General features: G+C 37.1%; 4 protein-coding genes and 1 long non-coding RNA gene across 5 annotated transcripts; 2 read left to right on the top strand and 3 right to left on the bottom strand.

Moving 5' to 3' along the window:
- Positions 1 to 12,967: 12,967 nt before the first annotated feature.
- LOC110711931 lies at positions 12,968 to 15,229 on the bottom strand. Its single transcript, XM_021890368.1, has 5 exons — positions 14,818 to 15,229; positions 14,553 to 14,739; positions 13,811 to 14,235; positions 13,530 to 13,720; positions 12,968 to 13,411 (listed from the first exon to the last, which is right to left on the bottom strand). Exons 1-5 carry the CDS (start codon positions 15,227 to 15,229, stop codon positions 12,968 to 12,970), a joined length of 1,659 nt encoding a protein of 552 aa, XP_021746060.1.
- LOC110711930 lies at positions 15,229 to 16,341 on the bottom strand. The gene has a single exon (XM_021890367.1). The coding sequence runs from the start codon at positions 16,339 to 16,341 to the stop codon at positions 15,229 to 15,231; it is 1,113 nt and encodes a 370-aa protein (XP_021746059.1).
- A 4,502-nt stretch (positions 16,342 to 20,843) lies between these two features.
- On the top strand, positions 20,844 to 25,178 carry LOC110711972 (LOB domain-containing protein 1-like). The gene is made up of 2 exons (XM_021890414.1): positions 20,844 to 21,306; positions 24,456 to 25,178. Exons 1-2 carry the CDS (start codon positions 21,076 to 21,078, stop codon positions 24,816 to 24,818), a joined length of 594 nt encoding a protein of 197 aa, XP_021746106.1. The 5' UTR covers positions 20,844 to 21,075; the 3' UTR covers positions 24,819 to 25,178.
- Positions 25,179 to 31,489: 6,311 nt separating this feature from the next.
- Positions 31,490 to 38,574, top strand: LOC110711891. Its single transcript, XM_021890333.1, has 4 exons — positions 31,490 to 32,116; positions 32,795 to 33,044; positions 35,948 to 36,720; positions 38,145 to 38,574. The coding sequence occupies exons 1-4, from the start codon at positions 31,653 to 31,655 to the stop codon at positions 38,323 to 38,325; spliced, it is 1,668 nt and encodes a 555-aa protein (XP_021746025.1). The 5' UTR covers positions 31,490 to 31,652; the 3' UTR covers positions 38,326 to 38,574.
- Positions 38,575 to 43,937: 5,363 nt separating this feature from the next.
- LOC110712001 lies at positions 43,938 to 45,323 on the bottom strand. The gene is made up of 2 exons (XR_002509484.1): positions 44,563 to 45,323; positions 43,938 to 44,289 (listed from the first exon to the last, which is right to left on the bottom strand). It is a non-coding gene; the product is annotated as an uncharacterized LOC110712001 (long non-coding RNA).
- Positions 45,324 to 72,089: the final 26,766 nt, after the last annotated feature.

Raw genomic sequence — 72,089 nt, 5'->3', positions numbered from 1 at the left:
ATTGAGTGTTGTAGCACCGTATTGGTACCAAGGCACAGTGCTTAATTCCATCATTTCTGGAAAATAAAGCGCGTTAAGAAAAGAATCTAGAAAACCTTGGTGCCGTGGCATGGCACAACTACCGAGGAATGGCATTAAGTACCGTGGCATGACTTTACGCGTTTTTAAAATTTGAATAACTTTTGATCCGTAACTCGAAATAAAGCATATAACATATCATTGAAAATATCCTTAAGTATAATTTCCAATCCAATTAAAATCATGTCAAAATATTTTTTAGATTTTAAGATATGACCGTTTTAGTGCAAGGGTGTCGGTTTTGGGCCGAGTTTTAGTTGTTTGCTCATATCTTCTTCGTTTTAAATCGGAATTGGGCTTATGATATATCTTTAGAAAGCTTATTTCAATACCTATCCAACCAAATAATATTTGGATCAAAATTTAGGGGCCACAAAATCAGTTTTGCTCAGCTTTGTGATGTGGACACGAAAAGAGGAAAATAAGTTATGGTTTCGGGAAATGAGCTAGGAATTGGATTTGTTTAGGTGAAATATATGAAATGTTGGGCTAAATCTATATTTTAAATCACTCTTCAGAATAAAATACGCAACCCGGCCAATAGTGGCATTGAAAGGTTGTTCATCATCGGGTTTGGGTTTGGGAAGACAATTTTAGGTGTCTACAGAAGGGGAAATATTACCAGTTTTAGAGAAATACAGAAGCTTGAATTAATTGATAAAATGTTGTATCTGAATCTTACCATTCCTTATATTTCATACTCAGTGCAGCAACTGAGTCAGTTCATGGCTTGTCCAAGAAAACTTCATTGGGATGCAGCGGCCATGCATGTGGTTAGGTATCTTAAGGGTACCTTAGATATTAATTGGCTTGTTTTATCGATCTAGTGAACTCTGTCTCACAATCACAAGATATTGTGATGCAGATTGGGTGCTTGTGATTTAGGTGCCAAATCTTTGACTAAATATTGTGTTTTTCTTGGAAATAACCTATTTTCTTGGAAAACTAAGAAGCAGCAGATTGTGTCTAATCGAGTACTGAATCAGAATACAGAAGTATGTCTGCTACTACCAGTGAACTTGTTTGGTTGATGGTATCTTAGAAGATTTGAAACTCATAACACCCAGAACTATTCCTTTGCACTATGATAACAAGTTATCCATGTATATTGCTCATGATCCAGCTTTTCAAGAGAGAACGAAGCATCTTAAGGTGGTTTGTCATTATGTTAGAGAGCATATTGACAATGGTTTACTTTCAACTGGTTATGTGAAATCTTCATTGCAAGTGGCTGACATTTTGACCAATTCCTTATCCCAGCATCAACATGAATCTCTTTCTGTCAAGATGGGACTTGTGCATTCTCCCCAACTCCATCTTTGAGAGGGGGGGGGTTGAAAAAATTAAGAATGTGTAGTGCAATACCCTGCACCATATTATTCTTTTCTTGCTATGAGTTGGATCTTTCTTATCTTTTCTTTTTATTGTAGTAGCTGTACATTTGTATTAGTTAGTTTATTTTAGGTTATGTGCCTTGAGGGTTATGATGTGTGTGTGTGTGTGTGTGTATATATATATGTATATATATAAAGCTGTCATAGTACAGTTAAAGAAATAGAAAATGAATATTATATTGGAATCATCCCACCATATCAAGACTCAAACTTCATTACTATTTTACTCCAAAACAGCAGATTCATTATAATTCTGCTCAAATTTCTTCACATCATCTCCTTCTTGTCTCTTTTCTCTCTCCTCTTTTAGAATTTTAGTTTTCTTGAACATTTAGGCTAAAAAATAATTTAATAACTTTGTCAAATTGACTATTTATGACCCATTTTCTTAAATTAAATTGCAGTTTTTTTTTTTTTTGGTGTTACCTTCTCCATCTGTGAGAATCTTCTTCCCAATTTTGTGGATTATTTATTCTCATCCATGGATGAGATAATTATTTTCAGATTTTTTTTTATTAATAATTGGGAAGGCTAGGTGGTCTAGATTTATGTGAGTTTATTAGGTCTTATGATCATCAACTTTTCGATCAAATTATTAGGTCTTGTGATCATCAACTAATTAGTGACTACATTAGGGTTTTACCCAAACCCTAGAAAACTAGACTACTCACAATCCATGGAAGTTAAAGTAATTAACTAAGGATTAAGCTAATTAACAATCTAAACATTCAAGAATTAAGCAAGTAATTAACAACTAAGTAAAGAGAAATGGAAGAGAAGAGTAAGAAATAGTTACTATGAAGCTTCAAACTTGAACAAAAATTTGATAGGCCGTCGTCGAGCCTACCAAAATATAAATCCTATCTTAGTCTCACTAACTAATAGAAAGGGTAAGAAAGGGTCGAACCCAAGAGAGGCGTTGAATCAACCACCGAGATACTACCGTTTAAATAAGCTAAATGAAGTCGAAATTGGTTTGGTCTTGAGTAACTTCTACTAGTTCAATTAAACTAAAGCTAAGAGGAGATTATCAATATTTAGAGGAATTTAAGAGGCTCGGGTTATACCACTCAACTTCATCACAAATCACAATTAGCATGCAACAATCAAGGTAAATTAAGGGGATAAATTAGGGGAAGTCATCTAAGGCACCCAACTACTCTCTCAAGCTAGAGGGGGATTACTTGAATCATGAATACAACCTAAATCATAAAACAAGTGTTGAAACTTAATCAAAATGACATAAACATTCCCTTGACCGGAAATTCCTATTCTCATGGCATTTCAAGTCAATTAAGCATAAGGGAGATAACTCAAGTTCATCTCTTGATCCTTCATTGAGAAAGCTTGGATAAATAGTTCTAGCAATGACCATATACAAGAACTAAACAATTAAGCTACTTAAGCTCAACTAATTAACACTCATTAATTACCAATTATTACATGCAACAAGTAATTAGTTACTACATTAAGGGTTTTACCCAAACCCTAGAACACTAGACTACTCACAATCCATGGAAGTTAAAGTAATTAAAGATTTCAAGCAATTCATGAATAGATTCAAACTAAGGATTAAGCTAATTAACAATCTAAGCATGCAAGAATTAAGCAAGTAATTAAAAACTAAGTAAAGAGAAATGGAAGAGAAGAGTAAGAAATAGTTACTATGAAGCTTCAAACTTGAACAACTATGGTGGAAAATTGTCTTCTACAATGGTTGAAATTAAGTTTTCCAAGCTAATAATTAGAATCTAACTAATGATTTGTGAATTTAATTTTCTAGGATTGCAAAACTAAGAGAAAGCTCTAAAGACATTAATATCCCGTACATATGAGCTCAAAGGGGGTATTTATAAGACCCCCAAATAAAAAGGACAGAGAAAACGAGGAAAGTGTTCGACTGTAGGTCTGCACGGAAGTGCCAGGTTTGGCACGGACGTGCCGCCCTATGCACGGTCGTGCAGGGCAAGGTAGTAGCTATTGTTTGGGCTGGAAATCCTGCACGGACGTGCCAATTGTGGCACGGACGTGCAGCCTCTTCTGCACGGACGTGCCAACTTAAGCACGGTCGTGCAAGCCTTGGTAGAAGGTCCTGACTTGCTGGAGCACTCCTGCACGGTCGTGCATACATCTGCACGGACGTGCTGGATATCTTGCACGGACGTGCATGCCTTGGCAGAAGGTCCTGACTTATTGGAGCACTCCTGCACAGACGTGCAAGGTCTGGCACAGCCGTGCAAGGTCTTCTAAGCCCTTTTCTTCAGTTTTTCTCCTTTCCTTGGCTTCTTTCCATCATCCTCTTGCTTTTAACCTCAGTTTAATATCCATAGGCTTCATTTGGTCGTCTTTGGACCTAAAATCTCAACAAAAACACTAACAACCCGTGAAGTATAGGATACACAAAAATTGCATAATAATAGAGTAAAAGTGAACCAAAACACAAATTTATCAAGTAAACTAGGTTCAAAAACACCCTAAAATCATATCAAATAGCAAGTTATCAAATCCCCCCAAGCTAAGCCTTTGCTCGTCCTCGAACAAAATAAACATGTCAAACCAAAGAAGGAAAATAACTTGCTAACATCAAACCAAGGAGAGGCAACAAATAGGAAGCACAAATACACAAATCTGCATGGTGACAACCACAATCACTTTTAGGGCAAGTGAGAAGCAATTTAAACCTCTAAGTCGCCCTAGAGGACGAGTTTTTATCTCGTGAGGGTTTCCATTTAGCTTAACCCACAACTCAGACAAACCACAACTTAACTATCAAACTACACAAATTCCAATGTTTTTATCACCCAAGTCAACTCATCGGGATATAAATCACAAGCAAGACAAGTGAGCGACTTTCAAGAATTACCAATCATACAAATGTACACATGACTTGGGGGTAAAGAGGAGAACTAAGCAAGGTTGCACTGATACTTCTTTAGACCTTTTACTAGTTCATTAGAGCACATCTAGATATTCCAAAGTTGTAACAAGCCCTCTTTCCGTTATAAAATCTCAAAATGCTAGTCCATCTCCCAAAATGCACACCCAAAGCCCCTTAACTACGCTCTAACTCGGAAATTTCACAAGAAACAACATAGTAGACAATGTGTGGGAGGCATCCACAAGTTGACCTCTAAAGAAGAGAAAAACAAAATTTTGAGAATTTTAGGGGAGTTTTTGTTCTCCCTTCTTTTCTATGTGTTTTTTTTCCCTCTTTTTTTTTCTTTTTTTTTCAACATTCATTGCCCTCGCCTCTTTTAACTGTGAGCAGCTCTTTCTTTATCGAAACGTATGGCTCATTATGCCACTTATTACACATGATACAAATAGAGCTAATTCCCTAATAGAGTTTCATTTTAGGGAGGAGAGGAGGCACATTAAGGGCACAAGGGGCCGCATTTCAATTCAAACATATCCTACTTTGGGCAAATTTGACAATATCCTATGCTAAACGTGCAATTGAGCATTTATTGGCTTTCATTTCATATACACTAATGCAATCAAGATTAATAGACCTCTAAATGACCCCAACTCTTTCACACACCCTTCTTAAAGAACTTTTACTCATCACTCAAGAGTCAAGCAAGCAAAACATATAAGCGCCATCATTTGAGTCTCATCCTTGGGCAATTTTTTCTTTCTTCCTCTTTTTTTTTTTTTTTTTTTAGAAGAGTAAGAATATTTACAGCATTAAGCTAAGCTAAGCATAAAAAAAAAATAACTATACATCTAAATAAGAAGATAAGAGAGGTATTCACAAGATAAGAAATTTGGATTTAGGGTAATGGATTTCAAAGGGAGCAAATTTGGATTCAAGGGATTTGGATGTTTAGGGAAAGGGAACAATCAACATCCAAACACGAGAACACAACATGAACCAATGACACATGAGAAAACACTCCCCCCCAAGCTATCATAAACATTGTCCCCAATGTTAAAGCCATGCAAGCACAAAGAGAAGGGGAGGAAGAAACTAACTCATTGGTTCGGGCCCCCTTGGGAGCTTGAGCCCCCGGGGTAGAGATGCTGGTACACATTGCGGAAATCGCCCAATTCCGATCCGAGACCCTCGAAACTTGACCTCATATTGTCATATGAGGTCCTCATGTCCTCGTTTGACTTCCTCATGGTCTCAAATTCGGTGGTCATGCGGCCGAAGTTCGCATTCATATTGGCGATTTGCTGCTCAAATGCGATGTATGGGTTGTTTTCACCCACCCCTTGACCTTGGTACCCCTCTTGGTACCCTTGTCAGAACTCGTGTTGTTGATCAAACTGTTGTTGCTGAAATTGTTGATGTTATTGTTGATGATGTTGTTGTTGTTGTTGCTCTTGCTCTTGCTCTTCTCCCTCTTCACCGGGAGCCCAAGGAAAGTCCCTCTAAAAAATCCAGTTGATTTGTTCATAGATGGCGGTGGCCTCCGGGTCAGGGAGATAGGCATAGGGCCACCTACTCACCAACCACAAGTAGGGGTGGTTCCCCTCTGCATCCATGAGCCACTTCATGGCCCTCAATGACTGCATGTCCAACTATGTCGGCCCTGGGAAAATCTCCTCGTCTGAAAAATCAAGGTTAAGAGCAACAGCAATAATAGTAATCATGCCACCTATGGTGATGTTGCCGGATCCCGTGGCAAAATCCTCAAGGTGGTCTACAAGCCAAGCCCCAACATCTAAGATAGTGCTCCCTTCACTCAAGTGCCAAAGGAAGTAGAGCTCCCTTGTGGACACCACCCCTGAGCTATCCCCCCTAGAAAACGTTGTGTTTGCTATAGTGCGCTGAGAGAGTCTAAATGCGGGGTGGATAATGGCGGTGGCCTTATCGGATCTAGGGTTGTACTCAAAAGTCCCCGAGATTCTTCTCCAAAAATCTCCCGCATTATACCCACGGGGATGTCTATCCTTAGGTCCCATAGTCTCGGTTGTGGGCCACCCAAAAGCTTGGTTCACTCTTCCTATAGTCATTTTATGTTGGTTGTTCATGAGTTGGAAAGTTATGTACCAAGGGGTCCTCGTGGTGTCCCGATGCACATATAGGGTGGAGAGGAATTCAAGGGTTAGTCTCCTATAGGTTTGGGCATGTAATTGTAACCAAGAACCTAGGTCGTCACCCTCAAATAACATTCTAACATCGTCTCCTACCCCAAGGGCATCAGCTACCTCGTCATTGTAAAACTTAGTGGGCCTAATTCGCCTCCTACTATTGCTAAGGAAGTTGACCGAAAAGGCCGCATCATTGAAGATTATTCCCATTGTATCCACTTGTGGTGGAGTAACGGGAGGAGGAGGCGATGGGTTCCTAAGTCTAGAGGAGGAGGTGTTTCTTGGGCGGTTTCTTCTTGACATGGTTGGGTCTTGTACAAAGCAATTAAACACACCACAACAATTCAAATCACCACACCAAACACACAAAAGCTCTAGGTCCACCTAGACAATAATTCAAAGCTCAAACAACACCAAAAAAACACCACACGAATCACGTTGGGGCTCTAAGTCCACCACCTAGGATCAAGTTCAAGCAAATCACAAAAATAACCAAGATGGGCTTCACTATTTCAAGTCACAACAATTAAACACCAAGCTTTGTAAAACTCATGCATTCATGTCAACAATTCATCACAACAACACATCTAAGCTAGCATGCTCTTCATTCACAAAATCAATTCCTCCAAATCCTACTCACTTACAAACATCCAATTCTCACAAAATTCATGAAAAACTACGAAATTCAACAATGCTTAACATTTATCAACAATTATTCACACACTACCAATTCAAACAACTTTTCAAGCAAAATTAAACACAAAATATCAAGAGTTTAAGTATGGAAGTAGTGAATAGAAGGAATGATTATACCGAGTCTAACGTGGGTGTAAAACCCGCAAATGAACCTTTCTAACCTTCCCAATGTTTCAGTGCGGACTACATCTCTAATTTAAAAAATGTGATGACATCAAAAATCACTGCTCTTGTCAAACATGAAGCGATGAAATATGAGATGTGCCGAGAATGTAAAAAATTACAAAATATTAGTTTTGATTGTAAAAGTTATGATGACTATAACACCCCGTACTTTTGAAAATTATTTTTCTTAATTATTTTAATTTAAAAAGGGTATTTTAGTAATTTTAAATTATTTGAATATAAGATCCAAAATAAGAATGCAAATTTAGGCGCAAAAATATTGGAGTAGATATAATTTTTTTTTATCACTTTAGAATTTTAAAGCCTTATTTAATTATATTTGAATTTAAATTTATTAATGTCTAATTTTATAATTTATCACAATATAATATTCCAAAAAATTTGTTTCCCTAAACTGCGTAATTTTATTTTGTGTATTATGAATTTATAAATTAATTTTAAGATTTTATTTAAGTAATATTGGATATTGGATTAATTAAATCTAATTATTTATTATTATCTTAAAATTCAAAAATTAATTATTAATTATGAAAATTATTTTTTCTGATTTTAAAAGTGAATTTATCTTTTAGAATCAATTTTTAATTAATTATGTTGAAATATCTTAAACTTTTTACAATCTTTTTACTTGCAAGTCAAATTAATCATTTTCAGTTTATAAAACTTATCTAGCCTAAAGGTCTTGGTCATGATAATTATTAAATGTATTCTTATTAATTTAATCATAAACTTTCAGATTTTATAAAGGTATTTTCAAATTTTTAAGTAATTAATTATTTATTTTCCGAAATTAATTTTGATTATCCCTACCCCGGTGGGTACAATTCAAATCTGTTTTACATAATTTTTTTTAACAAAATAGTATAAAAGTGCAATATTTTTTTTTAGAATATGTAGATGTGGGTATGGGGTGGGGATGAGGCAGGGGTAGGTACGAAGTGGGGAGGCACAGGTATGAAGTGGGGTAGGGCAAAAATGAGGCGGGTACAAATTAAAATCCAACCCCGCCCCATCACCCACGGCGGGTATAGTTTTTATCCCCATCCCCACCCCAACACCCGCCAAATCGGGGCGGGTCTCCTACTTGACTCGCCCCACATTCATCCCTAATCAAAAGTGTTGATTATAGAGTTTACATTCCCCAACCATTGGAGAAACCTTAACTGCATAATAACACTAGACCAAAAGTTATCTTCATAACTAAATGTATTTATAGTATAACACTAGCTTAAATCCCGTGCAATGCAAGGTTGTTATAACACTCCAATAATCCTCCCTTTCCCAAACCACCTACTTTAAATAAAATAGAGGAGAACCACTAGTATGTTACCGCCACGTGTTAAAACGTTAAGGCTTTATCAAAGTATCGCAGCGAAAAACCAAACTTAAGTTTTTAAAAATAACATAGTTTAGAAAATCAATAAGACAAAGCTTACAAACTGGAACCATAAAGGCTCTTATTTAAAACCAAACCAATATTCAAAACCCAAATCATAAATGCAATTGTAAAACATAAGTAAGTTCAACACAAAGAACGAATACTCTCAACCACACAAATCCCTTGACAATGCATTGCCAATCCCCGAACTTCACATCATCAAGCTAACCTGTGCAATACTGCTCTCCAATAATATAAGTGTAATAATTGGTCATCACAGGGTCAATGAAAGGCGAAGCTCATGAGCAAAAGAAAACACACAAAAGTACGCAATCAGCAAAGTTGAGTACATACAAGCTACAACGCAACAAACCTAACATGTTCAACTAATTAAAGTAAATAAACATACATCACGAATACATTAATCAAGATTCCTCACTTAAATAGTTCAATCAACTCAAACATACTTACTAACCAATTCCAATCACTTGACTCTTTATATTTAATTTAATTTGGAGTAAGCAATAGACGAGGTTGTCCAACCCACTAAATCATTTTGGTCCCAAATGACCATTTAAAATAAAAAATATAGCGTGATGTAAGAATGGGCGCGACTCCATTCTCACAAAGTTAGTCTAGGATCCCATCTAACTTTCATTATAAAATAAAAATGTAAATACCAAAAGAAAAGAGGACATGTTGATCAAACAAGCCTCGGAAAGCCACAGGCTACCACCGTGTACCACAGACATAATTGTCAAACTCCAGAAGTGCACGCTATTCAAAATTTTATTGCTCATCCATGTTTCACTTTACGTGATTACAAGTTTAATTAATAGCCGACTCATTCAAGTAAACCATACATGATGATCATACATAATTCACTTTTAGGGTCCGTTTGGTAGGGTGTAAAACATTTTCAATGTAAAATGGTTTTCCATGAAAATCATTTTACAATGGAAAACTCATTTTCAAAAAAGTTTTCCGTTGTTTGGTTGAATGGAAAATAATTTTCCATTTTAAGCATTTTCCATTGTTTGGTTGAACTGAAAATTCAATTGTGAGGGAAAATGTTTTCCCTCCACTTGTGATGGAAAATGTTTTCCCTCCACTTGTGATGGAAAATGTTTTCCTTCTAAATTGGGGGGAAAATGTTTTCAATAAGGTGGAAAATGATTTTCCACCCCAAGTTTTACATTTTAATGTTTTACACCAAACCAAACAATGTAAAATGGGAAAACATTTTTCAATGAAAATGTTTTACGCCCTACCAAACGGAGTTAATCTTATTTAGGACAACAATGATCACATCACAAATTGACCTTTAATTCATTAAACTTCCAATATATCCAAAATTGTTGAACATAGTCAATCCACCTAGCCATTTCGGCTTAATTCACCTTTACTCAATATATTAACAAGTCATGCTTGAGTAATAAATAAAATAATAATAAATCATGGAATAATTAATAAATTCATTCCACTTAAACCATTCAATTCCAATCCTTCAATAATCCAAATGTGGTTAACAAACCAATCCAATAAAAAAAATATGCTTGTATCAATATTCCATACAAACAATTAATCCAATATAATTCAACATGCTTGCATCCATAATTCCGTACAAACATAATCAATTCACCAAAACATGTCTCATAAACATAAGCACATGAATTAATTCAATGTTTAACCAAACAATTTCCATCCAAGTGTTCTTTAAACATGAAACTAAGTTCTTTCCTTTTGGTACCTAAACATGATACTACTTACAACGAAGTAGACATGAACGTACCTCGTGTAAATAATCCTTTGTGCCACTTTTAATCAATTAAAAGTCTCCTAAGGAATAATCACCTCCTAGAAAACAAGCAGCAATTAAATATTAATACCCAAACTAATTTCCAGTAATATGATTTTATTAAAAACTCCTTAAAACATCCTTTAAAACATGTTTTTATGCTTAATTAATGATTAGAAATACAAAAGCCCCAATTTAATTACTCATTAGAACCCTAAAATCCCACTTTAAATAAATTTAAACCCTAGGTTTTAAAATTTCAAAATCTGAATATATAAACAACATTAATAATATGAAATTTATAGTTTAAACCATCAAAAATATAGTTTTGATACTAATTTAATCAATTTCACACAATTAAAACTAAACCCAAAACAAATTAACAATTTTAAGCAAAAATGAAAAGGAAACAAAGGAGGAGGAAAGGGGGCAGCCACGGTGGGTCGCTAGGTGGGTCGTCGGCGGCAGGGAGGCGGCTGTGCGCCGGATGTGGCTGTGCGGCAGTGAGCAAAGCTCACGTAGGAAGAGGAGAAAAAAATAAAAAAAGATAGAAAAGGAAAAGAAAGAAAGAAAGAAAAAAATAAAGGAAAAAGAAAAAGAAATAAAATAAAGAGAAAAGAAATAAAGACTAACCTTTTTGTGTGGGGAAAATTTGGGGATTCATGGGGTATTTATAGGAGAGAATTATAGGGTAGAATTGAGCCTCATGAAAATAATAGGCCAATTAAATAAAAAAATGGGTTAGACTTTATTTTATGGGCATAAATTATAGAATGAAGGTTCGTAAAATAATTTGTGCTAAAATAATTTTTTGACCCAAATTAATAATTTTAAACTTTTAAAATTAAATTCTGGAAAAATATAAATAAATATTATAAATAAAATAAAATTTCATTTATAAAATATATAAAAAATACGAGGGATTACAATCTACTCCTCTTAAAAGAAGTTTCGTCCCGAAAATTAGCACAATCTCTCAATGTGCAAAATATTTGCATAAAACCATTTCAAAATTTTCAATATTATGTTGGTTGAATTCCAATTGTGTCATAATATTGACACTAATACCTTATCACCATCCCAATTTACGTACTTCGCTAGATACGCAAACAATAAAATAGCTATGAAAAGCATAAAAACACCACAAAGTAGCATAAAATAGGGTAAAAAGCGCGAAATTACACGCATTCTATCCCCCCTTAAAGAACAAGAGTTACGCCCTCGTAACTCACCTCATTAAATAACTCAGGGTATCTCTTTCTCATATCATCCTCGGCCTCCCAAGTGGTCTCCTCATACTCTTTGCTTGACCAAAGAACTTTCTTAATTCTAACATCCTTATTGCGTGTACTACGCACCTTATGATCAAAGATTCTCACAAGCTTTTCCTCATAAGTCAAAGTCTCATCCAATTGAATTGATTCAGGTTGTAGCACGTGCTTAGAACTAGGAACATACTTTTTCAATTGAGAGATATGAAACACATCATGCATTTTCTCAAATTCCATAGGTAATGCCAATTTGTAAGCAACCTTGCCTACATGTTCCAAAATTTCACAAGGACCTACATACTTTGAACTCAATTTTCCCTTCTTTCCAAATCTCATCACTCCTTTTGTAGGTGAGACCTTCAAAAAGACTTTATCGCCCACATTTAACTCATCATCTCTCTTTTTCAAATCGGCATAGCTTTTCTGCCTATCTTGCATAGCCTGAATTCTCGAGCGAATCATCTTCACCTTATTCACCATTTCCTCAATATACTCCGTTCCTAAGACAAGATTCTCACTATAGTCATTCCAGCATACAGGACTCCTACACTTTCGACCATATAATGCTTCAAAAGGTGTCATGCCAACGCTAGCATGGTAGCTATTATTGTAAGAAAACTCAATAAAATCCAAATGATCCTCCCAAGTACCTTGAAAATCCATGGCACACACCTTTAGCATATCTTCCATGGTTTGATTGGTCCTTTCAGTTTGTCCATCCGTTGCTGGGTGGAACGCAGTACTTATTTTCAATGTTGTTCCCAAGTTGGCTTGAACTTTTTGCCAAAATTTGGACAAGAACCTTGAATCTTGATCGGAGATGATGTCCTTAGGCACTCCATGTAGTCGAACTACATTCTTCACATAGACCTTTGCTAATTGTTTCTTTTTCCAAGTTTCCTTTATTGGAATAAACACCGCAGACTTTGTAAGTCTATCTACAATCACCCAAATAGTGTCATTGCCAATTTTGGTTCCAGGCAATCCTGTGACAAAAGCCATGATTATCGAATCCCATTTCCAACTAGGAATCTCCAAAGGTTGAACTTTTCCCATAGGTCTCTTGTGATCAATCTTAACCTTTTGACAAGTCAATCATTTACTCACAAACTCAGCTACTTCTCTCTTAATGTTTGGCCACCAATACAACTCTTTCAAGTCCTTGTACAACTTGTCCCCTCCTGGGTGCACAAAATATGGAGTATTGTGGCTTTCTTCCATGATTTTTTCTCTTTAAATCCTCACACTTTTCTGGTATACACCATCTTTCTTTGCAACTCAAACTTCCATCATGATGGATCTTGAAATCTACATTTTTCCCTTGGCTCATTTTCTCCTTAATTGATTGGATTCCTTCATCACCTTTCTGACTCTCTTTTATTTCATCCAACAATGAATTCCCAAGTGAAAGAGCACTCAACCTTGCTCCTACTTCACCATAGTTCACAACCTCCAAGTTCAAACGCTTCATATCTTCACATAACTTGTCAGGCACGATTAAAGCATTCACACCATGACTTGATTTCCTACTCAAGGCATCTGCAACAACATTTGCTTTACCTTCATGGTACTATATGTTTACATTAGTCATTGAACAACTCCAACCAATGCCTCTGTCTCATATTGAGATTTGTCTGAGTGAAAATATACTTGAGACTCTTGTGATCTGTAAAGATCTTACACCTTACTCCATACAAATAATGCCTCCAAATCTTCAATGCAAACACTATAGTCGCAAGCTCAAGATCATGTGTAGGGTAGTTAACTTCATGAGATTTGAGTTGGCGAGAAGCATAAGCTATTACCTTCCCATTTTGTTGCAACACACACCCTAATCCATTCTTCGAAGCATCACTATATACTTCAAACCCATCACTTCCTTCAGGTAAGGTTAAAACAGGTGCGGTGGTTAAACGCTCTTTAAGAGTTTGAAAGGCTTGTTCACACTTCTCATCCTATTCAATCTTACTTTCCTTCTTCATCAAAGTAGTTAAGGGTCTAGCAATCTTCGAAAAGTCCTTCACAAACCTTCTGTAATAGCCAGCTAGTCCTAAGATACTCCTTATGTCAGACACATTCTTAGGCGTAGGCCACTCAATCACTGCTTGAACCTTTGTTGGATCCACAAAAACACCTTCTTTAGACACATAATGTCCTAAAAATGCAACCTTTTTTAACCAGAATTCGCACTTCGAAAACTTATTAGCATATAACTTATTGTCTCTAAGAGTTCTCAGCACAGCCCTCAAATGCTCATTATGTTCTTCCTCACTTTTCGAGTATACCAAAATATCATCAATAAAAACAACCACAAACTTATCCAAATACTCATGAAATACTCGATTCATCAAATCCATAAAATTGCAGGTGCATTGGTTAACCCAAAAGGCATAACTGTAAACTCATAGTGCCCATATCTAGTCCTAAAAGCAGTGTTAGGTATATCCTTATCAGCAACTCTAAGTTGATGGTACCCCGAACGTAAATCAATCTTCGAAAACACATTAGCTCCCTTTAATTGATCAAACAAATCATCGATCCTTGGGAGTGGGTACTTATTCTTTATTGTCACATTATTTAACTCCCTATAATCAATGCACAATCTCATGCTCCCATCCTTCTTTTTCATAAACAAAACTGGTGCTCCCTAAGGAGATGCACTTGGCCTAATATATCCCTTATTTAATAACTCCTGCCATTGCAGTTTTAACTCTCCCATCTCAGCAGGTGCCATTCTATATGGTGCCTTAGAAATCGATGTCGTTCCAGGAACCAAATCAATTGTAAACTCCACTTCCCTTTTTGGTGGCATACCAGAAATCTCTTTTGGAAATACATCCAAAAACTCATTCACAATTGGCACATCTTCCACTTTCACCTTAATTCTCATTTCTAAGTCTTACACACAACAAAAGAACAAAGGATACCCCTTACTCACAAGTTTCGACAACTTCATTGCAGAAATAATCCCAATACCTTTTGGTTTCCCAAAACGTCTGTAAGATACAATCTTTCCCATAAGACTCCTTAAATAAACCTTCTGTATCTCACAATCAATCTTACCTTTATAAGTAGCCAACCAATCTATTCCCAAGATAACATCAAGGTCACCCAACTCAAATTCTATAAGATCGGATGGAAAATCAATTTCTCCAATACTTAAAGGTAAACCCTTATGCATCTTGGTGCACCTCACAAATTCGCCAGTAGGTAGACTAATAGGCAAGTCAATTGAGTTCGATTCAACTAGTCCTAATTGTTTCACAACAGAACTAGAAATAAAAGAATAGGTGGCTCCAGAATCAAACAAAGCTTTAACAGAAATAGAATGAATAGAAAAGTTACCAGTGACAACATCAGAAGACCTTTCAGCTTCCTTCTTGCTCATTACAGACAAACGACCTGGAGTGACATTCTTCCTTGATTCCTGGAGTTGTTGTTGCCAACATTTCCGCTCTTTGCATTCCTATTATGATCATTCGAATTTCCTCCTTGGTTGCTTGTTGGAGTAAACTTGTTCCCATTCCCTTGTTGCTTCAGTTTGGAGAAACACTTAAACTCCCTATGGCCCTTCTTGTTACAGATACAAACAACCAAGTTCCCATCACAATCCTTTCCAGGATGATCCTTGCCACACCTCTTGCAGTTGTAATGCCTCTCAACTTGGCTAGTAGTTTTAGACGATCCTCCATTGTTCTGAAAATTTCTATTCTGGAAATTCTCATTCCTTGGCTTCTTGAAGTTACCTTGGTGACTCGAATTCCCAAAATCCTTTCGCTTTTCTCTAACATTCCCACTCTCAGTCGCACTCCTGACATTCAGACTGTACAGGTGTGTTGCTCTTCGATAAAGCTTATCAAGAGTCTTAAAGGTCTTTCCATCCAAGTCCTTCTGTAACTGCTTAGTTAAACCTTGCTCAAGTCTTTGAGCCTTCAACTCCTCAGTAGGCACTACTTCAGGAGAAAACCTCGATAAGTTCATAAACTTGTTATAGTACTCAGTAATCGACATGTTGTTCATTTGCAGATTAATGAACTCTTGAGCCTTTTGTTTCCTTAAGAATGGTGGATAGAATTTCTCCCTAAGTTTGGTTTTGAAAGTCTCCAAACCAAAATTAGCCTCAGCACGAAGCATATTTCCATTATCCCTCCACCAAATATCTACCTTATCCTTCAAATACATGGCAGCCTGGTCAACTCTCATATTCTCAGGGCAATTCAAAGCAGCAAAGATCTTATCGAACTCCCTAATCCAATTCTCCAGAAAAGTTGGGTCTCCACCTCCCTTAAAGTATGGTGGTTTGACCTGAGCAAGCTTCATAAACATCTCACCCGCGGGATCAGGATTATCATTGCGGTTTTGGTTCAAGTTCTCAGCTAGTAGCCTAATAGCATCAGCTAAAGCATCGTTGTTAGCCATCCTCCTTCTCTGCCTGGAAGTATAACGCACTATTAGGCCAACGTCGACACAAAAGTACTCTACTTGCACAACACACCGCATTCATGATCATAAAAATATTAAGGTAGAAAGATGAAAAAGGCCACACAATCGCCACTAATAAGTCACTTTTAAAGGAAATGATTATTAAAATCCAACCCAGCCCCATCACCCATGGAGGATATGGTTTTTATCCCCATCCCCACCCCACCACCCGCCAAATCGGGGCGGGTCTCCTACTTGACCCGCCCCACATATATCCCTAATCAAAGTGTTGATTATAGAGTTTACATCCCCCAACCATTGGAGAAACCTTAACTACATAATAACACTAAACCAAAAGTTATCTTCATAACTAAATGTATTTATAGTATAACACTAGCTTCAATCTCGTGAAATGCAAGGTTGTTGTAACACCCCAATAATTCTCCCTTTTCCAAACCACCTACTTTAAATAAAATAGAGGAGAACCACTGGCATGTTACTGCCACGTGTTAAAACGTTAAGGTTTTATCAAAGTATCGCAGCGGAAAACCAAACTTAAGTCTTTAAAAATAACATAGTTTAGAAAACCAATAAGTCAAAGCTTACAAACTGGAACCATAAAGGCCCTTATTTAAACTAAACCAATATTCAAAACCCAAATCATAAATGCAATTGTAAAACATAAGTAAGTTCAACACAAGGAACGAATACTCTCAATCACAAAAATCCCTTGACAATGCATTGCCAATCCCCGAACTTCACATCATCAAGCTAACCTGTGCAATACTGCTCCCCAATAATACAAGTGTATTAATTGGATCATCACTGGGTCATTGAAAGGCGAAGGTCATGACCAAAAGAAAACATACAAAAGCACGCAATCAACAAAGCTGAGTACATACAAGCTACAACGCAACAAACCTAACATGCTCAATTAATTAAAGTAAATAAACATACATCACGAATTCATTAATCAAGACTCCTCACTTAAATAGTTCAATCAACTCAAACATACTTACTAACCAATTCCAATCACTTGACTCTTTATATTTAATTTAATTTGGAGTAAGCAATAAACGAGGTTGTCCAACCCACCAAATCATTTTGGTCCCAAATAACCAAAATGATGTAAGACTGGGCGCGACTCCATTCTCACAAAGTTAGTTTAGGATCCCATTTAACTTTCATTATAAAATAAAAATGTAAATACCAAAAGAAAAGAGGACATATTGATCAAAAAAGCCTCGAAAAGCCACGGGCTACCACCGTGTACCCTAACCCATAATTGTTAATATTGCAGAAGTGCACGCTTTACAGAGTTTTGTTGCCCATCCATGTTTCACTTTACGTGATAACAAGTTTATTTAATAGCCGACTCATTCAAGTAAACCATACATGATGATCATACATATAATTCACTTTTAATCTTATTTAGGACAACGATGTTCACATCACAAATTGACCTTTAATTCCATTCAACTTCCAAGATATCCAAAATTGTTGAACATAGTCAACCCACCTAACCATTTCTGCTTAATTCACCTTTACTAAACATACTAACAAGTCATGCTTGAGTAATAAATAAAATAATAATAAACTCATGGAATAATTAATAAATTCATTCCACTTAAACTATTCAATTTTAATCCTTTAATAATCCAAATGTGGGTAACAAACCAATCCAATAAAAAAATATGCTTATATCAACATTCCATACAAACAATTAATCCAATATAATTCAACATGCTTGCATCCATAATTCCATACAAACATAATCAATTCATCAAAACATGTCTCATAAACATAAGCACGTGAATTAATTCAATGTTTAACCAAACAATTTCCATCCAAGTGTTCTCTAAACATGAAACTAAGTTCTTTCCTTTTGGTACCTAAACATGAGACTAATTACAACGAAGTAGACATATACGTACCTCGTGTAAACAATCTTTTGTGCCACTTTTAATCAATTAAAAGTCTCCTAGGGAATAATCACCTCCTAGAAAACAACCAACAATTCAATATTAATACCCAAACTAATTTCCAGCAATATGATTTTATTAAAAACTCCTTAAAATATCCCTTCAAACATGTTTTTATGCTTAATTAATGATTAGAAATACATTAGGAATAAAAGCCCCAATTTAATTACTCATTAGAACCCTAAAATCCCAATTTAAATAAATTAAAAGCCTAGGTTTTAATATTACAAAATCTGAAGATTTAAACAACATTAATAATCTGAAATTTATAGTTTAAACCATCAAAAATATAGTTTTGACGCTAATTAAATCAATTTCAAACAATTAAAACTAAAACCCAAAACAAATTAACAATTTTAAGTAAAAATAAAAAGGAAACAAAGGAGGAGGAAAGGGGGAGCCACGGTGGGCCGCCTGGTGGGTCGCCGGCGGTAGGGAGGCGGGTGTGCACCAGAGGTGGCTGGTCGGCAGTGAGCAAAGCTCACACAGGAAGAGGAGAAAGAAAGAAAGAAATAAGAAAGAAAAGGAAAAGGAAAAGAAAAGAAAAGAAAGAAAGAAAAAAGAAATAAAGGAAAAAGAAATAAAATAAAGAGAAAAGAAATAAAGACTAACTTTTTTGTGTGGGGAAAATTTGGAGATTCATGGGGTATTTATAGGAGAGAATTGTAGGGTAGAATTGGGTCTCATGAAAATAATGGGCCAATTAAATAAACAAATGAGTTAGGCTTTGTTTTTATGGGCATAAATTATAGAATGAAGGTTCGTAAAATAATTTGTGCTAAATTAATTTTTGGACCCAAATTAATAATTTAAAACTTTTAAAATTAAATTCCGGAAAAATATAAATAAATATTATAAATAAAATAAAATTTCGTTTATAAAATATTTAAATGTACGGGGGATTACAGTTGTTACTAATTTTACTGAGTATATTGTAATAAATTGCAATAGTAATTCAACAAAAATGGTAAACCAGGATTTTTTTATACTTATATCAATATCAAGGTTATTGAAGCATTAAATTTATTTTTTTTTTTTTAATAAAATTATGATTTTTTTTGGATTTTTGGGATTTTACCATCCTAAAATGTCCAGTTGTTTTTTTTTTTTTTTTTTTTTTTTTTTTTTAACCACCTCTTTAAATTTTTTCTTTTTACCACAAAAACATACCACAACTTAACAATTTCCATTAACAAAACTATTAAGAGGATTTTTTTGGGTTAGCAATAACATAGGCATAATCCTATGAATCCTGTGACATAGCTCATTTTAAATCGGTAATAATTTGAGATCCGAAGCTTTGTTTGAGGCATGTAATATATCTTTGGAAAGATTTGAAGTCTACTTTTCATTGCAATTAGAATCACTCCATTATCATTTGTGGATAAAAATTTATGAGTGAAATAGTGGACGGGCCTCATATTCGTAAAGTCTTTCATCAACATTTTGCTTCATTCTAGCTCAATTTTGTCTTGAAGATATGAGTTGAGATACTTAAGATTAACAACCATAATCCATTTGCATCTAAATCACTTGAAATTCACCAAAACACACAAATGAAAAGTAGTAGAGCATAGCTCAAGTACGTAATGTAAATATGCACCAAAGATCTCTAAATTCATAAGCAATTGAGAGTAGATATACACCTAATATGTGTAACAAATTAGGACTTATCAATCCATTAACTTTTTTTTTAAAAAATATCAATCCATTAATTGGGGTTCGTCTCGTATCATTGTGGTTCTTTAGTTTTTGGTTTTTTTGTTTTCCTAAATCAATTGATATATGTCATATAATGAACAAAAAAAGTAGTCAAACTTACTAAAATCATAATAATTTTGAAACTGACAACTGAAAAGTGGAAACATTCTTTCTTGTTTTCTATTTTTGGTTTTTTGTTTTCAAAAAACTAAAATCTGAAAACAAAAAATAATGTCAAACAAGCCCTTAACTTACCTAGTAGGCTAATATTCTCTTGGCCAGGGGAAATCCCTATGAACGTTGTCTGAGAATAGTTTTATTATAAGTATTGCAAATTCTTTGTAAGGAACTCCCTCCGTGTTTTAGTAAGTGTTACACTTATCAAATGCAACTGTATTTTAATAAGTGTTACACTTCCTTTTTTGGCAAAAAGTTACATTTAAATATTATTTATTTATTCTCTTGGCCAGTACTAATTTTTTTTTTATTTATTTATTAAAACTATATGGCAGTTAAAGTGTAACACATATTAAAACACGGATGGAGTATAATTCTTACATACATACATGTAACCAAACAACTAGTCGACCACTAATGAACAAAGACGACAATATAGTATAGCAAAAAGACCTACCCAATATGTTTGGATACAATAATTTATCATGACTCAAATTTAAAATACTACGTATAATTCAACCCGATCCGACATCACCGAACGTGACCGACTGACCCGGACATCCGAACTAACACCTCTAGGCTCTAGCAAAAGCCCATATAACAACCCAATGTATCAATGTCAATTGTCAAATGTAATAATATATGTACAGCATCCACGTATTTATACCGAAATTAATAATTTTCCAAAGTATTGATGTCACATGTACATCTAAACACTTTCACTCAATCACTCCTACTACTACTAACTACAGAGTACTTCCAAGTTCCAAACTCTCTATATTCCTCTACACATATAAATATATATATAGTCCTAATCTTATTAACTTAGCTTAACAAAACTAAACTCGACTACTTTTCCCTTAACTTCCTCTACTAGTTAAAAAAGCAAAGTAGCTTGTTTCCCTCCATTTCAACTTTTCTCCTTTCTTCCCCTGTAATTGTTTTTTTGACCATGGTCAGCACTACAGACTCTGTCTCTCCTTCTTCTCCTTCCTCTCCTCCTCCGCCTTCGCAATCGCCATCGCCGGTTGTGGTAGTTAGCCCTTGCGCTGCCTGCAAGATCCTGCGCCGGCGATGCGCTGATAAATGTGTTTTGGCACCTTACTTTCCGCCCACTGAACCACTCAAGTTCACCATTGCTCACCGGGTTTTTGGGGCTAGCAATATTATTAAATTTCTCCAGGTATTCCTCTTTTTAACCATTTACTCAAATCTTTTCTATAATTTGCTTAAATTTTGCGTAATTTGTGCATTTAATATTAATCTATAGCCACTTTTATTAAAATAATTTTTTTGACTAACACCCCAAATTCTATGTCACCCTTGAGTGGCATGATTAAAAGACAACATATATAGTCGCAAAGTAAGTATATTCGGGGTGACATTTATGAAATTTGTGGTGACTAAACAACCCGTTGTTGTATACTTGTATGTAATTAAACTCGTGCAATAGTTTGAGGCATAATTGGTTGATTTTGATTTTTATATATACGTTTGTTTTTTAATGGGAACGTATTATTATGTTAGTAGTTGGTTAGAATGTTTGATGAATGAGACAACAAAAATAGATCTCTCCCCACTTTATTTGGTGAAATTGTGATGAGATTACGATTGAAATAAAAATCAACATCCACTTTAGAAAATGGAATATAAACATTCCTTTATACATAAAAAATGGAAAATCAAACAAGTTTTTTTTTTTTTTGATGGGACATAGTAATGAGTTTACATGGAGTACTTTAAACTTTATATCACATAATATATATTTTTCCTCCGTTGTGTTTTGTTTTTGATGAGTCCATTGCACCATTATTGATCCTTTTCTTTGGTATATGTGAAATGTGAAATATCATATATCTGGACTAAGAAAAAGAGACGACAAAGAGATTAAGAAAGCATAGTTAAACCATACAAATGTTATTTAATGAGCTTATTATTTCAAAGTAAAGGCTCTGTTTAATTTAACTTCTTTTGAAATCATCAAAACTAATTTGGTTCAAACTTATTTTATCTAATTGATTTTGCTTAAACAATTATATTATCTCATTATTGGCTTATTTGTGTGAGATTTTTGTCTATACTTATCTTGACTTTTCTAAACTTATTTTGTTTAAAATAAGATGTATTAGACAATAGATCCTACATTAAACTAAAAATTTGACATCCCAAGTCATTAGTTGAATACCATATAAGATGTTGATATATACTCATATGTCACATCTATTTTACTATTAAAAGGCAACAATCAATATTTAGTGTAAGAAAATTTGCAAAATAGAAAAATCAAACATGGGGTTGTTGACTTTTTTCATTTGATCTTTCAGTCTCAATCTATATCTAGGCATAACAATTTGGAGGGAATTGAGTTTGTGTGAATGGAACAAGGAGCAAAGCAGGCCTTGTCTAGGACATTGTTCCCAAAAGAATGATAAAGCTAAAGTATTCTAGAACTTAGATAAAGTTGGTTGGTTAGTGAAATTACCAAAATACCCATATCGATATTATGGTAGCTAGTGGATGGCATAATACCTTAAGATGGTTAAATTGACAAACCACCTACCAAAATTTCTTCTTTTGTTAGTAGTATTAGTTACCCAACGAACAATCTCAATGATATCTTGTCTGTTGACTACATCATTTTGCTCTATCAAACAACCACTTTTAGTGTCCTAGACTAGATAGTATCCTAAGTTCTTAGACAAATTAGTTGAAACTCTTGATTATGCTACTTGCTAATTATAATTGATTATTAGGGAATATGACATGGCAAGGACAAATGACCAATAGTGTAATCGGTTAAGACAAGCTAAGGGAGTTTCTATAGTTTTCCTTTCGTCCGAATTATATATGATCCTAAGTTTTTATACTACCTCCGATTTATTTACACTCTAACTGACATATAGTTTTAGACAATTTAATTAATTTATATAAAATCAGTGATAAGTGGGTTAGTTAGAGTATTACAAAGTTGTATAAAATAGATAGTCGGGTCGGTTAATTAATATTTTATTGAAAAGTAATGAATGAGAAAAGAAATAAATAATTTTAAAAAGTAGTAGTGGGTTTGGCCGTTTGGGTATGGACCATTAGAGAAGAGAGATATATTTAAATGTAACTTTTTGCTAAAATAGGAGGAGTAACACTTAAAAAAAATTGGCCGCATTTGATAAGAAGTGTATAACGCTTAAAAAAAGGGACATAAGTTTTCGCCACCCGATTTCAGGTGACTGATGATCTTAGGATCGATTCTCATCCCCCGCCCTTGTGGCTATCTAAAAAAAATAAAAAAAAATCCGAGGGACATAAGTTTTCGCCATACTATTTAAATTTTATATTGTGGATAAATTTTCGCCATATTGTCTAACCTTCACGGGGTTGTGTTATTCTTGAATCTTGATTAGTAAATGTATGATGGTATTTAATCACAAACCAAAACTAGGTGACTTTTATTTTTCGAGACATCCTAAAAAATTAATCCTTACGTGTGACTATTATTATCATAAGGAGAGAGTATGTTAAACTTCTACAAGCTCTTAAATGACAAAATAGATTTCAACTTTTTTTTTTTTGACATCTTTTATGTATACGTAGTACAGTATATGGCTTAATGTTATGGGTTTAGTTGAATGAAATAGGGGTGTAGCAATAATTTTTTACATTAAAACTTCTTGTTACGTCTTCGTTATTTTAAGTTGATACGTTTTGAATTTCACACTATTCACTATTTTATATGGAATATATTGAATATGTTTTTCTGATAGTTAAATACTTATATATAGTTACGTAGAATTTTGTTAGATCCAAGTCTTTATATATCTTCAAAATATCATTCTTTATATACTAATAATTAAATATATTAATGGTTGATACAAGACTACAAGTAACACAATAACAAAAATGTATCAAATAAAAAAAGAAGCGAGGATATATACTTTATCGGTCATTTCATATAATCTCGTATATACAGGGTGTACTTGATTTTCGTCAAGTAAACCCAAGTACCCAACATAATAAATATTATATCATCACTCTTAGAGTTCGTGTCTATTTAGTTTACTTGTCCTGATTAATTAGCTACTGGTACGTTTTGTATAAATTTCTGAAAATGAGGTTTGACCTAAACTCCTACACATCAAATATTTGATTGATAATATGTTATGACAACCCTTTTACTAGGTAATCTAGTCTGACACTTTGACCATACATATTGCATTAGTTGTGCTAGCAAAAGTAGAAGTACAAATTAAATACATGGAGTGTAATGTTTGACAATGATCTCAACTTTATCCTTAATCAAATTTTGTGTTCTAATGAATTTGATTACATCTTTAGGACCTCCCGGAGTCACAAAGGGCGGATGCCGTGAGCAGCATGGTGTACGAGGCGAATGCACGACTAAGAGATCCGGTGTATGGATGCGCTGGAGCAATTTGTCAGCTTCAAAAACAAGTGAATGACCTCCAAGCACAATTAGCCAAGGCTCAAGCTGAGATATTGAACATGAAATGTCAACAAACTAATTTATTGGCCTTAATATGCATGGAAATGGCACATGATCATGATGAATCTCCACCGTCTAACACCTCGTCGCAGTCAGTGTCACCGGAACACCCTAATCGCGGTGTAAGTAACAACGCTTGCTTCATCGACGACAACAACCTGGGAGGATCACTTTGGGAGCCTCTTTGGACATGATGATTGTAATTGTCAATTAATTAAGTCTCCTAATTCCATGCTAATTATAGCTATGATGAGCAAAGGAGAATTTAAAGAAGATCATTTATATATTATATAATATAATGTGTATAATAATATTATTAGTAGTAGTAAATTAATGAAGCTAAGCAAAGTAGCTTTGGATCAAATTTGTATGAAAAGGTAGGATATAATTATATAAATATAATGTAATGGCATAATAGCTAAAGTAGAGTAGTAGAAGAGTGTATCAACTCTCATGTAAACTTCAAATTAAAAAAGACACATAGTTGTCAACGTTGTAGTTCTATATTTTCTAATATATTGATCTTTATAATTCAATCTAAAACTACTTTTTTCTTGCCTTTTTGGTTACCTAATATCACTAACTAAATGGTGATGGGTTATGAGTCGCAATCCATGACTTTCTTCTTCCAATTAGTTCTTGACCAATTTAATTTCCTTTTCACATTTATTTGAAAATAAAGTTATAGATTTATATTTCAACCGAATATAAAGATATTCAAGGTGACAAGATGCTTGTTCAAATGATGGACTTTTGTGTGTATTGGCCTATATTTTTTTTAATTGTAATATGGATTGTATGTTATGATATGCTAACCAAGTAAAGCTTGGTATATTGGAAAGATTTGTATCTCTGTTATTTGGGAGGTCGTTGGCATGGACGACCTTTACTTGGTTATCGGTTAAGCCCGTGCGGCTGTATAGGGCTCAACTTTGTTTGGGGCCTCAAAAAGTAAAAAGGTATAAATAATATACCTTGCAACTACTGTAAGACGTACTCCATTTTCTAAAAGGTATAAATTCAATTTTGTAAGTTTTTATTTTCTAAAATATGTAGTAGTCCATAATAAATAACTAAAAACCATGTTTTTTTCTTTCAAACAAATATAAGTTGGGGTCATAAAAAAAAAATTATTTTACCAACTTAATACTTTTTATTTGCATAGGGCCTCCAAAAGAGTTGGAATAGCCCTGTGTTGAAGCTTTTGAAATATAATAATATATCATCTAGACCTTTTAATTTTGAAGTGGAAGTTGATTATCATTAAGGAAAGCAAGTGTAACCGCTAGATCGAAGTCTAAATTGCATGTTCAATGCTTCACTAAAACAGTCTAATAGGTCTAGCTTTATAGGAATGCTGTGGTTTTTGGTAAAGAGAGTAAACTTGTAGATGTCAGGAAAGTGTAAGAGCAGGGGCTTGCCCCAGTTAATCAGATTAACAAATTTTTTTCTTTATTTTTGTTTAAAAAAAAAAAAAAAAAAAAGCCACCCTCTTCTTTTTCTTCCCAGCCACACCTCAAGGTCCTCAACCACGCCACCACCATCACAGCCACCTCAACCACCCGAAACCCATCACAACTATTACCATATCTCCGCTTTCCCACCGATCTTCTTCTTCCTTCCTCAAACGCTCATTGCCGCTTCATGCCGAAACAAAACGAAACCCTAGTAACAAAGAGTGTCAAGTAGGGCCATATCAATCCCTTAGGGGTAGCATCTTCTTCACAGCAGCAATTTTAATCACCTTAGGTGGTGGAAATGGAGGAGGCGGCGATAGAGGAAGCTACATTGATGGAGGATCGAGGAGTCAAGAATGGAGGAGATCTGAGCTTGGGAAGAGGAAGAAAGCTCTGAAACTAATTGCTAAAATGACTATTATACCCCCTAATATAACTTGGTATATCAGACTGATTAACTTGTATTTTCTCGTAAGAGCAGATCTTTTATTGTATCTCACAACCTCATAATTATTAACATTCACTTGCCTCTCCCTTTTCTCCCACTCCCAAAGCTGCTAACCTGATCGGATTGACGTATAGGTGGTTTCATCAGCCCTATAGAGCCTTTCTATTTATTTACCTACAAAAAAAATGTTATGGAATACCTTTAGTTTGATAAGCCTTTTCTTCCTTTGTCACTTATAAGTAGGTAATGTTTTCTTCCTTTGAATATCGTTTACATTATTTTATCTTTTTTACTAACCTTAAACTTATCTAAATTTATTAGTCTTATCTTATTATACTATTGCGGGACCCCGTGGTGGTCGATGTGGGGGGTGGCTGTTGGCCACTGTGACAATAGGGAAATAAGGAAAAAGAAAGAGAATGAAAAAAAAGAGAGAAAGAATATTGAAAAATCACCGTTGGCCAACTAAAAATTGCACATATAAGGCGGGTATTTATAGGGAATTCGGAACTCTTTTACAATAGGATTAGTCCAAATTACCCTTAATGGAGTTAGGGGAATTTGAAGTAAAATAGGAAAGCTGGTACAAGTTATTTAACTTGTAGTAAAATTCCTAGTTAAATTGTAAAAAAACTCTTTTTAAACAAATTATGTTTGCCCCATTTCCAAAATAATTAATTCTTTGAATTCCAAAAATACATATTATAAATATTAAATTAATCTTTAAATTTTGAAAATACATACTCCGTTTTTTTAGTTGACACTGTTTGACTTTTACACTATTCAAACATTACACTTTGACTCACTTTTGTAATTTATAGATACGATAAACATAGTCACGTGGGATCTTGTTTGAATCGTCTCGATGTATATTTTATTAATATCCACTTTTTATAATTTTACAATGTTGATAATTGAGATATTAATCGTTAAAAACATGCGTTGGCAAGTGTGATAACCGAAAGGTGTCAACTAAAAAAACAGAGGAAGAATTATAAAATGTGTAAAATTACGGGGTATTACACCAGGTCAACATGAGCCCACTAGTAAATATTTTACTCTCTAGGCCTATGTTGCAAGAATCTTCGGTGTAGGACAAAAGTCCTACCCAAAAGGACTCTATGTTTTGTAACAGTATCTCTGATTTACTAACTAATAATAAATAATAATTAAAGGAAAATAAACAGCCTTTGCATAAAACTGCAGAAGAATAAACCTAAATCGGAGGTATTATCGTCACACTCGACAATCTGTCAAGTGCTAAGTCTTATAAATCCCATACTATTGCAACGCAATAATCTAAGTGAGCTATTTCTACAATATTAGAAATTTGTTATAGCATACTAATTGAAACATTTGAACTCCTCTAATTACGATCATTTGATCAACCTGCTTAGACAATAATCTTGACTGCTCATTATTAAGGACAAATTTCAAAATAGATTTTCACAAGGCCACCATAAGAAAAAGACATGGTCGTAACCTCAAGTAGCACACCAAAAAAACACACACGTCAACAAAAAGCTAAGTAATCACCCCTTATGAAAATAAATGATCAAATAATTAAATAATTAAATAATTAATATATGCAGCTCATTTAAACAATGTTGTTCAAAATTACATTACACATATATACCACAAGGGTAAATTCAACACGATACTCCAAATATAACCTTAATAAAATAAAACCTCAAATATAATAACACAATCCTTTACCCGATTTATTATCAAACTAGTAAGTGTGCATGCTCTGTGTTCTGTACCTAGCCTTAGGACATAAGTAATTTGAATAAATAAATCAACAAGTATAAGAACTTAAATACTCTCGATAACCAGAAAAACATTTTGAACCATGACCAACATATGGGCCAAATTTCACTTAGGAGACCATATAAAAATAAAGATTGTACCTCATTCTTAATTGTTGATTTCATCTCCTTATCAACATGCCAAGAGCTAAGTTTTATAACGCTAAGCCTCAAACCAAGAACAAATTTTTTTTTTTTATTTTTTTTATCTTTTTGACCTCATACTTTGATCAATTAACCATACACAGGCTAGTAAATAATATCTCAAATAACGACACAGACTCCCAAATAATATAACATGACATATTCGATTCAAAAATATCTCAATTCTTGTAGAGTAATAATACTAATACCCTAATTTAATTGATTCTCAACCTCTTGTAAAGCAAAATAGTGGTTATTTGCATAATTTGGGGCAAAAGTGAATTGGTGTGCATGCTAATGGGAATCAATAACTTAATACTAAAAGCAAAATTAGTGATAACACATGTCATCCACTGGTTGAAAATTTTCCCTCCACTTTATCTTTTTTTTTTTATTGTCAATATATACTTCATGAAAAGTATCTATAGCCTTAGAGATGAGCCAAAAAATTCATCCCACTTCTCGGGTCGGGTCGGGCCAAACTTTAGGCCGGAAATTAAGTGCCCAAACCCGCCCAAAGTGGGGGGATTCGCATTTCCAAACCTGCCCAAAAAAATAAAAAAAATGGACTGGGCCGACCCGGCCTATTTTCGGGCAAAAAAAAAACCCACCCTAAATCGGGTCGGGCTGACTTCGATCAGCTCTATATAACCTATAATATTCTCCTTTCATTTTGACGATTAAATATGTTTTTTATATACACACTCAAATGGAATATTTTTATTTGTATATATTTTATATTAAGTAACTTTTGTTATTAAAATGAGCATAAATACTGTAAAAAAAAAAAAAAAAAGTAATAGGATACTATTATTATCCAAAATTTCTATAGTATTTCATGCTAATATTAGCATGGGTTTTGATGAAAAATCAATAGTCCCTAAATTTCTTTCATATTTATAAAGTCTAACACACCACTAACCCTAACATCATTTATCAAAAGTGAAAAAAAATGATGTCTATATAGGTAAATTAAAAAAAAAATCAATATATTTTGTTTAGTTTATAAATGTGATTCTCTTTAAGTATTAATTGCTATATTAATATTATAGTTGGCTATATAGTTTAGTAAAACCCATACATTACACGAGACTTTAGCTAGTTTATTGATAACAACTTATAGAGGAAAAAGGTTAAATTTTGCTCTTGGTACACTGAGAACACAAGAAGTCAAAAAGGAATTACTACGTATATTATTTTTAAAACCGTTCCGAATTGTACATCCGAATATTTTGTGACATTATAAAATTAAAAAATTATATTCTTTTTGTCTAATTTAAAATTTATTTTTTTATTTAATATTATAATAAAAACCTTTTTATGATACTCTTATTATGAAGGTAAGTTTAGTAGTAGTATGTTAATACTCCCTCTATTCCTGAAAGTTTGACTCACATTGCATTTGCACGGTCTCCAATGAATATCTATGACCATTAATAACTTCGGCTATATATAAGTAAAATTTTTAGAAAGTTGATATTTGAAAAATTTATCATTAGGGGAATCTAATAAGAACAAATTTGTTAATTTATTTTGATTGTATAAATCATAAAATGTGGTTAAAGTTATTTTATTTTGACCACATGAATAGTAAGTGAGTCGAACTTTTAGGAACGGAGGTAGTACATAAAACAATTAAAAATAAAAATAAACACTTAATTTTGAGACACTTAATTAGAAAAACTGAAAATTATTAATAATGTGACGGAAGGAGTATTATTATTTTCTTTTTAAATATACATACTCCTTCTGTCTCACATTATAGTTCTTATTTTCCTATTTTGGAGATCCAAAATGTTGATATTATTTTTAGGAAAAATTGCCCAAAATATTCTGACCTTTGCCTCATCCGCCTAAAATAATCTCACCTTTCGATTATTTTTTGATAATCCGACCATTATATCCAATCTGCTCAAAATGGTCCCAACCAATCATGTAACTTGTTATACCAAGTTACCTGACACGTGGCGGCTTGTGATTGGTCAATTTTGAAAAAAAAGTTAAATTAAAATAATTAAAATAAAAAAACCTTTGAAAAGAAATTAAAACTGCAAAAAATAAATAAATAAAAAATAAAAAAAGAAACCCAGCCCCCCTACCGCCACCGCTGGGAGGCTGGTGCGCCAGCTACCCTTCCTCTTCCGCCATTCCCTTTCCGGCCCCCTCCCTTTTCCCTCGCCCCCGATTTCGACCCCAATCCCCTTCACTCGTCCCATTTCCAGCCTTCTCCCCTTGCCCTCGCCCCGATTTCGACCCCCCTTCCCTTCCCCCGTCCCATTTTCGGCCCCCTCCCCTTCCAACGCCTCAATTTCGGCCATCACCATCAATTTCAGCCCACCATCACCATCACCACCATTGTTACGGGAATGAGTGTGGTGGTTTAGAGGCGACAGACGGGAGTAGGGGGAGGAGTAGCGCTCGGCGCGGGGAATATGGGTCTGGGTGCGGCAAAGGGTCTAGTCTGGGCCGATAGTGGCGGCGGGGAGGTGGCTGGTGGTGGTTGTTTAAATTTTTTATCATTTTTTAAAAAAATTAGTTTTAAAATAATTAATTAATGTTAATTAGTAATAATCATTTCTAAAAAAAATAAATTAAAACTTATTTTTTGACCAATCACGTGATGAAACGTGTAAATTAAACTTAATTAAAAAAAACCTACTCAGCCGGTTACAAGTGACATGGGACCATTTTGAGCGGATTGGCTATAAAGGTCGGATTATTAAAAAAATAATCAAAAAGTGAGATTATTTTGGGCAGATGAGGCAAAGGTCGGATTATTACGGACAATTTTCCTTATTTTTATTTTTGGATAATATGTAAAAACCATTATACCCTCATTTTTTAACTTTATTCAATGAACTTCCTAAATTACTCTTGAATTTTTCACTTGCCTTGTACCTTTTTTCAATTTCTCTTTAACTTTTGTCTATAATTATACTTTTCACTTTTTTTAATGTACTTTTTCCTCCCATTTCTTAAATATCATGAAAAAACATAAATAAGAACTATAAACTTAGACAGAAGGAGTTCGTATAAATCGTATACTAAGCACGGATACACGGTACACCTAGTTTTCGTATAATAACTACTCGTATAATTGTATTATAAGTCAAATTTGTAGTAGACCTCCTGACATTCCAGAGAATTCTCTGTCTCGATCAACCAACAACCATGTCAGCCACTTCCAACACCGACGATGAAATAACAGCCATAACAGAACAAAGACTGGAATTAACCAACGCAAAAACCCTAGAATCCGACTTAGATTTCGCCTTCAATCTCCAATTAGAGGAAGCCTTAACCGCTTCTCTCTCTCTCCTCCCTTCTACCTCCTCTTCTTCTCCTCTTCCTCTTCCAGAAGCTTCTTCATCCAACAACAATGGCGACGAACTCAAGTTCGCAGATATTCAGAGTGAAGAACTCGAAAAACTTGAACAAGAACACCGAGACCATGAATTCTGTGAAATTGAGGCTAAGAAATTACGAGATGATCTTAATCGTCGAATTCACGACCAGAAACTTGCTCTTGAGATTACTCGTTTGCCTGAAGATCATTGGGATGAATTTGGTGATGAGTTCGAAAGGCCTTTCGATGAAGGTTCCTCGTCTTCTTCTGTCGCCTCTCCGATTTTCAGGTAATTTTATTTAAAGTTGTGTTTTAATAAGCTTTCGAGTTTTACTCAGTAAAAATAAGTTTTAATTGATAAACGTGGGTAACTCTGTTGAATAAATACATTGAATTAGTATTAATTTATAAAATAATAAGAATCAGTTTCCGAGTATTATTCAATAAAAATCAGTTATAATAATTAAATATTTGTAACTCTGTTGAACAAATAGAACGGCGAACGAGTAAAAATCAGGTGAAGAGAACAACGGGTTAGGCTAGCTATTTTATTGTTTAAATGACTAGTTTATATTGTTTAAATGTTACCTTTTGATTAAATTTTTTATGTAGAGTTGTGATTTGTAATGTTATTGTATTAATGAAAGTGCAATGGTGATATAAGGTTGAATTTGTAAGTCTATTGAGTGATTTTTTCGTATTTCTTGGTTCGGTTTATTGTGCCCGAATGACATATTTTGAAGGTTTTAGTTGTGTTTGAAGTTGGATATCCGGCATTTGAATTTGAATGCTTAAATGCATTGTCATTTAATATGATTTTTCCTAGTTTTATGGATGGTATTGTAGATGTAATTGTGCTTAAGTTAGCAATTTAGTATTGATCGTTTGTGTAATTGGATCTTAGGTGTCACACCTACCCGCGGATAGTATGTTGTGATTTTAATGTCTTATTTTGGTGAAACCTCAGGTTGTATTTTAAGGGCTTAGTGGAGGTAGAACAAGTAGGAAATACTGAGGCTACACTAGCTGGCATTGGAGTTGCAATTTGTGATCCAAGGGAAAACTTGATTTTTGAGTTGAGCAAGCCTTTGGTGGGGAATGGAAAGAGTCGTCGAATAACTCAGATCAAGGCTTTAATTGAAGGTCTTGAAACTGCTCGTGCACTGGATTTGAAGCGCATCATTATCTTTTGTGACAACCTTCCTGTTTACCGTTATGTGAGTAGAAACTCCCTTGTCCTTGACTTGATTGATTGTATATGTATTAAAATCGCGTGAAATGTATTTTTTGTGCAATTATATATGGCTATTCAGACTATAGTGTGAGTGAGTCAGATAGGATCTTTTATGGCATGGATATCTTAAGGGCCTTTTTGCTTTTCATGTGATGGATGAGCCTTAGCCTTTATAACACCCCTCCACCAGGAAATATTAGTTAGGAAAACTATATTGGGAGGCTAATATGATCACTTTCTGGATTTAGGAGTAGATAATGACTATATTTTTGGTATATGTCAGCTTGAGTTGAGCGATAGAATTGGAGAGAGGATAGGGATGACCCTACCATTGTGAAGTTATTATGGGTATGTCATGATAAATTCCTTGTTTTTGAGATGTTGAGACTGCGTAGCTAGCTATATATTTTAGATAGAGGAAGCATATTGTTGTTAAAAAAAGTCTTAGTCCCTCTGCCAATAATAACCGTTGATGCCATTCACTTGTTTTACTTTGAACATATTTGTCCACTAGTAATGTATAAAAGCAAGTATTATTATGTAAAATGATGCAATTATTTTAATATGGATAAACTATCTAATCATTTTGTATACTCTAATTTTGAGTTCTATGAGAGTACTCTTGAGTTCTTCAAAAAAAAAAAAAAAAATAAGATGTCACTTGAGCATATATTTCAGAACGCTGCATGCAGTGGACCATTCTTCTAATGCTTGGCTAGCTAAATTGCATATGTAATATGCAAATCTTAGCAAAATTTAGATAGGGAGTCCATGTATATACCACCTTGCAATGAGCTGATGATCCTTTTATCTCGGTTGCCACAGATCAAATATCAATCAGCTATAAATATTATGTGTTTAAATCTTCTTTGACCAGATAGCTAAAAGACTATTTTGTTTGCCACACTTGTATTAGTCATTAGTGCTGTTTGAACTTAAATATTTTTCCACCCAAAATTTTCTTTTATCCTTGAACTTTTGGGGATGGGGCATGGGGCCAGGTACTCTTAAAGTAACAAATTTTCTCCATAGTTGTAGACAAGGCAGAGCTAAACCTACAAGAAGGAAACCTCAAACTGTCAATTCCCATAATCCCATCCACTTAAATTATTTAATGCCGTGTCATGCTATGGAGTATTGTAGTGTACTTGTGAAGGAAACCTCAAACTGTTACTTGCTACTGCGGTTGGTGATAAAGCTTAGATTTCAAAGCACCAAACTTGGGTATGATATTGTTTCTTGGCCACCTGAAAGCTTCCTAAATTGAATAAAGTTGAGTTTTATTTTGGGACCAGAAGACCTTAAACAGATTTTGAGCTTTTGAGTTTTGACTACTTTGATTTGGATGAAGAATCCTGTTTATTCCCGGTGTGCAAAAAGCTTTATTTAAGGATTTTTCTTATCTCATATGGAGTAGTAGTATTGGGGTTCCAATGAAGTTTCAAGGAAATTATATTTAGAAGATTTTAATACTGTATTTCAGATTAGTTTTCAGTCAGTCGGAATCCTAGTTGAATACTTCTATAATCATTTTAGTGTTCTATTCGTATTTAGGAATTGAGCACTCTTTATAGTGTAGTAGAGTGATTAGAGTCTTAAGATGCAACTGGCAATATTTTATTGGTGATACTTAAAAGTGCGGTTGGCTACATTTAAAATGTGTTTATATCCTCAAGTTCATTTAAGTTACTACCTTGTTCTACTGTGTTTTCTTTTAACTGTTTTTTTTTTTTTTTTTCCTAACTGTATATATAAGAAAAAACACATTTTATTTAACCTCAGACGAAATGATACAAAGTAGGGGTCTAGGAGATCAGCAGAAACAAGGCCAAATAGTTATATATAAAAAAAATAAAAAATTCCCAATTTTGTAGTACATCAGAAAGTACACTAGGAATTTTAGCGTAATGGCTATGAGTGAGCTCAAACAAAGCTAAATACACCACTTGTTACCAAAAAGTAACCAGGGAGGACTTTCAATGATGGAAAATTTTATTATTCCTCTTTAGTTAGAGCACCAACATAATAGATATAACACAATTTGCTATTAAATTTTATACCTCTTTGCCTTCTTACTTCCAATGAAATTTTAGTTGACCTTAAAAGAGTTGACGGGGCAATTCAATGTATCCCTATTTCCAAAGAAACATCACTTTTCTTATCTCCTTGGTTGTAAGACATAAATTACACGTGGGGTCGAAAAGTTTCATAATAAGACAAGTATTAAGTTTTCTCATACAGTCATACTAGCAACCCGAAAAAAGCTTCACATACTTTGACCTATGCATTATTCAAATACTCTGACTAGCTTTGGTGTCATTGGTGATTTATATTTAAATGGAAAAATATAATCATGTGGGATCTTGTAGATTCACTTTAATTTATATTTTTAGTTAATGATAACTAAAGATATTAGTGATTGAAAATAATGCAATGGCAAATGTGAAATGAGAATTGTTTCTAGTGAAAAGAAATAAAGGAAGTACATTCCTTGATTTTATTTTTCCCACGGTGGGTGATCAATTTATGATTGGTTGTTAAAAATATGCCTTGTACAGTTAGCCCCCTTCAAATGAATATCACAGGGGTTGCTTGGGGTTATGGTATTTGTTATGTGGGCTACAGTTTTCTGTTTTCGGGCTTATTTCTGGCCTATTCCGTTTCATGTTTTGGGAGTACTGTATAAACTCCCTTAGGGTTTAACCTAGCCACTATTTTGTAATCTGTAATTACTCTCCTCTCGATTGCCTTTTTGTGGATGTAGCTTATTCATCGTTAGTGAACCATGTAAAACCTGTGGTCTTGTTGCTGATTTATTTAATCTTGCTTGGATCTGTTGTAACAATAGTCATGCATGAAATATAATTCTTTTTTTATTGAATGCAGGCTATGCATGCATGGCAACCAAAACAGAGGAAGGTAGTTAATTTAATGGCAAAAGTAGAATTTCTTCGAAAGGAATTTACCTACTATCGTCTTTGCCTTGTTTCCCGAAATGTTATAAAGTTTGCATTCAAGCTTGCTAGAGATGCTATCACTTCTCAGATCTCCAAACCTACCGAGCCTAACCGTCTCAAGATTTTGAAGGAGACTTGTGTGATCTGCTTGGAAGAGACAGATCAGGATAAAATGTTCACTATTGATAGTTGTCTGCATAAATATTGTTTCTCTTGTATGAAGCAGCATGTGGAAGCAAAGTTACATAATGGGATGGTACCAAAATGCCCTCATGAAAGTTGCAAGTATGAGCTAAATGTTAGTAGCTGTGAAAAGTTCTTGACGCCTAAGCTAATTGAAATTATGAAACAACGAGTTAGAGAAGCATCGATACCTGTTGCTGAAAAGGTATATTGCCCTTACCCTAGGTGCTCAGTATTGATGTCAAGAGCTGAGATTAACGACTTTGCAAGGAAAGAAAATGTTAATAGAAGAATATCTGGAGCCAGAAAATGCTTAAAATGTCATGAGCTCTTTTGCATCTATTGTAGAGTGCCATGGCATAATAATATGTCCTGTTTAGAGTATAAGAGATCAAATCCAAATCTGCAGCCTGAAGATGCAAAGCTTAAGTCACTTGCAACTAAAAATTTGTGGCGCCAATGTGTGAAATGCAAACATATGATTGAACTTGCTCAAGGTTGCTACCACATGACATGCAGGTAAGTTTACTTCGCACTTATATATTTTATATTAAAAATGTATTTAGCATGGCTGTATGGAAGCATACAAAGTTGATTTAATCTGGCTGATAGGATGAGTTTGTCAAAATAGTCTAATGAGCAGTCACAAGTGTCAGGAGAATGGAAAATGAAATCCTGAGGAACTGTTAACATCTTGTCACATGTATACTCACTCTGAATATTTAAAATATAAGTGCTAAGTAACTGGGAATGAAATCCAGATTTTTTTTTTTGTTAGTTTTTTTGTTTGTGGACGGCTCCTTTAGATGATTTTTCTAGCTGACTCTGAATCATTTCAGAACTTGAATTGCCAGTATCAACCTTATGTTGTACGCACTGGGTTTTGGTGTGGGATATGTGTCTGTTAGAGTGTTAGGTTGAGGTTGTGGAGGACTGGAGGTGCAAATGGGAGATGCTAAGATGACTTGTAGTGAAGGAGTTGCCTAAGGTATATTAGGTTAAAGAGTATAAGAAAGCCAAAGTAGTATTCCAAAAGCCAAGGGGTGAGAAGTAGAAGATGGCTTGCTGAGTAACTGTTAAAGAAATGCAGGGCTGCTCATAGAAGAAATGTTATAGATAGAATAGTTTAGAAAAAGAATCCATCTGAGTTTAATAGTTTGTTGAATGTTACAGACCCTTACAGTTGTTATGGATGCACCTAGTTGAAATCTCATGACCTTGATGTTCACAGTGAGTGCGATCTTGATCATTGTGGGAATTCAAGATTCATATCAGCTTGTTGACGTCATGTCCATTTGCTTGTAGTGTTGGTACAGTGGATGGAAAATATGATAAGACCTATAAGCTTTCCTAGGTAGCTTTGGCTTAGATTCCCATATGGCGAATGTGATAGAGTACTATTCGCTGGAAAGTTTACAACTTTACATTGATACTATCACATTCATTATTATTTGGTTACCCTCTCTATTACCCTTTCTTTTATAACACTTGTGGCTGTTGGGCTGAAAACCTTGAGAAGCCGTCATCTACTCAGATTTCAAACCCCAGACCCCTGCTCTCTGGTTCTTTAGACCATTTTGCGATCTAATGAAGTAGAAACTGAATTTTGTTACATATTTTGCTTTTGAAAGAGCGGCGTGTGAATGGAAATGGGAGTTTGGGGATTTGAAAGTAGTAATTGGAACGAATTAGTAATTCAGAGTCTGATAACAAAATCATTGATATATCTCTGAGTAATGCCCTCCCTTTGCCATCCTCTTCCTTTTTGCTATGATAACACCATAGGTTTTAAAGTGTTTTGAGTGTTATTCTTCTCTGTAACCCATAACCTTGACATAATCTGGTTTTGTGATATAAATTTCTCATTCTCAATTTTAGTTTCCCTACAATGAACACCCTTAAGTTGTTAAAAAAAAATTATAACATGTTCATATTGTATGCAGATGTGGGTTTGAATTTTGCTATACATGTGGAGCCGAGTGGAAGAACAAGAAGGCTACATGTTCATGTCCACTTTGGAATGAAAGGAATATTATGTATGATGACTCAGATTTTGACGATGATGATGAAGAAGATTACGATGAAGATGAATATTACTCTGAATCTGGCTCTGACTCGGATTAGTAACTGCGTAGGAAGATAACAGCATTCATCTTCATTTTTGTTTATAAAATTGTTTTCATAGTCTAAGCATTAAAAACTGCTAACTGCATCCCCTCTCCCAATCTCTGTCACATATTATTATGTCTTCTGAGCACTTGAGCAAACTCCAATCATTCTGGTTCCTTCCTTTGTGTTTTTGTCTGTCACTAACTGTTGTGTTTTTGTTAAACTTGTTAAACTCTGATCAATTAAGCTCCACTTGAACTATTAGCTGATCTTAGCAATATTAATTTCGGCTTTCTAAGAAAACCCGCGGATCGTTATTAAATTGGAAAAATTACCCAGAATAATCCTAATTTTGCCACATCTGTCCAAAATAATCCCAACTTTGGGTGATTCGAACTTTAATGTGAATTACTTCCAATGGTCCTAAGTGATTGTTATCTGTTGAATAGGTATTTTCTTTTAAGTTTAAATTTACACGTGTTACCACGTGATTGATAAAAAAGTTATAATTTTAAATTTTTTTAAGAAAAGATTATTAATTACTAATTAACACTTAAATAACTATTTTAAAACAATTTTTTTTTTTGAAGATAAAACTAATTTTTTTAAAAATACTTAAATAAAACTACGCCGATGCTCGATCGCACCCCTCTCTTTCTCCCTTACACCCTCCTCCCTTCTCCATCCACGAAATAGGCCCTTCTCTTTCCCACACTCGGAAATCGGCCTTTCCCTCGTCGTTTCTTCAATTATAATAATATAAAGTATGCATCTTTTTTCTTCAATCATATCTGTATTGTAAGTAAAATTGAAATTTACATAATAAATGCATATATGATACCAATATGAATTTAACAACAAGAATAAAAGTTAGGAAAAATAGTAATGATTTCATAAGCAAATGAATTCATCACCGATGCTTTTTGAGTTACGATGATATTTGTTTTGAGAAGTAGGTATAAATACACTTGACTAGAAACTTGTGCAGATAACGTGTTAAGAAATATGAAAAATTTAACTAGAGTAGTAATGAATATATTGACAAACTGTGAATTTACATTTACACAGCAACATACATATAGTTAAACCTGGACATCGTGCCATGTCGGGCCGCCGCGGGCCGTGCCTTGCGGGCCACGGTCACCGGCGTGCCCAGATTGTCGTGTCGTGCCGTGCCGACCAATTTCACAGGCCAGCCCACGGCCCTCGTGCCTGGCGAGCTCATGTCGTGCCGGCCTTCGTGCGGGCTTGGCAATTTCCAATTTTTTTTTTTTTTTTTTTTTTTTTTTTTTTTTTTTTTTTTTAATAAGTTATAAAATTATAACTTATATTATAATGTATATAATTTATAAAATTATAATTATAACTTATAAGTTATAATTTTATAATTTTATAACTTATAATTTATAAATTATTATATTTATAACTTATAACTTATATTATATTTATTAAATATATATAAATATATTAATATATAATTTATATATTTATATATAAATATATATAAATAGCCGGCAGGCTGGCACGGCGGGCCAAGGGGCGGGCTCGTGTCGTGCCGTGCCGAAAAGTTCAGCCCTTGTCTGTGGCACGGCCCACGGCACGCCGGCGAACCACCGTGCCGTGTCGGGCCACCACCCCGGGCCGTGCCGAGAAGCGTGCCGTGCCAGGCGGCCCGCGTGCCAGCCCGACCCGTGCCCAGCTTTACATATAGTCTTTAGCAAGACTGTATCACAATAATTTTGCATATGTAGACATATAAGTTCACAAGCTTTTGTATGTATTTGAACATAGTATTCAATAAATCAATTGGTTAGTGATAGACATTCACATTGGACCTATTTTCTAAATTATTTACAATTTTTATGTTTCAATTAATCTATATTACTATGCATTTATGTTTATTTTAGCAAATTCAAAATAAGATGATGTTTAGTTCAATCAAAAGGTTTACTAACAATGTTGCTCAATATACTTAATTTCATGACTCATCTTGATTTTGAATAATTCATCAAATGGACATTAATTCTTTCTTCAATTAACAAATGAGCACAGAGTTAATCTTTGCTCATTTGTCAAGTAGACGACTTAATTGTTAAAAGCAAATGTGCAATCTTGACTCAAGTTATGCTCATGTTATTCGCAATTTCATTTATTTTTGTATCAATTAATAACCATCTATCTATAACTAATACTAAAGTAATCACCGCTGATATCAACACTATCCACGTGTCAACTTCTTATAATATATTTTCCCTTCAAAACTATTCTTGACATCATTTTTTTTAACCTTTTCAAGGTAAAGCTAATATTTGAAAATGATTAATTAATTATACATTTTTCTATAAGCTTTTATAATTAAATTTTGACTAAATACAAAATTTCTATTTCTATTGAGTAAAAATAATTGGCGATTGGTCTCTTTCACATTCTTTTTTTCCTCCTACATAGATTTTTTTTTTTCTTACATTTTATTAGTGATTGTAAAAAAAAATAAAATTAATCTCCTACATTTTATTAGTGATTGTAGAGTTTGAATTTTTCACTCTTTATTAATTCTTCAAATTTTCTATAATGAATAAAAGATGAACACTAACATTGCTAAAATTTATGATAGCTATGAAGTTAATAAGAATATTTCACATCATGTCTGTCCTTCATTTTAACTCAATTAGGGGGCGTTTGGTTCGCAGAGTGGTATGAGTTTGGAATCAGGAATGGGGTTAAGGTGGTATTGGGTTGGAACTTGATACTTAATACAATGTGTTTGGTTCAATTCTGAAATGAAATATCATCCCCCTTAATTCCATGTATTTGATGCCTAAGTGAATAGAATGGGCTAACCCACCTCCCCCCAAGGTTTCTAAACCCCATACCTCACGAGTTTGAGGTATGAGTTTAAAATCATACTTTTGACAACCAAATATATGGTATAAATTTTACTCATTTTAAAACCATACTTCATACCTATATTCCGCGAACCAAACGCCTCCTTAATCTAACGAGAGAGATCACGATTTGCTATGTTTTGCTTAAAATATTTATATTACACACTTACAAGTAAATTTTTTTATATTAAAACCGTGCATCGCACGGGACTAACCTGGTAAAAGAATAAATCAATGCCCAACTAGGATTAAAAAATACATACTTGTAAAAGAAAAAAAAAACGAAAATTACCTAGAAGTGCATTCATTGTTATCAACTTCACCAAGCATCCAACATGTCATTGAGGGTAAACTTAGGAGCTCTTAGGCTTTTCTTAAAGGGGATGTTGACTTTCAACCTATAGGGAATGGGTGGTTGTTACTTACCTTCTCTAATTTAGAGGATAAGGTCAATGCTTGGGTTGGGAGGCCTTGGTTTGTTCAAGGGTTAAGCTTTGTTTTACTTGAATGGAATGAAAACTTTTCTGCTACCAATACTGTTATTACCTCTATTGACTAGTGGGTTAAAATTTATCTTCTTCCATACCAGTATTGGTCTTTGAAGTGTCTTGCTTCTATCCTCTCACATGTGGGCACTTTGGTTAAGCTAGACCATTTAAGTGAAACCAAGAAAAAACTAAGATTTGCAAAGGCTCGTGTTAATGTTTCTGTCACTAAACCTATCCATGGGTCTGTTTTTTCTAAACCTCTCGGATGGCATAAAAGAAATTCATTTCAACTATGAGGGGATGGCTGAGGTTTGCCCCCAATGTGGATTTCCATTCTTTAGATACGTGTCCTAAGATTGCTTAGTCAACCATGCATGTTCTTATTGAGAGGTTGAATAATATTACTATCTCTTCTCCACAATCTGATGTGTCTGCCCCTAGTTCTTCCTTTTCCCCCACCCCTTCTAAGTGGGTAAAGGTTGTTCCTAGGAAGAGATATTTTCCTAGGAAAACCAAACTCTCAGGCCCCTCCAAGCTTAAACCTGGTACCTCTATTATTCAGCCTCAAAGGCCTAGCTCCCCTGAAGTTCCTACCTTCCCTTCTGGTCCTCTAGTTGTTCATGTGCCTTCCACCTCCTCAATTCCTATGGATAACCAATACTTTTAATGCTTCTTGTTCATGATTCCATTCTAGAAGCTGTTGGGGTGCTTCCCATACCCCTAATGTTAGTGGTGCTTCCCCTCTTTTGATTGAGGATACTAGCTCCCCCACCCTTATGGACCAAATGCTGGAAAATGATGGATCTGATGAAGGTGTTACTACTCATCTTGTCTTTGAGTATGGCACAAACATGCTCCAGCATACTGCCCTGTTTTCAGATGATGAAAAGCAGTTCTTTGATGCTATGAGGGTGGATACCCTATCAACTTCCTCTCTGGCAAGAGAAGGAGGACATGAGAAGTTGAAGACTCAGCCTCTTCCAGGTTGCCTAAGAAATGATTGTATTCTTCTGGAATGTTTCCATTCATCTCACTGGACAGTTTTCTACTATAGCTTTTGTACTTAGGGGTCGTTTGGTTTGCATGGGGTAAACGGAATGGAATGAACAAAGGAAATGGAAAAGAATGGAATGAAAATGCCTTATATTCTTTATGTTGTTTGTTTTAAAAACAAAGGGAAACAATCCCACCACCACACCACCACCACACAACCACCAATTAATTCACTTTCCACCTTAAAAACATCCTCAGCCCCTCGCCGGTAGCCGCACAACCCCTCGCACAACACCGCCCACGACCTTTCCTCTCCCTCCTCTGACCGAGCACTCTCCTCCCACCGGCCACCGCAACCACAATCCTCCTCTCTTTCTCCTCCTTCCACGCAACTTCAACCTCCCTCTCTTCCGCCAGATCGAACCCAAGCCCACGACCCAAACCACCAGCGAAAATCAGGACGAAATCAATCGATTTCAGCGACGAAAATCACAGGCGGTGCTTCAGGACGAAGGCCATGGTTCTAAAAACCAACCGGTTTCGAAGGTGGGGAAGGGTCGATTAGGGTTTTTAATGGTGGGGTATTGGGCGGCTGGGGGATTTCGTGGGTGAGGGAATGATTTTCGAGGGATGAGGGAGGTGCGACAACCTTCGACAAGGGGTGAGGGAGGTGCAAACAAGGGCAGTGAGTTCTGATGAGGGGTTGGGGAAGATTTTCGAGTGAGGTGCGAGCTTACTGGAGGTCGATGAGTGGCGGAGAAGGGACGGCGATGGTTGGGGGAAAAGCGGTGAGGTGGCTGGGTGGTTGTTGTTCGGTGGGGGTAGGGTAGAAGGGTGGTGGTTGTGCGGTGGGGGTAGGGTAGAAGGGTGGTGGCTGGTGTAGGCATGGTGGTGTAATGTTGGCTAAGGAAAGGGAATGGAAAAGGCTAGGGGGGTGGGGAATGAACATAGAGGGATTTGGGGGAATGAAGGGGGTAAAGGGGAATGGAAAAGTGGTCTAACAAACAACAACAAAGGGAATGATTCCCGTTGATTCCCATTCCCTTTGTTGAATACCCCCTACCAAACGACCCCTTATTATAGTTATTATCTTATGTTCTAGTCCTTTATATTATTGTACAGTTTTCTTTGTACATAGCTTTACCTTAGAAGGTAGACAGGGTGTTTTTTCCTTTCTCTTTCGGTCCCTTGTCTTACTTCCCAGTGGCATATCCAGGATTTCCGAACAGTGGGTTCGAAATCGAAAAAAAAGGAATGGAAATACATTAATTAAAGATTCAATACATAATTATTTCGGATTACAAATAAATTACACTTAGAAAAAAAAAAACCTACAAAAGAATTTTTCGAGTTTTCATACTTTGGAAGTGTATCAATACATACATCATCATCACTAACTCTAGCAAATAAGTCTCTCTAAAAAAAAAAGTGGCTAAACTATCATTCAAAAGTTGATCGCCCATACTATTCCGTAACTTATTTTTTTACATAAGTCATTGATGAAAACACTCGTTCCACGGTTGCAGTTGCCACTAAAAGGATCAATGCTAGTCGTATAAGCAAGTAAACCAATTTTCACACGTTTCCGAAAAGACTCTAAACTCATTTGCAAACTGAAATCAAGCAACAATCATACGATAAATTAACTACACACAAATAAAATGGCAATCAAGACATCAAATTAATTTAACAACAACCATCAATTATAAACCCCAACAACCAAGAATCTAAGTATCTAACTCTACAAATTTACAATCAATAAACCAATTACTCTATCACTTGTATAACATTTCTAATTAGCAAAACAACAATTATCAATTGAATACCAAATACATAAATCTGATTAAGTGAATTAAGTATTGAAGTAGAGTAGCAAATTAAAGTACCGTGGTGCGTACGTGGTCCGTGGGGATGGGGCCGTACAGCAGCGACGAGCCAAGGAGGCGGAGTAGCAGTCGTGGGCGGTGGCTGGTGGGGTAGAGCGGTGCCGCGGCGGGAAGCAATTGAGTTAGAGAGAGAAAGGTGAAGTTAGGGTTTGAGAATTTGGGGAAAATTCAAAATATGAGGACTGACAAAAAAACAAAGGGATAGAGAGGGTTCGAACCCCTGACTTCCTTGAAAGGGAATGGAAGGACGCGCACCAAAAATTGCCATTGGGCTGCACACTAACATGTTGATATGCGTTATGAAATAATCTATTTAACCCTTTTTTAATTATTTTTTTTTTATTTTTTTTATTTTTATAAAAAAACTTTTAATTTTTTTTTTCAAAAAATCAGTGGGTATTATGAACCCACTTGAACCCTCCCTGTATTCGTCACTGTTACTTCCTCATGTATTACCTATAAGTTTTATGATGCTACTATTCTACTTAATGATATATATGTCAGTTTTCTCTTATTTCTGCTTCTTTAATTGGATTTTTGATTCTTTGATACCTTCTTTGCTATTTTTTCGCTTCCATGACTTCCATGTGTGCTACCTTTATTTATGGCTTATTACTTATCCTTTGCCCTTACACTACTGGACAGAGTGTTACTTCTATCCTTGGTTTACTCTGTTTACGATTATTTCCCTTTTACAGGGTTGGAAATTGTATGGTGTTAACCATCTAAGCCACTTCTGGTTTCTTTTACTCCCCTTTGCCAAAATTCTTTGTTATGTGGCTTCTGTCCTAGTTTTCTGTGCTTTGGTTTTGATTCGTTGGTTGCTACTGGTTCCTTCTTTTACTTTTTGTGTTGCCTTTTTATTGTTTATGCAATGATGAATACTACTGGATACTTTCTGAAGGGGCTCCTTTTCTCCCTTTGAACCATGTAATTTTTTAGGTTTATGCTCCCTTTCCCTTCTAGGACAGGTTGTAGTGCAGCCTTGGTTTCCTTTAGTTTTTTGTGACTGGGTTTGCATCCATGTTTACATATGCTTCCTCTCTCTAAACAAGTCTAGATGCTCCCTGTCCTTTGCTTCAGCTCTAGTTGTAGTGACTAGCCTTGTTCATACTTTGTATCTCATTTGGTTGCAAAAGGTGCCCCCTTGTAGCTTGTATCATATTTCCTCCTTTTTGTTCTTTAGTTTTGGGTTAAGTTGCTCCCTTTTTCCTTCATAAAGAAAGGTTAAATTGCTTTGCTTTCTATTTTGGGACCTTATTACGTTTTTATGCATCTCCAGTAGCTTTATTCTGAGCACTTTTGTTTTTCCTTCCCTTTCCCCTATTTTCTCTTCCTTTGTTTCTAGTCTATTTATGTTCTGCCACTACTCTTTTTTATACTCTTGGTCTATTCCCTTTTTCTTTCCTCCCCTATCTTGATTTGGTCTTTGATTATACATTCTCTTTGTCTTTACTTTACTAATCTCTTGATTTTTTTTATTACAGATATTCAGGTGGTTCCATTCATAAGAATGTCAACTTTGCTTCTCTGGTGCTATGGCCTTCTACTGCTTGGCATACTTCAATTTTTTCTGTCATTGTACTTTATGTTAAATTTTATTCTCCTTTTGGTCTATTATTTTTCAGCAAGATTGTAACTTGGCCTATTATAGGTGCATCATGTTCTCTTCTAGGCATTTCGACCCTTTTATTTTCCTATACCTTGAGATTATTACTTGTCTTTGTTATATAGATATGTGTTCCTTTTGGGACTTGCGAAATTGGTCGCATTAAGCCCTGGTTAAAAGTTCTGGTTACTAGACTTAAGTGTACTATCCCCTATCTTATTGACTTATTGACTATAGTACGTACTCTGGCACTGTTTTATGATGCATTTTCTCTTAGTTATTTTTTTTATGAAGATCATTAGTTGGAATGTTAGAGGGGCCAAACGTTCGCAGGCAATTGGGGAAATGATATTTCTTAAGAAAAAATGTAACCCGGATATTTTTATAGCTATATAGACTATGGTTTCTCCTTCTAATAGTAATAGATTCAAAACTTTGGGTTATGATTCGGTTCATATTATTAATCCTGAAGGTCACTGTGGGGGTATGTGGATCTGTCAAAATTCTGCTAAGATAAATGTAGCATTTATTCAATTAAAACAACGACTTGCTTCTCTTCTCATCCATGACTTGTCTATGGATCACGTTTTTATGTTATTTGCTATCTATGCCCCGGCTCAAACTTCTCAAAGAGTCTCTTTTGGACTAACCTTTTTGACCATTGTACTAATTCTGCTCTACCTTGGTGCATTATTGGTGATCGATTTTGATGATTTATTTTTACTTGCGGATAAAAGTGGTGGGAAACCCCCTACTGTTGTCCGTTGTTTTCGTCTACAAAGATTTGCTCAGTTTTCTCAAGCTCTAAACGTTAGCCCTTTAGGTAACCCATTCTCTTGGAAACGTGTAGCTACTTCCCATATAGTACGTGTATGAACGCCTTGATAGGTCCTTTGTAAGTCCTCAGTGGGACTCCTTATACCCTTCTGCCACTATTTTATATGAACTTTTTTCCATTTCTGACCATGCTCCTATTATTTTGGCTACAGATAATAATTCGACCCCAAAATTATCTTCTTTTAGATTTCAAAATGCATGGACTTCTGATATAGAAGCTTAACATATTATTGCTAAGACTTGAAAACTTCGTTTCACTGGTTCTCGCTTTTACTGTATTCTGCAAAAGCTGAAACATGCTAATCTGAATAAAAACATTGGAATCATGCTAAATATGGGAATGTTTAGAATAAATTAAAACTTAATCAGACTAAATAATTGCTCTCAGGAGAGGCATAGTTACTTCTATACCCTGATAATTTTCATATTCGTCAACACCTCACACGTCTTATTCGTCAACGCGAAAAGCTAATTCTCTTCAGTCAAAATTTTGGGGAAAGTATGCTCGAAAATTATGGATAACTAAAGGAGATCGTAGCTCTAGATTTTTTTCATGAGTCTATGAAATTCGATCAAGTAAAAAACAAATTTTCAGACTCCAAAATGATGTTAATCAATAGGTTGATACTCCATCATAAATAACAAATCTTTTCTATAAGGAATTCTTCATGCGCTTTAAGTCGAATCATCCCCATGAACGTTCTCTTTCCCTCCTCTGGATTGAACCAGTTATTACTCCTGCTGATAATCTTGATTTAACTCGGCCCTTTACAGATGCTGAAATTAAAATGCATTTTTTGATATGTCCCCCTATAAAGCCCCTGGCTCAGATGGTTATGGCCCTAGATTTTTTCAACATTATTGGACTATTATTGGGAAAGATATATGTAAAGCTATTAAGGGTTTCTTTTTTAATTGTATACTGTTACGAGAACTTAATCATACGATTATTACCTTAATTCCAAAAATTGATAATCCAACTAAAGCTAGGCAATACAGACCCATAGTCTATGTTCCACTCTGTATAAGGCAATTTTGAGTTGCTCGACTAAAACCCTTTCTTAAGAAGATTATTGGTCCTTACCAAAATGTGTTTGCTCCCGACCATTCTATTTAATATAATATCTTGCTTGTTCATGAGATCTTAAATCTCTTTAATAAGTCTAAAAGCAAACAAGGTCGGTTGATTAGCACTTAAATTGGATATGGAGAAAGCTTATGACCGTATCGAGTGGGACTTCTTGTTGACTACCTTTGAATCCGTCGATTTCTATCACAAGTGGATTAATTAGATTAATTCCTGTGTTACCACAGTCTCTTATTCTCCTGCAGTCAATTATGATACTACTAACCTGATTAAGCCCTCACGAGGGTTAAGGCAAGGCGACCCCCTATCCCCGGCTCTTTTTGTAATTTGTATGGAAGTACTTTCGAAAAAATTGCTTCTGCTTAGTAAAAATAAGCCTCTTGGTATTGGTGTTAAAATTGCGCCTTCTGCTCCGCTTATCCCTTGTTTAATTTTTGCAGATGATAATCTTCTATTTTGTAAAGCCACTCCTACTTCTTGTAATGCTTTGCATACAACAGTTGCTGATTTTGCTTCGCTCTCTGACAGCTTATTAATATTCATAAGTCTTTTGTCGTCTTTTCTAAATACGTTACTAACCGGAATAAATCTAATTTGGCAAGCTATTTTAATATGACCCCTAAATCTTTTCTTGGCCGCTACCTGGGTGTGTATTTTAATACTACTAAATTCAATAAGGATAATTTCCAGCATATCCTTACTAAAGCAAATAAAAAAATGAACTTCTGGTCTTCCAACTTAGTCTCCAAAACTGGTAAAGTTATTCTTATCAAGAGCCACCTTGAGGCTATTCCTTCTTATGCTATGACCATTGCTCGTCTACCTTTATCAGTTACCTCGTCTCTTGATAGTTTTAATAGAAACTTTTTTTCGAAGGAGTCCCCAGTAAAGACGGTTTTACCTATGATTTCTTGGGATACAATTTGATTAGGGGATTTTCCCCGCCCAATTAGTGTTCGCCACGTGGACCACTCAGGTCCTGCCAAGTGTCTTCCATTTGGACCTCTCAGGGCCTGCCACGTGTCACGCAGCCATTTGTCCATCATGGACCAGTCAAGCCACGCTATGTGGCCTCTTGATTTCCAGCTTGGAAGGAGGCCACCTAGGCCCGCTTTCCGGGAGAAGCCTAGTCAATCCTAGGGTTTACCAAAAACCCTAAAATTAGGCACGCTTCCCAAGGCTATAAATACACTAATTAATCCTCATTAAGGGGGGTTAAGCAACTAATTACTCTCACATAGAGAAGCCAAAAACACACTGATCACTCCTCACCTTGAGGAACCAGATCTCCCAACCTTTACTTTTCCGCACTATTCACTCCTCAAACAAGTACTAACTTGATCGTCGGAGGCGGAACTCCCACCACAAGGAGTCTCCGTTGTTTTGCAGGTACAGGCGCAAGGATACCAGTCCCGGAATTGTAACTCTCCTGCAGGACATCAGAAAACCTCGAAACATTTTGGCGCCGTCTGTGGGGAGAGTACTTTCGAGATGGAATCACAATCTGTACCGAATCAAAGCGAGAAGCGTCCTATGGACGACCCTCAGGTCTATAGTGACCAGGATACTGATAATGAGGTCGAGGTTGAGACTCATACAACCCCAGACGGGACCTTACGAGCTCGACGAACTCGTTCCTCTGAAAAGAAGGAACGAAAGGATTGCCAGGCTGGCTCTAGTAAACCTGCCAGCCAGCTGCTTGATCACCAACAGGCGGCCGAGGAATCTGCTCCCATTACTAGAAGTGAACTCATGACTTTCATGAATAGCTTCAAAGGGGAGATTCAGGACCTCATCAATAAGAAGACGCCTGCTCCGTCCAAGGAGCAGTCGGCTAGAAGACCCTCTCAGTTTGGGAGGAAGAAGCCTGTACAGGGTCGGGAGGCGACTCCTTATCCTAAGTCTAGGAAGTGGGAGCCACCTGTGATCCATCTAACGAAGTACCACTTTCCCTACCAGGGAAGAGAAAGCCCATTCGTCATGTTCAAGAGGATGGGTTAAAGAAAATGTACTCTGATGCTCGATTATTGCTAGAGCAAAAGAAGAGTGACCGACTGTCAGAGTCGGCCTCTACTTCCGATTTTCAAGACAGTCTGCACAATACCTCCATGAGGCATTCACAATCAAACTATGAGAGCCAGACAGGCAGTACCTCCCACCAGTCTGGCTCCTAGACAAACCAGGCGGGCTCCGCATGTGCCACCTCAGCCATACGTGCCGCAATAATAATATTTCTTGCAGCCTCCCCTGTTTGGAGGGCAGGCGGCATGAAACGTCCAACCTTTGGACTGGCAACTACGGTTGCTCAGACTTGGAGAACAGCCGTCCGCCTTCTCCAAGGAAATTATTGAGGCCGCCCAGCCGGCCAAAGTCAAAATGTATTAGTAGGCGCCTATGATGGCACTACTAACCCAGAGGACCATCTGATGGCGTTCACCAACCTTATGTACCTCCAAGGGTTGGATGATCCCACATGGTGCAAGTGCTTCCCAGCCACCTTGAAGATTATTGCACAACAATGGTTCGGCAACCTGCCGACTGGTTGTGTGAACAATTTCAAGACCCTTGCCTACTTGTTTACCTCCAACTTTGCCATGAACATCCCTGCTAAGAAGACAACCCTTGACTTAGGTACCATACAGCAGGGAGAGAAGGAGGTACTCCGTTCCTACATCAGGCGGTTCAACCTGATGCGGATTCAGATACAAGGGATGCCGAATGAGGTAGCCTACACTGATTTTTTCAGAGGTCTCAAAGGATGGGTCGACCTTCAAATTTGACCTGGTCCGGAAGAGGGTTGCTACCCTTCAAGAAGCCTTAATTGAGGCTGAAGCCTACATATAGGCGACTGACCTGTGTAATCCTGGGAAGTAGTCGGACGGAAGGAGGTCCGACAAAAAAGAGAGCCGACCAAAGCAGTCGGCAAATAAAGATGAAAAGAAGAGGAAAGAGATCAGGGCGGCCGACTCCTCTGAACAGTTGTCCTAGAAAAAGAAGAAAGAATACAAACCATACTCTCCCAAGTATGTGTTCAACAAAGATAGCCAAGCTATCCTCAATGAAATCAAGGGTCGGATCTCAATTGAGAAGCCGGCCCCCATGAAAGGTTCTGCGAGCAATCAGAACCAAAATAAATTCTGTCAATTTCACGAAGACATTGGTCATGAAACCAATGAATGTATCAGCCTCATGCGCTACCTAGACCGCCTGGCATAGAAAGGCGATCTTGATTCATATGTCAAGAAGTCCAAGGGGAATGCTCCCCCCAAACAGAAGCTATCGGCCAAGAAGAATCACCGGTCGGCTGACAGTTCTGACACTGACGACGCCGTCGTCTATACCATAGCAGGCGGCTTCGCAGGAGGCGGCCCCACAATCAGGGGCAATAAAGATAACATCAGGCGGTTGGATATTAACTCCGTCAATCAAGGACGGACTGCCAAAAGTTCATTCCCAGAAATTGTCATCATAGAAGAAAATCTGGGAGGGGTTAGGGGGCCGCATGACGACCCCGTTGTCATTGAATGTAAAGTCGCCAACCAGAGAGTTGGCCGGATCCTCATAGATACAAACCTGACTGCATACATCCGGTATCTCACCCTTTAGTAGGGTTTGGGGGAAGTGTCGTACACCCAGTGGGGCGGGTGGATTTGCCTATCCGCCTGGGTGAGAAGAGGGGAGGGCTGTCAAATGGTGGTCCGGTTCTTAGTTGTGGAAGAGCTCTCGGCCTACAACATGATCCTAGGGCGACCCACCCTGAACAACTCTAAAGCTGTCATTATTCCCTCTCTTATGCTGCTTAAATTTGAGAGGGATGATGGAACAGTCGGCTCCCTAAGGGGAGATCAGAACATGGCCCGAGAGTGCTACCTCTCGGATATTAAACCCACTATGGCGACTTCTGGCCCAAGTGGAGAGAAAATGGACCTTGAACAAATCAAGGAGGATGCGCCTGCCCAAGTAGCAGGCGCCAAGAAAAGAAAGACCGCCCAACTGGGGGCCGAGAGAAAAGAAAAACGATAGCAATCACTGGCAGAGGAGCGGTCAGACGAATTCCTCCCTCAGCCGGCTGGCGAGCATATGGATGTCGTCCTGGACGACTCACGTCCTGACCGAACAGTCAAAGTTGGGACGACTGCTCTTGCGGTACCGGGTGAAGATCTTCACCAACTCTTGAAGGAATTCAAAGATATCTTCGCATTTGAAGTACATGAAATGCCAAGTATAAGTCTAGACTTGGCTGTGCATAAACTAGCTGTGGATCCGAAAAAGAAGCCAGTCCGGCAAAAGAAACGGAACCATGGTGAAGAAAGCAGTCAGGCGGTCGCCGCCGAAGTTAAAAAGTTGCTTAAGGCAGGTTTCATTTGACTATGTTATTTCCCTAACTGGGTTGCAAACGTTGTGTTAGTAAAGAAGCCGAATGGTACCTGGCGAATGTGTGTGGACTACACTGATTTGAACAAGGTGTGCCCTAAAGATAGTTATCCATTGCCTAAGATTGATAGCCTGGTCGACTCAACAGCCGGCCACGCCTTGATGAGTTTCATGGATGCCTACTCTGGTTTTCATCAGATCCCCTTGTGGAAGAAGGATCAGGAGAAGACGGCCTTCGTCACTGATCAAGGGTTGTATTGCTACACTGTCATGCCGTTTGGTTTGAAGAACGCCCCGACCACCTTCCAAAGAATGATAAACACGGTCTTCTTTGACCAAATTGGAAGAAATTTCGAGGCATACATAAATGATATGATTGTGAAATCAAAGCTTCAGACGGACCATCTGGCCGACCTCCGAGAAACATTCACCACACTCAGGCGGCACTACGTCATGCTCAATCCCAAGAAATGTGTTTTTGGGGTTGAGTTTGGGAAGTTTCTCAGATTTCTCATCAATCAGAGAGGTATAGAGGCGAACCCCGAGAAAGTGCAGGCGGTCATAGACATGCATTCGCCTCACACAGTCCGAGAGGTTCAGAAGTTAACAGGCTGTCTGGCGGCCCTGGGAAGATTTCTCAGCCGGTCAGGCGACAAGTGCCTTTATTTTTTTCAGGCAATATAGAAGAAAGCTAGGTTTGTATGAGGTCCGGATGCTGAGGCGGCCTTCCAAAAACTGAAAGTCCATCTCCGCAAAGAAGTGCTCTACATGTATCTTGCAGTGTCTGACCATGCTCTAAGTGACGTCCTACTTGCTGAAAGAGATGGATGTCAGCTCCCGGTCTACTTTGTCAGCCATGTGTTGAAGAATGCTGAGTTGAGGTACCCTCTAGTGGAAAAGTTCGGTCTTGCTCTCTTCATGGCAGTTAGAAAGTTAAAGCCTTACTTCTTGGCACACTCAGTCGTCGTATACACAGATCAGCCAATCAAGCGGCCACTGACAACCATGGAGTCGTCAGGCCGAATGATCAAATGCGCAATAGAAATTCAGAGCCTTGAAATCACATTTGAGCCAAGAAAAGCAGTAAAGGGGCAAGCGTTTGCTGATTTTATTGTAGAGATGACTCGGCCCTCTGATTCTCGAATTCCAGACCAAGTCTGGAAGGTCTATGTGGACGGGAGCTCCACTTCGAATGGTTGTGGGGCAGGCGTCATATGTCAGTCGCCAGAAAGCGACACGCACGAGTATGCTCTACGCTTTAACTTTCAAGCCTCGAACAACGAGGCGGAATATGAAGCTTTACTGGCCGGTATCCGCATGTGCAAGGCAGCTGGGGCAAGAAAAATAGACGCCTGCTCTGACTCACAGTTGATAGTGAGTCAGTACAACGGCAAATACAAAGCAACCCATCCGGCCATGATTAAATATTTGCAGGCGGTACGACAAGCGGTCGGGTCACTTGAGGAGTTTCATCTAACTCAAGTACCAAGGTCCGAAAACAACCAGGCGGATGCTCTCTCAAAGTTGGCATCCTCGGCCTCCTGTGATACTCCAAGAACCGTCTTCTGGGAAGTTATGGAAAAGAGAAGTATTGAAGAGGAACCTATTGGAGTTCTAGATCGAAGTTCAATCTGGATGGACCCAATCAAGGCGTCATTCCTAGGCAGCCCTGCTGAAAAAAACGGGCGTCCAACTTCAAAATGTGCAAGGGCGAGCTCTTTAAGAAGGGTTATCTTCTACCCCTCTTAAAGTGTGTGACCCCAGAAAGAGGACGAGAGGTCCCAGAAGACCTACATTCAGGGTATTGTGCTTCGCACGTAGGCGGCAGGTCGCTTGCTAAACGAGCAAGACGGCAGGGTTACTTTTGGCCTACCTTAGAAGTAGACTCCATGGAGATGGTGAAAAAAATGTAACAAGTGCCAAAGCTTTGGCAAGTTAATCCATCAGCCGGCAATCGATTTCACGGCCATCCATAGTCCCATCCCATTTGCTAAATGGGGCATGGATATCCTAGGTCCCTATACGCCTGCCACAGGCGGCAGAAGGTACATATTGGTAGCAGTCGACTACTTCACCAAATGGGTAGAGGCAGAGGCTGTTAAGGGAATCAAGACGAAGGATGTGATCTCATTCATCTGGAAAAATGTCATCACTCGGTTTAGGGTGCCCATATCTATGGTTTTTGATAATGGTCCCCAATTTGAGACGCCTGTTCTCAAAAATTGGCTGGGAGACCAAGGCATCTCGCATTGCTTTGCATCTGTCGGTCGTCCGCAAGTAAACGACCAAGTAGAAGCTTTCAATAAGATCATCTCAGACGGTCTTAAGAAGAAGATTGAACGAGAAGGCGGCCTATGGGCAGACGAACTACCACATGTTCTCTGGGCCATTAGGATGACTAAAATGGGGGCGACTGGAGAAACTCCATTCCTCCTAACTTATGGGGCAGAAGCTGTTCTTCCAATTGAACACTACGAGCCGAATCTTCGAATAATGATGTATGGCAAAGAGGCGAATTGGGAGTCCATGCGCCTGGCATTGGACTCACTCCCAGAACGAAGGGGCAATGCCTGCGCCATGAAATCTACCGCCTGAGAATGACAAGGTCATATAACAAAAGAGTGCACAGACGTCCACTCAAAGTGGGGGACTTTGTACGAACAAAGATGGAAGCAGTCGGTAGGGCTAATGAGTTAGGCAAATTAACTCCCAACTGGGAAGGACCCTACCGAATCTATGAAGAGGTCCGGGACGGTACCTACCGCTTGGAAACACCAGACGGCCAACCCTTGCCTCCAACCTGGAATGTAGATAATTTAAAGAAGTATTATTTTTGAATGATGTAAATAGCCAAGAGCTACTAACAAAGTTTGCTATTTTGCTTCATCTATATTGTACTCAGAGAGGCATGCCGCTTGCATGAGCAGCCGGCTACTCTCCATTTTTTTCATCAATTGAGGGGCATGCCAACTGGAAATCAGCTGGCTACTCTCCATTTTACTCAAATATGCATTCAATTACGAGGGGCATGCCGCCTGTAGCTATACAGTCGGCTACTCTCCTACACTTAGTTCGCCATGAGCTACCTAAGGCCTATGGCCGAATGATCAGACCAGGCGCCCAGCCAACTGATCCAATCCTCAAACTAATACGACCTGTCCCAACATCATAGCAGGCGTCCGGCGGCATCCATCCGGATGATATTCGTCGCAGAGAGCAACTCCCTTTTGGGTGGAACATTTCTCTATAAACTAATTACACGGCACCTAGACGACTATCCCTAAGGGCAACCACGTAGCCGTTTTTGAGACAAGGATAACTCTAACACTAAACCAAACAAGTGTTAAGCAGTTAACATCCACGTCGGATGGCCGACTGTATTACTTGGGATAAGTACAGTCGGTACCTCTTGAGTAAATAGCCAACAAAATTTGGCAAATTAAGGGGTTAGCCGGCCTCCGCCGTCTGGTACCTTTACTACTCAAACTCAGAAGCTGACGAATGAGTAATCTCAAAGATTACTCATAAGTCACTCTCTCATACTTAGTAAGAATCCAAAGAGGTATGACGAGTCCGCCTGTCCAAAGGCAAACAAAGGCTCTCGTACCGCGACCCCTACTAAGATGTTTTCTTTTCAAACCAAACAATGTTTGAAAATCTGGTTCGTGGGTCAACTGTTTTTTGGCGAACAGGGACTCAAGAACTATTCTTATTTAAAAACAAACAGGCGGACTGGTTATAAGCGACCTGTTCCTTTCAAACTTGAAAAAATTAAACAAACCTAACGTGTTTCCTAAAATACGTCGGGGACCCGACTGGGAAAATGGTCGACTAATCGCCTAACCTGGAACCAAGACAACCAGTCGTCCAGGGGCATAGGCAGTCGGTACCTAATACCTGTTCGCAATTTTAAAACAATATTCTTAGTTGAAACAATCCGTATGACATGCAAGCGGATAGTAAGGATCCTCTACACTAAAGCATGAACAACATTCAGTGAGAAAAGACGACCGAAAGATGGTTGCCACATTCATATATAAACAGCCGGCCATAAAGACCGAAAAAATATTCATAAACCCTAGCCCCTTGGCCGGGTAAAGTGATACAAGAACAAACGACACGCAGGCCGGAGAAAAGTTTGAAGAAATAAAGTTCTAAGCATTGTGAGGGGCTTCGGTGTTAGCTGCCGCCTGATCGAGCTCAACGATGGGCGCTTGATTCTTCGAAGCGTCCTCCTTTGTTGTCTCGTCTTTAGGGGCTGGAGCTTTAGATGCATCCACCTCAATTGGTTGTAGCGCCACCACCTCTTCCTCCTCTTCTGAGCTGGAGCTGGTCGCTTCCTCTTCCTTCTCGTCATCAGCAGCCGCCTGCTCCATGATCCTTCGATTGTACTCTTCAGTACAAGCATTGAACTTTTTATCCCAGGCGGCATAGCTGGCTTTTGGGAAGAGGGCTGTCCAGGTCATCTTCATGATCTGAGCAGAGTCATCCATCATGGCCTGAGCCAGAGTCAGCTTCTCAGTCTCGGCCTTCGCCTTAAAATCTTGGGTGATGGCCGCCTCCTGCTTCACCAAGCGGTCCTTGAAACTCTCCAAGGATTTCTTAAGGGATTCATGTTGGTGCGCCATGTGCTTAAGTGGCTTCAGCTCCTCTCGGAGATCTTTGATAGTCGCCTCTAGCTCATTGTTCTTCTTTTTGGCCGCCTCCAAATCGGTGCGGACAGTCGAAGTGGCCTGCGCCTGATAAGAAAGAATACCAGTTGTCAAAATTTCATTTTGGGCAATTTGAAACATTGCCTTATCAACGTCAGAGGCGGCCATAGCTTTAGCAGACTTTACCTCTTTGTTCTTGGCGCTGATCGGCCTACGAAGGCCGTGTACTCGGAGCATGGTCTGAAAAATAGGCACCAGGCGTCAGATTTGTAAAAACAGGCGGCAGGCAAAGTCATTCAACATTTTACCCAAAAAAAAAAAAAAAAAACTCTAAGCCTACCTCGGAAAGGAGACCCATGATGCCGTCTAGGTCAAGGGTGCCGACTCCCTTGACCGCATCCCTCTCCTCTTGAGGGACGACCTTAATCATAGACTTGGCCATTTGGACCAAGTCTGGTTCTTGAGGGTCGCCTGCATTCAGAAAAGAGAAACATCAAAGACATGAAGAAAGCAATGAAGAAAGAAGTTAAGTTTAGCAGAGCCAGTTTATACCTCTTGGCGGCCGACTGTCCCTAGGGACTTGTGTTAGTTTACCCCCACTTTGTAGGGTGATCGGTTGTTTGTCTGCCGACTGCTTCCTGGCAGATCCAGGCGTACTCACAACAGTCGTCTTTCGAACTTTTGAGTCCGGCTGCTGAGAAGAAGAGGGTTTGGACGTGCCCGCTTGCTAAAAATTTAAATGATCAATACCGATAAAGGCAGGTTTTCAAGACAAAGTTTGAAGGCTCAAAACTCACTTGGGGCCCCTCCTTGGCAGAATCAGTGGAGGTCCGCCTCTAGTGCATAATTGAGGTCCGCAACAAGGCGACCGCTTTCTTTGATGCAGAGATCTGATCCATAGCTTCGGCAGAAAACAAGCGACAAAAGAGTTAGCAAAACATGCAAGGAATAATTCCAAGTAATACATGTAGAGGCACAAGAGGGCGTCTACCTCTGGAGGTCCGACTGCTAAGGCCACAGGCGGCCAACAAAAACTCATCATTGAGCCATTGTAATTTGGGGACGCAATTTAAGGGCACCTGCTCTCGTACCCCAATAGTGGAGTTCGCTCTTATCTCCACCTTAAAAAGTCCTCGGTCAAGGATCTCCTCCTTGGCCCGACGAAGAACAGGCGGCATGCTGCGACCGCCAGCTAGAAGGGGCGGAGCCTTGTTCCACCTATTGTAGCGCTTGTTCAGCAGCTTGTCAGGACTGGAAATTATGAGGAAGGTGTTTCTCAAATCCTTCCATTTATTTTCCTTCTCCCTCGTCATCAAATAGCCTTTGTGGCTCGATATTTGGTACCAGCCGGTACCGCTTGCTTTGGGGGTTCGGCTAAGATAATTCATATGGGTGAACGCCTCAAAATTCGGCTCCACCCCATGCATTTCACATCCGGCTACATAGCCAAGGATGTTGAACCAGGAATTCGGGGCTAACTGCCATAGCCCCACCTCGTATCCATCGAGGATTTGTTGAACGGCCGGATGCAAGGAAAATCGAAGACCAGCCTTAATGGCCGCCTCGTAGCAGCCAAAACAGGCGTCCCCGTAGCTAGTCCCCGCGGGCCAGACGATTGTGTCCTCAGCATCCGACAAAAATAATTGAAAATCAGGACCCATCACATGGTCCGATAGAAAAGAGTCTATTCGTTCTTTCATGGCCTTGATTCGGCCCTTTAGGACATGACAGTAGTAAGGAGTATTTAACTCCCTATGGGAGGCGAATGGTTCCGATCAGTCGTCCCCCTTATCAGTCGCATGAGAAAGTCTCGCCTCATGCAAACGAGAATGCCTTTCCTCTGAGTTTATAGAGAGGCGACTTGAAGAGCTAGAGTCAGACTCGCTATCAGAAGAGTCTGACTCCTCCCCTCTCCTTGAGGGGGTCGAACCCTCTTCTTCTTCAAGGGCCGATTGTTGACCAGCCAAGTCAACTGTGAAATGGGAAGGAGCCACCTTGGCCCCCTCCTCAGAGCTCACGGCAACAGAGCCGCTTTGGGTACCTTCAACATCAGGCGTCTTATCTGATCTCTCGCTCACTGGTACATAGAAAGAGGAACCATCCGAGTTGGTGTATCTGGTCGTCCTCTTAGTTCGGGCCATTGTGTTCTGCACAGACACAGAGAAAGTCGGGCTATGTACAAAGGGCGAAGATTGGTCCAGAAAGGGGCAGGAGGCACTCCTAGTCCTAGATTCAGCCGTCCCCGGTGACCGACTGATCACTAACCTAGACCGTGCCGGGTGCTTTCGAGGTACCATATTTTACAGAAAAGAAAGTAAAGAAAACACAAGGGAGCAGACGGTTACCTGATTAATATGAGTTCTGGAAAGAAGGAGAAAGCAGTCGTCCAACGAAAGAAGTCGGCTTGTCAGAACTAATCGGCAGGTCAAAAGTTGCAAAGTGTTAGAGCTCAAGTGCAAGGGTCTGAGTGTTCTCTTTCTGAAAATGCAAAGTGTGGACAAGACTTTTGGTCAAGGACCTTATATAGAGAATTTGTGGAAGATGAAGAGTCGCTTCCAAATTCAAAAAATGAGCGGGAAAAACGCTCGGCCCGTTATAGGGCGACACTTGAAGCAGGTCGTCGCCTGTTATAGGCCGACACCTGTCACAGGTGACCTGTGACCAGTCACATGCCACCTGTGAGGGGCAAATGATTAGGGGATTTTCCCCGCCCAATCAGTGTTCGCCACGTGGACCAGTCAGGTCCTGCCAAGTTACTTCCATTTGGACCTCTCAAGGCCTGCCACGTGTCACGCAGCCATTTGTCCACCATGGACCAGTCAAGCCACGCCATGTGGCCTCTTGATTGCCAACTTGGAAGGAGGCCACCTAGGCCCGCTTTTCGGGAGAATCCCATTCAATCCTAGGGTTTACCAAAAACCCTAAAATTAGGCACGCTTCCCAAGGCTATAAATACACTAATTAATCCTCATTAAGGGGGGTTAAGCAACTAATTACTCTCACATAGAGAAGCCAAAAACACACTGATCACTCCTCACCTTGAGGAACTAGATCTCCCAACCTTTACTTTTCCGCACTATTCACTCCTCAAACAAGTACTAACTTGATCGTCGGAGGCGGAACTCCCACCACAAGGAGTCTCCGTTATTTTGCAGGTACAGGCGCAAGGATACCAGTCCCGGAATTGTAACTCTCCCGCAGGACATCAGAAAACCCCGAAACACAATTTGTCAACCTAAATCCCATGGTGGTTTGGTCTTCGTAAATCGGATGCTATTAACTCTGCTTTCTTAGCTAAACTTGGTTGGAAGATTATGTCGGACCCGACTAACTTATGGGTCCAATCTATCACTGCTAAATATCTAGGTAAATCCCACTTCCTTATATATCATACTCATCCACGAGATTCTTGGATTTGGAAAAAGATTCTTCAAATACGACCTCTTCTAATTAGAGGTCTCCGTTGGAAGGTAGGGAATGGTTCTTCTATCGTTTTTTGGGTTGATATTTGGTGTGTGCATACCAACCTTATTGCCCTCCTCAATTTGGACCCTGATCAACTTCCGAATATTGATGTCACTGTTGATATGTTCATCACTGATAATAATACTTGGGACGTCTCTCTTCTCCTTACGGTTCTTCCTAATAACAAAATAAAGCATAGGTAACAGGTAAAAACCATTGCCTATTACAAAAAAAAAGTGTTGCCTTGTAGCTAAGGCAACACATTTAAGGTGTAGTTTATGCCCCTTTTGTCTATTCCTAAGGCAACAATTTAAAAATCCAACGTGAAATGATACCTAAGGCTACACTTTTACAAAGGCAACAATTGACAATTGTTGCTACTTTAGGAAACAATTAAAAATTGTTATCTTATGTCGTAGTATGCATCAACCTTTTCACTTGTCGTATTTGCTAGTACTAATACAAAAGTGTTGACTATAAAAATTGTTACCTATAAAAAGTATAAATTGAATGAACTAAAACAAGTTGACTATTTTTACCTATTGTAAGTACATCATATATTGTCAAATTAAGTTGGAGTTTAAAAGGTGTCGTATTCTTATGATGAAGAACTTATAGTAGAAAATTGTTGAATATAAAAAACATGTAATAGATAATCTCAAATTAGTGAGGGAAAAAACCATCAAAAGCAATGTCAACATGTTTTTAAAACTAAAATCATCTCAATAACATGTTTTAGAGTATATTGTAGAATTTAATATTAATCTAGCTAATAAATAGAAGAAAAATATGATGCGTAATAAGTTGGGTTATTCATAATTGTTAATTTTAGAAGTTTGCCTACAAGTTTTTACTTCTCACTTGGGAAGGTTTTTCTTGTTTTAGGCTTAGGATATATTTTTGTTAGTTGTCATGAGTTTTATCTTTTAGGTTGTTACCTTAAGATGGAGTTCTTTTTAAGAGTTTTTACTAAGATAGAATCATAATTAAGTTAGGATATTTTTTTAGATTTTATTAGCTTATTTATAGTCGATGTTAGTATTCAGAAATTCATTAGAGATTAATAAAATTTTGATTTATTGAGAATTATTGTTAGTCGAGAAGACGAGCAATTAAGCCGAGAAAGCAAATCCTAGTTGAGTATTAATCCGAGAAAGATTAATAATCATCATATCTTCTGTTACTTACAAATAAAACACATAGCCACCAAAATTACAAGTTTAAGGCCAAGTATTCAATACTCACGCAAGAAACATAGAGCACTATCTTCGTTAAATAAAGTATTCGTCTTTCTTGCTTAAAGAAACATATCAATTAGAGTGGCTGCAATTTAAAGCCTATTAAACGTGGTCAATTAAGGTGAATTTGCTGCACTCTTGGAGGAATTTAAGAAACTTAATGTTCGGTTGGAGAAAACGGAAGAAAGCCTTCATCGTCGGGACGAAGAGACAACCTCCATGGCTACCATTCTCACGCAACTACAAGAAGTTGTGAAGGACCGCGTCGACGGTGACCCTAACCAACACACACCTCATCGAATTGAGGAACTTAAACTCTTGATCTCCCGGTGTTTGATGGTGACCTTGACTCGGAAGCATACTTGGATTAGGAGCGACATATGGAGCGTATCTTTGATCATAAAAACTTTGATGATCATAAACGTTTCTTTTACGCAATATTAAAGCTCACAAAATATGCTTCCCTTTGGTATGACTCCATGTAGTCATGAAGGTCACAAGACCACAAAGAAAAGATTCAATAATGGGCAAGGTTGAAGGCAAAGATGAAGAACCGATTTGTTCCACGTTCTTACAAGCAAGATTTATTTATCAAGCTGAATTCTTTACAACAAAGTTACATGTCCATAGTGCAATACATTAAAGAGTTTGAGAGATTGTATATGGCATGTGAGATTAAGGATGAGGAGGAGCAAAAGAATGCCAAGTTTTTACTCGGTTTGCACCCCTCCATTAGGCGTCAAGTCGAGCTACAACCATATACTACGTTTGATGAATTGTGTAACCTTGCTTATAAGGTTGAACGGTAGTAAAAGAGTTCAAAATATATGGCAACAAAACAACCTTCTTCAATTAGGTCCAACTCACCTCCTTCAGTTCCTACTTATGACTCTACACCGGAAGAAGCAAAGTCAACAAAGGACACTTCTAGTCCGAGCTCAAGTAATGGTCCGCATACAAAGACAATAGTTTGTTTTCGTTGTCAAGGCCAAGGTCATGTTGCGAAGTATTGCCCTAATAAAGTTATGGTGACCCGAGAAGAGCATTATTTATTTGTCACGCAACAAGAACAACGCAATAAACAAGGTCATATTGAAGCACAAGATACTCACGGGGACTTCCTTGAGCTACAAGACCCGAATGTTTGGAGCAACATGCCTATGTATAGCCCGAACCACGTACTATGTTATTATGAAGGTCTTTGTTCACTACACATCAAGATACACAATCTCATGAACAACGTTCAAATCTTTTTCAAACAAAGTGTTTGGTTAACAATAAGCTTTGTTCTTTAATTATTGATTCGGGGTCGTGTACAAATGCGTGTTCCAAAACCATGGCTACCTCGTTGAAGCTACTTTCTCGTGACCATCCTCATCACCCTTATAAATTGAGTTGGCTCAATGATGATAGTGGAGTTTGGGTTAAAAACCAAGCTTTGGTATCTTTTCGTATAGGTGGTTACCAAGATCAAATTTGGTGTGACTCTATTCCCATGATCGCGTGTGATGTTCTCCTTGGACGACCTTGGCCTAGAAAGAGAAGTACTCCACCACGGCAATTCTAATGTTTATTCTGTTTTAATTGTGAAAGAAAGGATTGGTTTGACTCCAATTCCACCTAAGCATGTGTCACCACCAAAGAATGCTAGTGATGTGTGTTTTAGTTCTTGTAGGGATGAAATCCTTGAATCTTCTATGACTAAGAAGGATCGCAATCAAGTGTTGCATATAAGACGAGGAACAAATTTGGACAAGGGCGATATGATTTGGTTGTCACTTAATGCACAAAAACTACATGTTGATCACAAGAATAATGAGCCATTAGATAGATGAAGGACCTTTTGAAATTATAGAGAAAATAGGTTATGAAACCTTAAAGTACTTCTTGGTAATGGCGTTTGTGCGACCATATCTTCCTCCAATTTGATGCCTTGCTTCGAAGATGGAACTTGAGGACAAGTTCGTTTCAAGGGGGAATGATGCATAATAAGTTGAGTTATTCATAGTTGTTAATTTTAGAAGTTTGCCTACAAGTTTTTACTTCTCACTTGGGAAGGTTTTTCTTGTTTTAGGCTTAGGATATATTTTTGTTAGTTTTCATGAGTTTTATCTTTTAGGTTGTTACCTTAAGATAGAGTTCTTTTTAAGAGTTTTTACTAGGATAGAATTATAATTAAGTTAGGATATCTTTTTAGATTTTATTAGCTTATTTATAGTCGATGTTAGTATTCAGTTTATTCATTGGAGATTATAAAATTTTGATTTATTGAGAATTATTGTTAGTTGAGAAGACGAGCAATTAAGCCGAGAAAGCAAATCCTAGTTAAGTATTAAGCCGAGAAAGATTAATAATCTTCATATCTTTCGTTACTTACAAATCAAACACATAGCCACCAAAATTACAAGTTTAAGGCCAAATATTCAATACTCATGCAAGAAACATAGAGCATTATCTTCGTTATATAAAGTATTCGCCTTTCTTACTTAAAGAAACGCATCAAAATATGTCCAAATGAGGAGTAAAAGTGGAGATGTTAAAGCAAATTTGAATTGGTCGTCAGTCGTCACATTCTTCTTCTTCATACTCGCTCCCTTCTTCATCTTTTACTTCTTGTCCATATTATTCATTCGCTCTCTGTAAAACAAAAAAAAAAGTCTAGAATTAATATATATTTAATACTAATGTAAATGCATAATTGATCTGATGACATGATGAAAACTACAGTTAAAATATTGTAGTTCGTATAAACTAGTAGTTACAAAGGCATGAGTGTAATACCTTGGAAATTTCCTACCTTTAAAAATACCCATTTTAGTCAAGATAAAACCCTTTTTAGGAAATAACCAAAATATTACCGCCACCGTGATAACGGCTAAAGCTAATTTTCAAAGTCTCACAGCGGAAGTCTATAAATAAAAACCAACTTTTAAAAATAAAACTTGAGCTCACAACCTCAAAATAAATGTAGAATAAAACATCCACAAGTTGGAACCAATTCAAACATGGCCCTTCTTAAAAACTAATTAAAATAAACATAATATTGTTAGTCCATAAACAATAACCAATAATTCAAAAACGTTAAAACTAAGAAATATAACAAGTAACTCTCTGCACTCTATCTCATCATGTTCTTCATGCTTCAAGTACCAGTTACTTCTCTTTATTCAACTTTCTACTCACCATATAAATGGGTCATAGTAGGGCCAATCCAAAGGGAAACCGAATACAAACACAAAAGTACGAATCAGCAAACCTGAGTACATATGCACCACACTAACATGAATATCCTAGCATTAAAATAAAAGTAATAATTAAAACATGCTCGCCACACAATCACAAGTCAACTTACCTTTTACTCATAACTAGAAATATTAATTATTAATAATAATTTTGGATTACGCATGGAACAGGTTTCCTTCCTTGAAAATAGCCCATTTAAATATTGAGCTTCCAATCAGGGAGCTACCCCAATTGGCACCTACTATGTCACCTTGTGACGGAATTCCAGCGCATTAATAATAAGTACAACGTCATGTACCCCTATAGAAGCTATAGTTAAATATAAAACCCCATAAACCCCCCCCATATGTTCACACTCAAGGTATATACATTTCAAGAGTTTTGGTGCGTATCCTCTTACACTTTACGTAATTCACCAATTTAACTCGTGATTACTCAAACCAATCAATCAAGAATAAACATAATAACAATCAATAGATACTTCCAATTCATTCTTGAATTAATTAGTGAGCACATACTATTTATTTTAATTAAGGTTCCTTGCCTAGTTTTGTGCACAAAATTGCACGATTACTACCTTGGTGCATAAAATGCACTACTAAACTTCCTTGACTCAAACTCAACTTACATGAGCAAGTAAATACATAAATTAACTTCTTGACTCAACACCAATAATAAATGGGTGAGAAATAAATTCATGAATCATGCTCAACAATTTTAAATTTAGCTCTTTAATTCATATATAAGCCTTGCTTATTAAATACATGTCTTCTTAATACTTGAAAATAAAACATACTTCCATGATTCATACATACTCAACTTGTATCATGCCTCAAATAATATATTTACATGCTTGCATAACAATTCATGCTCAACCAACATCAATTCCAAGCATATAATCAACCAAACATGCTACTAATTCATCACTTAAATCATACTTTACAACACCTAGCATGATACTACGCATACACAAATATTCTTGTGCACATACGTGCCTTGAAAAACGCCTAAACTCGGCCACACTCGCTAGAAATCACCTAACTTGAAGCTTCCTACAAATAAGAATACATAACTATAATTAATCTACTATTCTCACAAATTTCCAGCAACTATAATACACTTTAAACCTTACTAATCAATCCAATTTAATGACACAAAAGCCATAAAACCTTTTCTTTAAGTGGGTACTTCAAATCCTTTCAAAAAGACTTAATTTTTATGACTTAAATAAAATTCCAGCATACTTATTTAATATAAAACATCACTAAGAGACTAGGAAATTATATTTAAATCATTAAAACCTTTTTCCCTTTTATGGGTAATCAAACCCTAACTCAATAATTAAAAAGTAGTGTCCATAAATAAATTCCAGCATTAATTAAAGGACTTTAAACTCATTAAAAACATGTTTAAACCGTTAAATAAACAACAACAACCACCTAGGATCAAACCCTAACCATAAACATTAAATTCCCAAATTCTAGGGTTTGTAAATTGGGGTTTTTGATTGAATAAAAATCTGAAAATTATATAAATAATTTAACAACATCAAATACCCAAAATCAATACCAAAACAAAAACAAAATCATGCTTTAAATTAATGAAAACAATCGAATTAAATTAGGAAGAGAAAAAGAGTTTTTTTTTCTTTAATAATAATACCAAACCACAAAAACAAAAGGAGAGAGAAGGAGGGGGTGGCGAGCGGTGCGCCGGCTGCTGCTGCTGGCTGTCGGTGGCTGGTGGTGGCGCTAGTGGCTGCCGGCGTGCATGAAGGGGAAGAGGAGAGAGAGGCATGGGAGAAGGAAGAAAAAGAAGAGGAAAAATAAGGAGAAAAAGGAGAGAGAAAATAAATAGAAAACTTTTGGGATTTTTGTGAAATATGACAATAATGATTTTAGAGTGAAAAATCTTGAACTTTTGAAATATTTATACTCCCCTTTTAAAACAAAAACTCATAACTATAAAACTGCCATTACTAAATCCTACTAAATCTTATTTCAAAAATACGGGTCAAACTTTTAAAACTTTGACCAAAAATTCTTGTTAATCTATAAATGATAATATATTCATGTGGGATCATGTTAGAATCGTCTCATTGTATAGTTTATTAATATCAAATTTTTATAATATTTACATGTGTAGAAACGGAGATAACTGCGTTTAAAGACGCGTCTTGAAGACCGTGAAAAGTCAAATGGGGTAAAAAATAAGGGATAGAGGGAGTATCAAGTAAACATTCTAGAAAATATTATATTGTTGAAATAAGATACTTGGATTTAGACATTCAGTCACTGATGCAATTTTTAACTGTATTCTGAAGCAAACCAAACAACTAAATAATTTTGCACCAAGAGGTTATGAATAATAGTTAAATAGCAATAAAAATATGTCAAAGGGATAGAAAAGAAAAGGATTATAAAAAATTCTCCATAAATTCATTACTAATTTACAATGTATGGCAATATAGTACTTGTGTTACTTAAATTCTTTATTTCATCTCAAATACTCATGCCATACCCTCAACACTCATACATGGATACCACCCTTGAATAGTTCACTTTTAATTCAAAATTATAGAGTTTTTCACAAATTAGCCTAATCGGATACTTGGACACATACCCGTGTCGGACATGGGTGCTTAAGTCCAAGTAACTAATATAGTATAACACTATCTATATTGGCCATGACTACTTCTTCACCAACATCAAGAGCTTTACTCTCCTAAGCTTTTTATTTCCATATTTAATATTCAACAAAGCATCTTAACCAAACCTATCATTCAAGCACAAAATCGCAAAAACTCCATTTTAAAATGACATGTTTTCGGCTTTTTCAATACTCACCAATTATTGTTATTCTTGCTAGCAGATTGCCCTCTTTTGACTATTAAATCAAACTCTTGCAGAGTTATTTAGAAATAGGAGTTTCCGTGGCGAGGGAATCATTCTACTATATACAATGACAAGAAACAATGGGACTAACAGAAAGGATGCTATGCTCCAAGCACAAGAACGAACGTTAATATGCAAATAATCAAATTAATGCGGCAATTTCGCCTCATCAAATAGCATAGTGTGATTAAGAAACCTTGTCATCAAACACATATCCATGAATATGATCAACAAAGATTCATTGCTCGCTTATTAATCACATGAACCCTCTCTCAACAAATAATGGTAAAGGTTATGATACAATCATAGAACATACTAAAATCCACATCTAAAACTGATTTCCTTGTCGAGATTTATTTCACCCACAGGAGTGTACCCAAAACCAGCTAATAAAAGTTACCTCTAGTAGTTGTACCTTCTTCAATGCAATTTTTTTTTATCTCCTTAAAAACTCATGAGAAAATCCAATAATAAATCCCAATAAATGAATATCATTATCCAAGCCTAGATAATACTCCCTCTATCCCTATTTTTTTGTCCCATTTGACTGTGCGCGGTCTCCAAGACGCATTTTAAAACGTCTATATCTTTATTTTCATATACGTAAAAATTATAAAAACATGATATTAATAAAATATACAATGAGACGAATCTAACAAGACCACTCATGAATATATTATCATTTGTAGATTAACGGTAAATTATGGTCAAAGTTTTCAAAGTTTGACCTAAAAAATGGAAATGGGGCAAAAATAAAGGGACGGAGAGAGTATTCATCTAATAACACATTTCCCTCTTTATCAAAAGTTTTACAGTTTCTGGTTGCATTTTGTTGTCATCATATTGCTAGCCTTTTACCGCTCAAGAAATGATAAAGAGTTAGGCCATCAACTTTTTTTATTTAAGGCTCGTCATCTTAAATTCCACAACTTAGTAGTTAGGCTTCAACTAGTTAATCCTAATCCCCAATCAGGAAGATAGTTTTCTCGACAAATGTTGTTGCGTTCTCATAATCTAAGCACAGTATTTTGAATGTATTTCATTGCTGCTTATATATAAAAGTATGTGGATTACCTTTAAGTACAAAAAATAAAAATAAAAAAAAAAGGATGTGGATTACCAAAATTAGTTGTTTTCATTCAAACATCACATTAAGTTGCTTTGATTGCAAAACTTACATAATCAATGAATATCCACAGTACATGGATATAACACAATCATTAGATCAAAATCAATGCATATATTAGGTACAGTCTATGAACTTCAAATCCAAAACAAATTACCAAGTAATATTTATCAGTCATGATTCAATCCAACATCAAATTTATTAACCAATAGTAAATAAATTAATTAATTAACTCTTACCTGCGCATGAAAGGCAGTAGGCGTGTAACCGGTTGAGTGAAGTAATTAGCAGTGTGCTATGAGATCAAGTCAAGAAGTAAACAGTGGAGATATGGAGAAACCGATTCTTAGTGGAAAGTGTTGGAGCCAAATCTAATATCATATCATATCACTAATATATAAAGCCGATCTCGCAGCTATGCCACGAGATAGCGACACTTGACATTCCAGTTTTTTGCCAAGTGTCGAGCCACGTAGGCGAAAAAATAAGTTTTATTGTGAAATATATGATGCTAAGTAAACAAATTTTGGATAGTTTTTTTTTTTTTTTTTTTTTTTTTAAGAAAACTCCAAAGGGCGAGATTAATTAATTAAATCAAGCGAAGCAAGCTCCAATACACGGGGCGGGATAACACTACTCCATGATCGTTGGCCAACCTCCCAAGGTTGAAGATGAGCCAATTCATGGGCTATTTTGTTCCCACCTCTTCTCACAAAAGACCACTTAATACTAGAAAAACTATTACAAAAAGCAAGAATATATTCTACAACTAAAAAGAAAGCACTAGAGCCACTGGACTTATTTCTAAGAGCATTAATAACCTGCAAATAAACAGTCACTTTCCACCGTTAATTGATCCACCCCGGCATCCTTCGCTAGCTGCAACCCAAACATCACTTCCTTGGCCTCAGTAATGGACGTGTCCCATACGTCGTAGGACTGGAAAGTGCCACATGCACACACCACCCCTTCCTAGTCTCGAAGCATAACACCAAGACCCGTGCCTAACACACCCACCCGTCCTGCATCCATATTCACTTTGCACCAACCTGTCTCTGAAGGAGACCACGAAGAAGAAATAACCTTCCCACCTTCAATCATTCGGCTTCTGCTCTTTCTTAGATCCTCACTAACTTCACTACAAGTCTTCTCAGCATAGCTCACAATGTTGTCTGGAATGTGCACCACTCCTTCCATAACCTAAGAGTTTCGAGCACCCCATATAGCCCAACAAGTTGTAATGATACTCGTGGCATCAAAATCATCAAATTCAGCCAAACAACCTTCCCACCAGTCTAATATGCAGCTAGTCCTTGACTGAGCAACGTGTGCAAAACGACTCTGCCTCCAAACATTATGAGCCAACCTGCAATCTTTAAGGGCATGTATAGATGTCTCAAAGTCCTTCTCACAGATACCACAGTCCGAGTCATAGCCACTAATACGGTAGCTTATATTGCGGCGAGTAAGAAGCGCATTTTGGCAAGCCCTCCAAGCAAAAATTTTAACACGAGGGAGAGCTTGGAGCTGCCAAATTCTTTTCCAAATGGAGTGAGCAGCAGCTGACGGAGCCTCCTCCTCACGCTTCCAATCATCATCAAACATGGCCCTGTAAGTTGACTTGATAGAATAATCCCCACCTTTCTCTAAGTCCCATCATATATTATCACTAGGGAGCTTAGAGCTCAAGGGAATGCTTACAATTTAGTCACATTCGAAAGGCAGAAAAAATTGGTGAAATTTCTCAAAATTCCAACCAACACCACTAGGCAACAACAACTCACTCACTCACTCGCATATCAGCATTACCCCGGCTCTTGGGGAAATAATTAAACGGGACTGAGTACCAGGGACCCACGGGTCCCCCCAAACCCGAATAGACTCACCATTCCCTACTCTCCACCGCATTCCCCAACGAATCACCCACCTAGCCTCCGCAATGCCCCACCATGTATAGCTTCGGTTAGTGCCAATGTCAGACTCCAAGAACGAAGAATTAGGATAGTATCAACCTTTAAGCACTTGCTCTAATAAACTACTCGGTTTCAATAACAATCTCCAAGCTTGTTTACCCAACAACGCCCAATTAAACAGCTTGAAATCCCGAAACCCCAAACCACCTTCATTCTTGGGTTTACACAACTTCTTCCAAGCAAGCCAATGAATCTTACGCTCCCCTTGTTTCTGACCCCACCAAAACTGAGCCACCAAAGATCATAACTCATCACTGAAAGACGATGGAAACTTAAAAACATTCATCGCGTAGGTAAGGAGAGATTGGGCCACCGCCTTTATCATAACCTCCCTACCCGCCTTAGATAGCACCATCCCCTTCCACCCTTGGAGCTTCTTCCAAAGTTTCTCCTTAACTCCCCTCGTAATCACCTTCTTAGACCTCCTAACCACCGTTGGAAAACCCAAATAGCGATCATGAATATTCACAATGCGTACTCCAAGCTTACCCGCTAACTCAGTCCGTCTCGATTCCAACACCCCTTTGCTAAAAGAAATAGTCGTTTTGTCAAAATTAATTTTTTGACTTGACGACAGATCATAAGTATTAAGAATGTTCTGAATCACCTCCGCATCACCCACAGCTGCTCTAGAAAAAAATAATACAGTCATTCGCAAACAATAAATGGCTACTAGAAGGGGCCGGCGGAGCAATACGAACACCACGGAGCCTACCCCGCTTATCCGCTTCTCTAAGAAGATGAGAAAAAACCTCTGCACACAAGATAAACAAGTATGGAGAGATCAGGTTTCCTGTCGAATACCTCTCCCAGGAGAAAACTCATCAGTAGGCCAGCCATTAAAAAACACAAAGAACGTAACTGATCTCACACATTCCATAACACTACTACACCAATTCTGAGCAAAACCGAATTTATCAAGAACATCTTCCAAAAAATCCCACTCAATTCTGTCGTATGCTTTTGACATATCTAACTTCATAGACATGCATCCACCCTTATTCGGCAAATTCTTCATATAGTGAAATA

Source organism: Chenopodium quinoa, unplaced genomic scaffold, assembly GCF_001683475.1.
Source record: "Chenopodium quinoa cultivar QQ74 unplaced genomic scaffold, ASM168347v1, whole genome shotgun sequence".
Taxonomy (NCBI): domain Eukaryota; kingdom Viridiplantae; phylum Streptophyta; class Magnoliopsida; order Caryophyllales; family Amaranthaceae; genus Chenopodium; species Chenopodium quinoa.
Note: the sequence above shows the minus strand (reverse complement) of the source record. Positions and strands in the feature narration are given on the sequence as shown.

What these genes read in the sequence shown, in the direction of transcription:
- LOC110711891 (XM_021890333.1), top strand. Translation starts at nt 31,653, where the DNA reads ATGTCAGCCACTTCCAACACCGACGATGAAATAACAGCCATAACAGAA. An exon ending in GTCGCCTCTCCGATTTTCAG is followed by an intron (nt 32,117 to 32,794) that starts GTAATTTTATTT and finishes GTGAAACCTCAG; the next exon opens with GTTGTATTTTAAGGGCTTAG. An exon ending in ACCTTCCTGTTTACCGTTAT is followed by an intron (nt 33,045 to 35,947) that starts GTGAGTAGAAAC and finishes TATTGAATGCAG; the next exon opens with GCTATGCATGCATGGCAACC.
- LOC110711972 (XM_021890414.1), top strand. Translation starts at nt 21,076, where the DNA reads ATGGTCAGCACTACAGACTCTGTCTCTCCTTCTTCTCCTTCCTCTCCT. An exon ending in ATATTATTAAATTTCTCCAG is followed by an intron (nt 21,307 to 24,455) that starts GTATTCCTCTTT and finishes TTACATCTTTAG; the next exon opens with GACCTCCCGGAGTCACAAAG.
- LOC110711931 (XM_021890368.1), bottom strand. Translation starts at nt 15,229, where the DNA reads ATGAGCAAGAAGGAAGCTGAAAGGTCTTCTGATGTTGTCACTGGTAAC. An exon ending in ACGTTTTGGGAAACCAAAAG is followed by an intron (nt 14,740 to 14,817) that starts GTATTGGGATTA and finishes GTTGTGTGTAAG; the next exon opens with ACTTAGAAATGAGAATTAAG. An exon ending in GCACCTGCTGAGATGGGAGA is followed by an intron (nt 14,236 to 14,552) that starts GTTAAAACTGCA and finishes ATGAGTTTACAG; the next exon opens with TTATGCCTTTTGGGTTAACC.
- LOC110711930 (XM_021890367.1), bottom strand. Translation starts at nt 16,341, where the DNA reads ATGCGGTGTGTTGTGCAAGTAGAGTACTTTTGTGTCGACGTTGGCCTA.